Genomic DNA, 72089 nt, shown 5'->3' with positions numbered 1-72089 from the left:
GTGTTGAAAAGCTGTAAAACATGAACCCTTTAAAGATTTGCTTGTATACAAACAAATGCAAACGTTCTGTTGGTCATGCACGTATTGAAATTAATGTCATACAATATGGGTATAAATAATTACTTTTAGCTACTTGCCAATACCGAATACTTAATTAAATGCCATAACGTCTTGGGGCAAACTACCTCTGCACAGCCTCAGCATCTACAGTACGCATAATGCAGTGCATAGCAATAGTAATGTAAATAGCAGGTCAGGAAAGTATCTGTATTGGCCAATACTCAAATTTGAAAAAATCCGATCGGTAATTGGGGCCAAAAAGTGCGATTGGGACACCCCTAACAATCACCAACCCCAAATATACACACAGACGACTTGCAAATCATTGCAACATCCCACTTTAAGTGTGGAGAATGTAACTCTCAAAAAGCTTCTTTGCGTGTGTCTGATGGGAGTAATCAAACCGAGCATCTGGTGTTGAAAGTGAACAAATTCACTGGAGAAAGAAGGAAAGTGAGTTAGTTCAGCATTATTAAATCTGTAATTTACCACCTTAGGGAGCAATCAAGCTCCATTTGCAACACGTCGGTGTTTGAGGGGAGAAAATCAGGTAATACGGCCCATCAGGAAAAATGACTGGTCAACAGTTTGCAACTGGTAATTTATCAGATTTATTAGAGCTGGCACTTTTCTTCTTCTTCTTAAAAAAAAAAATGGACGAATAAGGGGAAAAACAGCTGTGCAATTTCCATGCAGAAAGGGCGGGGGTCTGTCTCATGATGCATGAAACACATTCAGCTGACTGTGTATTTATATACGGCGGAGAGAAGACACAACGGGCGGCTTAGAAACGCTTTAAAGTGGAATGTATAGAAGTTAAATGTAGACACTGTGGAGCCGGACGTACAGCAAGTAAAGCGATAAGAGAGTTCCCTTCTGGAGATGTGAGTGGGATTAATAAGGCTCACATCCCCCCACTGCAGGAAACACGTTACTCATAAAGCATGGCCGAATCAGCTCAACTATAATTAGAGTGATAAAAAGGGTGTGGGGGGGGGATGTTGATCATTTCTTAAAGATTTGCATTCATTTGTGTCAGAGTGTCCTCACTGGAGAAAAGAGAAACTCTTGCGTTATGGGAATAAACACGTCCTCTGATGGGAGTGGGGAACAGACTAGGGGAAATCACAACACGTTTCAATTAGAAAAACAAACAGGGAGCAGATCCCAGCAGGTGGAAACACGCTGAAATCAAAGGTTTGCTCCTGGAATTGATTTAGCAGGTCCCGACAGGCTGCTGATCAAGGCGCTGACTGATGGTGAGACTCATTTATTGAACAAGTCGGCGCTGATACGACCGGCTGTTAGTTGGAGACAATACGCCCACTTTCCTTTTTGGCATAATAATGCGTTGGATATTTTATTTTTCAAGGCATGTTTGTACAAAAATAACAATCAATGACAGAATATTATCTTGTACTGCACTTTCTTAGAAAAAACACACACATTTGATGGAGTAATTTTCTGGAGTTAAGAATCTACTCTTCTTTTGGTTAATGTATTCCATTTTCTCCTGAATGACAAATTGGGAAGATCAGAAAACATCTCATAATAAAGTCCTCAAACAAAAGTCGTGTGGAACCAGGTGAGAAAATGCAGCTCTGAGCACAGTTGTCATCTAAACAAATACCAAAAACGTAACTAAGATGATCAGTTTTCAATTCCAAATGTTGGCGCATAAACAGCACCTTAATAATGTGCATAATTTTTTGGCCAAATTCAGATTTATTTGCTGTAATGCTTCAATAAGCTTAATAAGTTCCTCCACCAACACATCCAACTGTTGCACATTTTTGTGCTCGTGTCGCACTGACACACGACTCCACAAAAACTGAAGTGCAACCATTTCTGAAAACAAACAATAGTTATAGTGTCTAAGAATAATGATGGATTATTGTGCTGAACATACGGCACATGAAAATTATTATTTTTGTGTAGTACCTGAAACTGAAACAAAGGTGCGGGTAAACGTCTTCGACCTTATTTTCCTCTGGGTGAAACGAAGGTGCGATTATGTCAGAAGAAACACAAACAAAACCGTCTTCGGGAAATCTGCGATTAATATTCAGAGCCCTTTGTCTCTGCGCTCATTCACACAGATGTCACAAAGGATGAACTGATTTGAATAAGCAGTGTGAAATGTAATTTATCAGATGCGGTAATGTAGCAGCCCAGAAAATTGTACTGACAGGCCCCGGTTTGCTCCTGTATTTATCTCTGCCTTTGTCCTCTGTGCAGTTTGACTTTCTTCAGTGGACATGCTGGTCACATTATCATATCTCGTAGGGTTCGGCACCCAGACGGAGATTACCATCTCACTTTTTTTTTTTTTTACCTCAAACACAAAGAAAGACTATGGAACATAGTTGAAAAAAATGTGGATGAGTTGGATTGAAAACTTCAGAGCTGTTAAATAAAAAAAAAAAAAGAAAGAGCACAAATTAAGACACTTTTTTTGTTACGTTCATGTGGATATAATTACTTTAGTTTCTTTATTTTAAAGTTTTTCTCTGTTGCTGGGGCAATAAGTTTTGAAAAAGTCTTTTTCACCCTCATTTTCATTTTCAGCATATTCGCCGTGTGGTGCAGCTTTATTTTGCTCAGGATCGCACAGTGATCACTCCTCAGCTGTGGGAATCGAACTAGCGACACACACAGAGCTCAAGTCAACGTCTATACCACTAATGCTCACAATACGAAGAAGCGGCCAACCGCAGTTTCTTACCTGTATCTGTAATAAATTCTACAAACTCAGAAGGGACAACCCAGGTCCCGTGTTTCCACCTAAAGTTGATACTTGTTCAAGGGGAAACTCCCTTTATCCAACTTGGGAATCAAAACTAAGGATTAGGAATATGACTTGAGTTTTTACATCTTTTTCTTCATGTGAAACTCTACATTTCACATCTTGCAGCACACGTAATTCGTCACTGATCTCTCACTGTTATCTCTACGATACTGCACATGGCAAACTGTGAACACATTCTGTGTTAAATTGCTCTGTCAAGACACGCTGCAATGATACTGCGCCCAATAGGAGAAGTAAATATAGTTATACAAGATATGAATTTTAGTAGGACGTTAACATCTATAGCATATCAGTGTTAACTTCTCATCAATATAGTGAAGATTTGTTTTCAGCTGTGTGCATTTATACACCTTTAACGCTTCATTATTCGTGTTTTTTTTCTCCGTGATTGTTAATTGAATTCAGGTCAGTATGCATTATTCGGTGTGTTAGTGAAGCTTTAGAAGCGCATTTTCTACAAGATTTCAGTATTTAGTTATTCATCAGATTTGACTGGAGGCCTTTTCTTTACAGACTGACCGCTCATCCACCTCATTCTGGTGAACATACTTCCTCAGAAATGCCTCAAGGGACCTTTTTTTCTTTTTCCGTTTCAAATTTGGCACAAATACATCACTGGGCACACAATGGAGATTGGATTTTGGTCAACGATTTTCTGTCACGGTAATAAATCAGGTCCATCTGAAGGAAAATGTGGTTTCATCTGACCTAAACATCCACTGAAACAAAGCACTGACCAAAAGTCACGGTGACCACAGAAAAACACATTTGTTTTAAGAGTTTTTGCACTTCCCTTTCTCATATGTGCCAGACGAAAGTTGCCGTTTTATATCTCAAAGGTCAGTTCAGCCTCATAACGTTCCATCAAGCAACTTTCTGGACATTTCTTTTCAATCAAATCTGAACAGAAGGACCAGATATTGCTCACTCACAGAGTTCATCTTCCTCTTAATATCTTCAAACTGTTGTGAGTGTAAAGAGCAGTGGTATCCAACCTGTGGTCCAGAACCACTTTGAGGATGAGGATGTCAGAGAATGTAAAAGAAATAAAACACGACACCCTTTACAATTTTGTCTTGTTGAGAGCTGATCCCAATATTTCAAGTGTAAATGCCAAATTTTAGCATATTCGTTTCAGAAAAGCTTTGAAAACGATGTCTGTTTGCGCGGAAAATGGCTAGAATCCAAAAAACAATGTAATTGTAGGGCTTCAAAGTCCTCACATACAGGATCACTGATTGAATACACAGATAGGGGCTTTGCAATCATTTATAGTGGTAAACTCAACTGCCTGCGGTAGTTCTCATGTTTTCAGTGGAAGGGACATTCTACAAAATCCTCAGATATTAAGCCAATTTCAGATTCTTTTTATGCCAATGATTGGTTTGTTTTTTGTGATCAGGAAAAGCTCTGTTACATCATATGTCTTAAGCTCACTCAAATCTGAGGTCGTTTGCCTCACTTATTGCGTACCGGGAAAGGGCGGAGACATGCCATCTATCTTGATGCACTGTGCCGTCTATGGGCTGGACCAACATGGCTGTAAACTGGTACTTGACTGGATGATGGAGGTATATAGCCATGAGGCAATAATTCTGCTTTATTGATTGTCATGGTGCGTGAGGTAGCAGCACACTTCATGGTCATATAATAAAACTGGATAATTAAAATGACTGCAAGTGAACATTTTTAGCTATACTTTGAGCTAAAATGTGTGGTTTTGTTGCTAAAGCTCTGTATGACAATGTTAACAAAAAAAGAATAATTCATTTTTTTTATTGTAAAACAAATGCTGCTCATGGTAGAGAGCCTGTTGGCTCAATACTATTCTTTATTATGATCATATTTGTGGAGCAAATTTAAGCTGGCTCGGGGAATGGTATGTTAAAACACACACACAGTGCATGCAGATGCAAAAAGGCACAACTACACAGTGTATAGACTATGCACATTGGCAGTTGGTCTTGTCTTATCAACACTTGACTGTGAAGGCAGCAGACCCCCCCCCCCCCCCAACACGCACACCCACACCCACACACACACACTGATGAGCAGGCAGAAAGGCGGACCACTTTGGACATAAATATGTCCCGCTTTGAGATATACAGCTGGCAATCCCATCTGCAGCTGAAGCCTCACCGATTGCTTTCTGCCCAGTCCCTACAACTCATGCAGGCCCGTGGTTCACCGGACTAAAACATGGCCTTGCTTGCACATGCGTCCTGCACAATCGCAATAAATGAAATGGTGAAACAAAGCATATCTAAGCAAATATTTCACCCTTGTTGCACCCAAACCAAGAAGCTGGATGACACCACTGAGTTAACAATGTTTCCATTGGCCTTTGTTTGTTGGCTCTCAAGTCCTATTGGTAATCTACATTAAGAAACAAAAATGGGGATGGGGGATGCTCTGGTCTTGGTCCTCACTTTGTCTCAGCTCCTTAAAGTCTTGGTTCTAAATAAATTGTAGGCCTTCATCTCATACGAAAAGTTATTAAATTACATACCAATACATGTGAAGGACGTACCTGTTGGGTGATAAGCATCAGGGATCACAAAAGAGATGTATGAGCTACAAATATGTGATTAGGAACTTTAAGATTGCAACCACATGTGATAATGTTGATGAGTATTGTGATAATATATGTTTTACTGTAAATACAAAGACTTGGCCATGTCTTTGTCTTTTTGTATCATATGTGAATCTGCAGTTCCAATCAGAGGCATTTTAGAAGCAGATTGGTTTGCTTATATTGATAGTTTTGAAATATGTTGCAGTCCCAAGCAAAAATAATTTTCCTTGATTTTCCTTGAACTCATACTTAAAAAGAAGAAAAAAAAAAGGATTCACCTCGGAAACAGTTACACATTGCAGCCCTGTATGAGCTTCACCATTCATGACATCAATGATCCTTAATCCCGGAGCACCATCCTGCCAAAATAATCTGCTGTGGGTTTCAGATTTCATGAAAGCCTTTAGCAAAGGCTTTAAAAGAATCAGCCAGGTGAGGGTAGGAGCAAAGAAACGCCACCTGCTACCTGATGTAAAGACATCCAAAGGAAATGTTTAATCCACTCACAGAGAAAACGAGACACTCAGCTTCCATCCAGCAGGACACTGACATCCTGGCCTCTGTCCATGAGGCACTAAATGTGTCTCGGGAAGAAAATGCACTTCAATACTTCAGTGAGGAAGTAATAAAGGCAGACCAACAGTTCGAGAGTCATCTATGTGAAGAAAAAAAATGGCTCCATTACTGATGGCAATCTGAACGTGGCCATGTTCCCCCTTGGTTAGAGGCTCACCTTATCAAAAGATGACAAGCTCCATCGTAAAATACTGAGTTGGAGCACAGAAGCTTGATGAATATAGTGGACGGTAGCACGTGCTGATGGTTTCATTTGGTCAGCAGCATCTTATAAACAGAGAACTTGTTGAATTTTATGTTGTTAGTCTTTGGAGCTCCAGTGCCTAAGGACTCCTGGCTTCTTGACATTAATTTTGACATTCTGTCAATTTGAGGAATAGAGTGAAGTGAAATAACCAGATCAAGTCTTTTATGAATGAACTTCTCGTCTGGTTTGATCTCAGTGCAGCTAATGTAAAAAAAAAAAAAAAAGAAAAGAAAAAAAGGCTTGTCCAAAGCACTGTGTTGCTTCTGTATTGTTTCTAAAACTCAAAACAACATGTTCAACCATGTGGATTGCCAAGTGTTGTTCATCTGTCCAGTTGTATTGACCTTTATTTTTGTCATTTGTTGTTCACTGATTGATGTGAAGCTGCCATGAAGTTACAACAAGTTTGGTGACATTGAATCATGTCTATTAGAAGCAGAAGTTGCTCCACATGGTATCGGCCCATCCTCATCTCTCACCACTTTCTCAGCAATCACCTTCTTCCTCTTCCTATTGTTGGACTCAGAATGATCAAAATGTTGCTGTGTAAACATTTCTGAAACAAAAACTGAAAAACAGTGCCTTTTTCACTGGAAATATTGCGGTGAAAATAGGGCCTAAGTTGTCAAATGATAAATGGAGCTATCCATGACCCCCTTTTCATCTCATTCAGTTGGTCCAATAAAGATGTTTTAGGTTATCTGTTAATACTTTAACGCCATAGCTGTATTTCTATATTATAAAAGGTTATCCCTGCAAACTCCAAGATGTAAAAATACACATCAAAATCGAGCAAACTTCAGGTCTCTAGGACGGGGAAATGTAGATGGACAGTTGTGTAACAGCTATATGCATTGCTGGAGTATTCATGTGTTGTCCTCATGCAGTGTCAGTATTTGGCCCAAAAAAAAAAAACACCTCTGAAGCAGAAATCCTTAAAACGCTGCCGTTAAGAAAGCTGATGCACACTCCCCAATAAACACAGCAAGACTAATCTCCCCCCTCGCGATCGACGAGGCCTAGTCATCCTCCACACAATGGCTTCAAAGCCCAGCATTTTGCCACGTCCCAGACTTGAGTGATGGAGGCACATTTTCTCACACAGGGTTAACCAAACAAGCATTTTTCAGCGCTGCAACATTTGCTAAAAAGCTCGACGGGGCCGACTAAGCTCCCGTGATTGGTCTTTGTGTGTGGAAGGGGCCACTTAAGTGCTGCGCAGCCCCTCGCGAGTGTATTTGTAGGCATAAGCATTTCCTCTGACTTTTCGCCTGCTTGCACTGAGCATTTCGTTTGTGTCCTTGAGAATGTGTCGGTGTGTGCGGACATGGTTCGCCGCTGGGTTTCGCTGCATGTGCACGATTCAGTGTGTATGTGTTTTTTTTTAAATGCCCTGCTTTCCTGTAGCAGCGTGGTATAGTTTGTTTGCGTCACGTTTAATTTAATACAACACCCTGATAAATACAATAAATACTACAGTGAGGCAGGATTTGATAGGGATGCAGAATAAAAGCCAAAATCACCGGCTGTGTTCATGTACAAAATGTCAGTCATCACAGGGAATTTAATATCTGAGACATGAAAATGAATTGTATGAGGTCAAACAATTAGTCATCTGCAGCAATTCCAACCGAAGGTTCATGAACCCTTATGGGCCATGAGAAATCACCGGGAGGGGCGAAAGCTTTGTTGGCACTAAATTCATCAACTTCATCAAACTTCCCAATGCTTTTACATATTTTCTCCTTCTCTTCAGCAAAGTAAGTTATTGCAAGATATCTTTGACATGTTTTGACTGGATCATCCTATCTTCGTGACACACGAATCCAATAGAAAAAAAAATAAAATAAAAATGTAGTGAAATTACAGACCAGGAGTCTAATATTTGTAATATTATTGTACAGTACAAATACTGTACAATAACATAATACATTACAATATAATGTAATGCAAATAACATAATACATATGGACAAATTAATGGCATAATAAACCTAATTGAACTATTCCCATTGATTTTAATAGAAGACTCTGGCTTTAGCATGTGACAGAGTGTCACTGTAATGTTTCAGGCAAATCTGAGATTGGACAAGAGGTCCACAGCCTTTCTTAGATAAACTCTGGGGTAAATATCAAATAAGTTGGGAATAGTGTGTCACAGCTAATATCTGAATTAAAGATGAAAAATCCCTTTTCAAATATTGACTTTGGAAGCATGAATATGAATACAACAAAAATACATTTTTTTTTTTTTTTGCAGTGATCATTGTTTGGTATTGTTTTGTTAAATCATAAATAATTGTCTCCGTTTTAGAATCTGCCACAAAAAAAACCCATATTTTATGCACCTTAAACAAGGGTTTTTCTAGTTAGACCACAAGTTAGCAGTGTTTGTGATTCATTCTCAGCCATTTCTACCAAAGAAGAAGTCAGTGCTCAAAATTTCAACAAAGTCTGAACGACTGCTAATTGAATCAGAAAACATTGAACATTTTCTCAATGCATACAAGTGTTGTGTTGTTTAGAATGTTTCTACACAATATTGAAAACCAGACTTCAGTCAGTTCACACCACTATTTATTCAAAAGTATGCAGGCACCATTATCACTGTGAATAAAGAATTACAGTATTTTCCGCACTATAAGGCGCACCTAAATACCTCAAATTTTCTCAAAAGCTGCCAGTGCGCCTTATAACCCGGTGCGCCTTATATGTGGAAGAATTGCTCTACTCAAGACTGCTATTTGACAGCTGAACAACCAGAAGCTTTTATTTTGACAACTCTAACTTCGCAACCAGAGCTTCAGAGCGGACGACACTCCGCACAACACCTTAATCACTCATGGTTGCACACCAACATTCTAACAAACCAAAATAAACTAGATGAAATAATTACTTCCTAAACTGGGGAACAAAAACACAGCATAAACACAATCAACACAACACCAAGCCCAACAACAACCCACAATAACCTCCAACAACACAAAACATGAATTCCCATCATGCCTTGCATCCTGAGCTCCTCAGTGCAGCCGATAGCTGCAATGAATTATGGGAGTTTCCGTTTGTGGTGTTTTAAATGCAATTATTGGGGGTTATATTTGGTTTGTGGTGTCGGTAATAATTGTGTTGTGTTGTGTTTTTGTTGCTTAGTTCATGTAGTTTAGTTTATTACCGGTAGTTGTAAGTTGTCAACCAGCAGTGAAGAAGGTTTTTTGTGTAGTGTCCTCCTGGCATAGGCTGCAGGTAGGACTATCAAAATAAAGTGCGTGTACCTCTCTGAGTGTTAGAATCAGTGGAAAATGTAACCGAATGGCTTTGAGCTATAATGGTTGCTGACCACTGGTCTATTCCATGTGCCTTATATATGAACAAAGTTGTAAATTATGTCAATCAATGTAGGTCTGCCTTATAATCCGGTGCGCCTTATAGTGTGGAAAATACGGTATTGGAAAAAAAAAAAAAAAGCAACTTCTTTGAAACTATGTAGAAACATCATTCTCTGCCAAACATTTTATTAACTGCAGCCAACAAGATTTTCATAGCAAATGTGCAACAATAACAATATAGATAATTAGTCTCATTAAAACATCCAGGAGCCAGATAATATTACAAATTTCAAGTCGAAGGTAATCGTGTATGGAATCCAGCCGCTTTACTTAACACTGATCAATACGTTCACATTTGACTGAAGAAGAGCTGCTACTGCTGCTGCAGTGTCATTAAATCACATGGAAATGGCACCAAGCTGCTAGAGATTGATTCTATAGAAACTCTTTCATTATGCCTGCATTCACCTTGTTTACATGAGACACTGGTATGACCATTATTCTGCTTTTTATACTTGTCATACTGTACAATACAGAAAGGGCATCAAGCATGGGAAGCCAAATGGTTGATCAACAGTTTCAAAGATTTCAAATCAAGGTTAAGTACAAATCGATTAAGATGCTAAACCAGTAATAAAATAAATTAAGAAAAAGCATCGCTCTGCGAGACAATAAATGTCTTTATTGTTTGTCCATCCGTTATTGTTGGATATTCACTTTTTTTATTAAAGTTTAAGCTATACAATGAGGCACAATTTTCTCAGTCCTACACGTGTAATTACATCTGTTTCTGTTCCTGCTCTGTATCAGTGAAATGCAAATGTTTCATAATTGCAAGTCTTCATATGATCTGCTCATTGCAAAATGTATGATAAAATGTTGTTTCATAACTATATAAACTAAATAAAACGTAACTTATCACGAAAAACACACACACACACACACACACACACACACACACACACACACACACACACACACACACACACACACACACAAACATCGTTGTTTCAATAGAAACATTGTGTAAATGGGGTTTAAATAGCTGTTTATAACCCGGCCTGTTGCTTTTGGCCAGGACAACGTCCTAAAAACACATTGCCAGCACATCCGGTACATTGTCATATAAATTGTTCCAGCTCAATACATCACACTCCTTTAATGGAAAGCCACTGTGCAGCTTCTGCATATGATTTGACTTAATGTGGTAGACAATGACTTCCTGTGTCTGTATTGGGACCACATCACACTTTGAATCACACTCACCCTGAAGTGCACTTGTCTGACTGTGTGGTGAGATGTTCCATTAGCACAGAGACAACGACACACAAATTCAGTTGTTGACTGCTGTTACAAACGTGTTTCTACAAATTCAGTACAAACAAGTTTTAGTTTGTGCAAAATCATGTACTAAAGTGAGGTTTCATCCACCAAAAACTAATAATGTGGATGTTCTCTTCCCGTTTTATTTTTCTGTGGATAACGTGGCGAAGCATCTGAGCATTTTGTAAAGTTTACAATTCAATGTATCAGTAAAAAATGTTTTCTTCATTTTAGTTTTCATCACGCATGTAATCATCACATTACTGAAAATGTGGCTCATTTAATTCAATGTACACATGGCTGCTTTCTCTTTTCGGTTTCCTTTGCATGCGTGACACAAGGGCAGAATTATTTTGAGTGTCTCTGATAAAATAATCTGGTTTACTGATAATTACAGATGGGATAATTGTCTGGGTGGTCCACAGCATACACACATTGATCCCAAAGTCAAATCTAAAATTGATCATGATTAAAACTGCTTTGACAAACTTGTTGTAAATACTATGCAGCTAATTCCTCTCTTTGAATAATGTTTTTTGTATTTTCCTATCACTGTATTGCAGACGTGGGCTTCATAAGGTTCGACGTCACTGATCCTCAATCAAACAAAAATCACTCAGCACAATGTGGGCAAAATTGGCTATTTATTATTGGCTTTATTACACTTAGAATAGTAATTATATATTATTGGCCCCATCACAGAGTTTGTTGCAATATGGTATATCATCATGCAATCAACCATTCATCAGTATGCCCCCCATTGTTAATGTTTATAGCGTATTGTTCTCTGCTCGCATGTGTATGTGGCTTTATTGCAAAAACAACCAACTCATGACCTGGCATAATAACTATACAATGTTTTGTGTTTCTTTCATTTCTGGACATCGTTTTCAAAGTGTTGCAGTGGAAAAGCGAAACTTTTCTGAAACAAAAAGGCAGAAAAACTGTTTCCACTTAAAATGTGATGTAAACGGGGCCCCGGAGCCGAAATGGTGCACAAATTCAGTCAGAATTGGGTTTTTCCATGTACCCTCATACCACTTGAACTTCATATTTCACACACGGCCCTCTACTGCCCCCCCTCCCACAAACCACGCATTGGTGCACTTACTTGTCGAGTCTGAGGGAGACAAAAAAAAAAAAAAAAAGGAGAGGGATGAGTTTACCATGAGTGAAGGGTGAGTCCTTCAGCAGACGGGGTCAGTGCTCTAATCTGAGGAGGCGATGATATTGTGAGGATATTTAACGAGAGGATAAGAGCAGAACGCGAGGGGAGGGAGGAAGGGAGGGAATTAGCCTTTTTAGATATCATTAAACATTAATACTGTCGGGGGACCGGAGCACACTGGGGTCCTCTTCATTGACTTTCATGCTGCGCGCTAATAGCGTTTCACCTCCGGGGACCTCCGCTCCACCCCCACCCCCACCTCCACCGATGCAGAGCTAAAGCCACTGGATGATCAGATGGCCACCCCGCTTCTGAGGATGAGATTAGTGTGTGCGTGTGTGTGTGTGTGTGAGATAGCTGTAGATCTATCTTATGAGGTTATGCACGCTCTCCTTCTCCCTTCTCGGCTCACACAAACCATTTAAAACTATTAAGATCCAACGGGTACTTGCATACATTAACAGCAACTTAAACCTGAATGAGACTTAAAACAGGGCCCCCACTGAATTAAATTCTTGCATTTAGTGTAATCCCTGCACAATGCAGTTACAACCAGACAGACTGTTGATCAGAATGTCGTTTAAGAGGTGATTCAGTGAGGAATGTGTGAAACTCTCAAAAGTGCTGATTTAAAACCTGTTTTTTTTTTCAAAATTGCCTCTATGAAGTTCTCCGAAACATTGCAGTGAAGCCAAACACGGGTGGAAACATCCACCCTCGAGTCTCTTGCTCCTTTTTCATGAGTGCAAATCAAATATTGACCCTCCTGTGACTGAATGCTCAACTCCATCGGATTCCACAGTGGGTACATCTGAAAACATTTAATTCGTCTTTTTGGTGAAAACACTAAAATCCAGGGAACACCAACGTCTTCAGCCGTGTCCTTTAGAAAACAACCTTTCAGTGACAACCCATTGCTTCTGCATTTGCATTTGCTGACGTTGGATCAGCCTGAAATGTGATTCTTCACTTTTATTTTGAGTATGATTCCAAATATCAGATCTCCATGGGATAATAAGTTTGATTTACATTGATCGTTATTTTGTTCTCCGCACACTTTACTATATATTGAATAAAGACTTTCAACTGCAATATTTCACTGAGATCTTGGATGTGTTATTTTAGTGTCCCCTTTATTTGTTTGAGCAGTGGATACCACCTTGCACTGTCTTGTCTTCGGTTCCTTTGTCTGTTGCATTAAAAAAACAAAAAAAACACTCATGATGATCAGTGATTCTATGAGATCTTGACGAGATGAAAATATGAAACTGAGGAGCTTTTCCTAGTATATTTTGTGAAGTTGAAGCACGTTGCTAATCACATGAAGCACCAGCAGAGGGCAGTGAGTGCCTTTAAAAAGAGAAGAGGGGGGCTGGATTAAAACTGCTGTGGGTGTCACACACGCCATGTGTTCCCTGTAATATAACTGGATTCATTGTCAAATTATAATGCATAATGAATAATAATGAACTTTCTCTTCCCACAGACTCTCCTGTCTTATCCTATCCTATCCTCCCTTCAGAGTCTCTGAACTATCTCAACAGCACAACGTAAGAAACACTTGCAGCACATTTAAAGCACACATTGATTTTAGGATATGTATTTTTATCAGCATGTGCGTTCGGATATTTCTTGAAAGTTGCATTTTCCCTTCCCGAACAGATCCTCTGAATCCACTTCACTACAGTTAATTTGATCTTCTGCTGACCGGGTGCAGCAAAGTAAGTAAATCCTCCCTTCTTTTGTCATCTGAACACATGCACTTAAATTCCTTTTATCCCCACAGCCCAGGTTTCATGGGTGTCTGTAATGTACTACTGAATCTTAAGAAAGCGGACGTCCCTGACAAAGCAAACGCAATAGCAAATACAGGCCCTTTTAGGTATCAACAGTCATATTTATAAACCATATGAGCTTAAATGAGGCTTAAACACACATTTTCACAGGCTAATCACAATTCACAGTTAATAAAAGGGTACAATTGGATATGTCATACAGGGAAAACACATTTATTTTGTGTTCGGTATAATGAATAAATGATTCCGACCCAGAATATTGCAATCTGCTACAGTTTTCAGGAGCGTCATTTCAGTGTGTGCGCTTTAACTTAATTAACTGAATCCACTTGGAACATTTTCTTCTGCTGAATGTCATCGTATTACATTAGGCAGGAATACATTTAAACAAATCATCTCGTAATTATTTCTGGAGATGAGAAAAGTTTAGGTTTGCAGCTGAAAGTGTTCGGAGCCCCTTTGGAAAGCGGCCAGTTATGAGGAGAACCACTTAACCAGTGCAATTAAAGTGAGATGAGTTGTAAATGTTACCGACATGTCTATATTTTTATTGCTTTTGCTCACATTCACAGCATAAAGGCGGCAAGTCATTGCCATGTGGAGAAATGTAGTTATGGTGTCCACTCATTGAAATATATGTGGCTGTGTTTTGCTAATGAGGAAAATGGGCAGGAAAATGTGTTTGATATTGATTGTGTAAGACACTCTGTATCAAAGGATTTGGGCCTGTAATTTTGAATTTCTCTAGCATGTTACAGATGGATGGATAGACTGAATTGTTATTCCACATAACTATCAACTATAAAACTCCCAAGTATCAGGAGAGTATAGACTGGGAGTCATGAGATTGTGGAGGTCGCCATTGTTGTAGTTGTCCATCTAGTGAGTATGTGCAAAAGTTTTTTCTTTGTATAAACTAACACTCAAAAGATTATGCAAGTTCTTCATTTTAACAAATCCAAAATCTAATTTTTATAGTCAACATTGCCAACGCAACTATATTTTAACGACGCATAAGTACAAAGTCAACCTTTGCAGCAACTTATTCATCAGTGTTTCACTGAAGGACTGTTTAGATTGGCAGAGGCGGGGATCAAACCAGCAACCTTGGGTGTAGAAGAAAGACCCTCTGCAGCACCTGAGCCTCAGATCCTCACTCTTCATCCATGTCACGTTTTCAGAGCTGTCAGAGTAAACAACATGTGATGCTTGTTGACATTGGAGTTTTAGCTTTGAGGTGATTGACGGCAGAAATTAAAGAAAGCTTCACATGTTTCGACCGACTGGCCAAAATGAATACTGATGGTCCAATAAATGTGCGTGAAGAACAAAAGAATGCAACCTGTGCTGTTGCAGTAACCATTAAACAACTTAACACTCCATTAAAGCACTCAGTCACAATCCTTCCCCGATATATATGCGTTGCATTTACGCAAAAAAAATTACTTTGAATCTACTGCTTCTACCAACATTGGGTATGCACGTGCACTGTGCATCATATTTCCTTCGAAATAGCAGTGAGATGTTACTGGTGTGGCTGGATGGGAGACTGACCTTGAAATCCCACAATAATGATGATAAACTGAGGCAAGCTGATCTGCCCTGATTACCACCAGCCTCAATATCATTAGGACTTGCACTGTTACGCAGTACTGATCCTCGAAGGAAGAGTATTTTTGGTTCATTCTTTTTTTTTTTTTTTTTTTTTATCGACCGACTTCAGATGACCTTTATGGAATTTAGGGTTTGATTTGGTTATAAAGTTGAAAATAAGTATGGAAATAACTAATTACTATTAAATAACTAATTAAGCCAGAACTCCGAGTCCAGATTCTCCTGGGACTTGGTAGTTTTACAGTCGACAGTCACCTGGAGTAGATATCCAACTTGTCCGTCCGTACGAATGTCCATGTTCTCCCGTTCTTTATGTTTAGAGCATATTCTTGTATTATTGTATATTCAATGTAGTTAACCTGGAATGCCAACTGCATTGTTTTTAGCATTCCTCCTATTATTTGTGAAATGAAAACAGAAAAACGCTTTTGTGTAAATAGGGCCTTAGTGTGAAGAAATACATAAAATTAATGCAAAACAATTGCACAAAACCTGAAAATTGTACGTATATGAATATTTTTAAATTAATCTTTTCTTTGCAATTGTAATCAATTCTAATTTTTGAAGTTACCCACCGTGTGGTATCTTCCACAACCCCTACATGAGATATATTGTTCAAAAACTGTTGTGCAATGTTGAGGTCGATTTACCAGGACTTTGTAATGGAGTCACATTTTAATATCACCATTCTTGTTTGAATAAAGTATATTTACCTTTCATTAACAATTTTACTGAACTCTATCAGCTCCATGTCCACAAGCAATCAAAACAACACATTGCCATGCAATTCACATTTCCGACCATGTCTCCCCGTTTAGATCCATCGACTGGTAATTCCACTTACCCGATTCCACTGGAAGGCTGGAAGCCACGGGTCACATGACCTGGAAGAAAAAAACAAGACGACTTTTGGGATCCGTCTTCGGTCAGACACACCTTATTGTTATTGCTTGCACACACTGAGTAACATGAGTGATGGGTTGCTGGATGCTTATTGTCAGTGGAGAGAGAGAGGCCCTGGTTGGCTTCAAAAAGAATCAATCATTCGCACTGATAAAGGCTTTACCGAGAATACCAGTATTCATATTGACGTTGCACACTGCGATGCGTTTTTGAAGCAATTTAGTGTGGCTTATCTTTTTGAGAAGTGAAATGATCAAATTAGCTACTGGTAGTATGAGATAATAAACACAAAACATGTACAGAAAACATTTTCTACAATGTAGTATCCTCTGCTGCAAGCATTTGTAACGTGTCTCCCTGTTTGGACTCAGCATGGGCTGGCTATCAACCTGAAGGGAAGTCCAAAGGCTGATGAACTGATCTGTGTGAGACCAACATTGCTCTGGAGTCCTATATGTCCTGGGAACCCAACGCCCAGCACAAATCTGGTGAGTAACTAAACTTTGTTCTGTTTGTCAAGGTGAAATTGATGGGATTAATGCCCTCCGTTCACTTTTGGTCAATCTTGCAGCTGATATTGGTTGATGGAGGTTGTGTGACCGTCATGTTGAAATGACCTTTCAATCTTGTGGTGTTGTTAACTTGGAACTAGAAAAAAATAAGGAAATAATTTCCAATATTAAGCTCTGTCTATTTCTTGGCCTTATATAAAGGGTTCTACTGTCTGTACCATTTCATAAACGTCGGTACCAAAATGTTTCACTACAACACGGCCACAGAATTGGTGGTGATGCCGAGTCATGCGTGGATGCACAAGTACATCATCGGAATAATGTTTCTGCTGCCACAACTCGACAAATTCACTGTTTCTTTAGGGGGGAAATCCTACAAACTTTTTCCTTTTGCATTTCAACTCATCAATTCGTCAATTTGTTTGGTTGTCGCAACCAGCAATGTATTGAACATTCAGGGCTACTTGATAAAATGGTCGTCTCTCCATTGGGAGGATTCAGGTTCCATTCGCCATGTCCTGTCCACATGTTGAAATTTCATTGAGCACCTTGCATGCCACGAAGAGATATCATCACATTTACCTTTCCTTTTATACTCTGTGTTTCCATCGACAATTTCTATCCATTTCCTCTATGCTTGCTTTCAAAATCATCCTCCTTTCTTCTCAGTTTAAATAAGTTCTGGCTGTCACTGCAATTCAGACACTTAGTTTGAGAGCTAGAAAGCTGTACTCATAAATAGTCCAGCCAATCAATCAGACTAAGGTCACAGGAATTGGTTAATTTCATTTCAATTCCATGGCAACCTGTGGCCATGAGACAGTGTTCTGCAATTCTATTCTCACCATGGCTGACGCACTCGTGAACTGGAACTGCTGCTTTGTGGTTGCATGTGTGCAACAAGCAGAGAGGTCAGTGTTCAGGTGAGGTATGCAGTGAAGACTATCGACAATATAATAGAAGGTATTTAGTGTAGGTTTTCTTTGAATATGTTGGTCTTTTTTACAGGCTGACAAAATCTAATCGCTGTTCAAATGCAGCTGAACGTACACGCACAAGCCAGAATGTCGCACGTACATACACCAATCAATCCCAATTCACTGGAGTGACGGTGAAGGTATGCAGACTGAAAAAAAAAAAAAAATAGGGCACTCTTGGATATCTCATGACGTCGTCTCTCTGGGAATGAACCACTCAAAATAAAGAAGAAAAGTCGATCGAAGTAATGATGTTGAACTCATTTAGAAAACAGTTTGTACAGAACCCTCATTATGAGGTTTCTGTATTCAAGTATCAGTATTTCATTTAAAATGATATCTATTCAGACACCAAGTTGAACCGCATTCTTTCTTTTTCTTCATCACAGCTCTGGATATTTCCGTTACTGGTCAGGTATCATGAACACATCCCAGCCCCTGACATGTTGAGCTTCTGCATGTGTGGAGCATTTACACTGCCCTATTAGCATTAATCCATTCAGGAAGAAAACCTTATTCAATCAGTGGGGAAGTGGACATATTATATATAACCTTTGAACTTGAACCTTTGAAAATACATTTATTTAAAAACAGAAGTGAATATTGGGATGAGATGCGAATTGATCCAAAAAAAGAGAGCAACCTGGCCGATGTATCACGCGTGCGACGTGTGCCCCACTGGTGATAGTTGACGAGCGTGCCTGAATGCATCATTAAACAAAGAACAAATGAGCAAGCTCGTACCTGGCTGTACAAAAGAAAGCAGAATATTTCTGCAGTCACTGCTGAAACATTTGGGACACATGGACCTTGCCACTTGTAATGACACGTTCGGCCTTGTAATGTGGACTCTGAAAGGAGCTGCCCTTGAATGACAACTGTTTTTTTTTTCCCTTTGTCTCCATGTGAATCAAATGTTAAGTGAATTAACTCTGCAGGGATCAAAGGTGCAACAACAACCAACCAGAGAGAGCCACTTAGTGAAATTTATAGCTGTGTAGAGAGTGAGGAGTATGCAGGAAGTGCACAGAGCGGAGCGTGTTTTATCCCCGAGAAGCTCCAACTGCTTTCCCCGAATGGTTTTTGTGATCGCCCAACCTCATAAACACTATTTTCACTTGGCAGTGTTGACATTTCTCATGCTATAAAGACATATTTTTAGGGCAAACCATGACAAACACAATTACAAAGATGAACATAAATGTCCAAACGCAAGTATGTGAGTCGACTGCGACGTGCTTTTCAAATGGCTCTCAGGAGGCACTAAAAATATCATGCAGCCATGAAGCTTGGCTGATTTTGAACACTTGAACATGATGGCAGAGATCATCAACCTCTTTGAAACAGGAGTTTCTACAAAGTAACACGAAGGGCTGCTTGACTGTTTCAAATCACGTCATCTCCAGTGACCATCTTATTTCTTTTTCCCCCCCGACGGCTCTGATTGAGCTTTTCAAAAACAAGAACAATCAAAAGAAAAATGTTCCTGCTGGGCAAAACTAAAGAAATACGGGATCGCAAATGAGTACAGACACTTCTAGAAAAATAATTCAGCTCTTTTGAGTGACCCAACCATTAATTTTACTTACTGTATTGAACTATTTAAACAAGAAGTTTACCGTCATGAAGCTCTCTTATAAACACGTTTTGGTAAACATGTGGTCTGTGAGGAGGTATGTTTCGGGTGAGAGAAAGTTTGCCCTTTCTTCCTCAAGTTGCTCAAGAGCCCTGAGCTTTTCTCGCCAGATTTCTTGTTTCATAATTTAATTCAGTTTTTATTTATATAGCACCAATAACAAAGCAGTCGCCTCAAGGCACTTTTACTGAGAAAAGCCTCATTATTCCACCTGTGCTCGCTCATCATGGGCGACGATGGAAAAAAAAACTCCCTTTCTCAAGAAAAAAAAAAAGCACCTAACCAGCCTTTCTGTTGTTCTGGTTGTAGTTACAGTAAGAGATGAAGCGATCGTTTTGTTGTCCTTGTTGCTATAGGCCATCTCTTGACGAAGCTGTCACTGTAAATGAGAACCAGTTCTAAATTAAATTACCTGGTAGTGCAATGGTCAAAGAAAATAAATAAAGTATGACTTGTTTCAAATCATGAATTTCCTGTGATCCTGCCCAAAGGTAGATATAGAGAAAGAGAGAGTACAGGCTACAGGAGAGAAGAGTTCAGTGTCCCAATAAAATGTTTGAGGCCCCAGAAGTAAAGCAAGTCTGTCAACTCTTTCACTTGCTTTTTCCACTTTTTAGCTAATGTGTGCTCATACGGGTGGATTCAGAGATTCAACATTCGTGACGTCAAATTGAAATCCAAATCGTGCTGAGACATCAGTCCTTTCACCCATGCTATATTCTGCAGGTCATCATAAACTGCCTTTGTTGTGCATTGGAGACAGGACAGTTCTGTACCCTTCTGCATCGAGATAGAGAAATCAAGATCAATGTGAAAACAATATTGTAGAGTGCCAACACTCATAATTTCACAACTTGCAGTCAAAATTGTGCATACTATAATTATTTCTCGACTAAAATCAGCAGAGTAGCACATCAGAAGTGAAATGGTTACATTTCAAAGTGTCGTCCTGCAGCAGTGTCGTAGTGCTCCTTTTGTTCTGTTTGTAGTGAAGTCATTCACCCGTGCTCGTTCTTGCCTGTGAATACACATGTACGTATGTTTTCAGCACTTTAATAAGAGAAAAGCCTCACACATCGATCCCCTCAACCGAGGACTGGTGGGGACTGATAGGAGAAAATCAGCCCATACTGGCTCACTTTCATAACCCTACAGGGGAACAGGGCTTATACTCCTGCTCTATATGACCATAGTATGGAGGCTGCATGCCATGCACACAGATGAACTAGTCCTGGAGATTTAATACAATTGTGTACATATGGTTTGGGCAATTTCTTTAGGTACGTTAAAACAGTCATTAGCCAAGAACGAATTTCACTGATTATTATAGAGACTATGTTGCCAGATAGGAGGCGTCTCAATGCAACTGAATCGGCATGAAGTGGTGAAGCCACTTTGGTAAGGAACGAAATGGCTTCCCAGACATGACCAGGAATTAGTTGCTTTGCGATTGTAACTTGAGCAAGTCTCTTCTTATTTAGGGGGTCTCAGTAGTGGTGTATTAACAATGTGAGCTGCTGTTGTGATTAGCTGAGGAGTGAGCGCTGTGTGAGACAGTCTGACTGGCAGAGACTTTGTTTACCCCACACACACACACACACACACACACACACACACACACACACACACACACACACACACACACACACACACACACACACACACACACACACACACACACACACACACACACACACACACACACACACACACACACACACCACGCATGTGAAAAAACACTTGTTTGATGATTCACCAAGTTTGCAGGTTTACTCACAGCACTGAATAATCTGTCTCTGCAGAGCAGGTATTATATTAAACAATTTATTTTCATTTACTTCCAGGCACTAAAATATCCGGTGTCCTCATTACTTTGTGATTAGTGGAGCCCTCTGTGGTTTTTTTCCCCGAAGTGGCAAGGAATGAGCTATAAAGGCAGCTCTGAAATGTTCAGTAATGTAATTAAGTCAATAATGAATGAGCTGGTTGATATTAGTTTACATAAGAGAATCCACGAGACTTATTTACCCTTGTTGCTGTGGGGCTTTCCCGAGCTCCAAACATCAGTTGGAAGCCCGTTCATCTGGCTACATCGACAATGAAATGTCTTTCAGATTTAACGTTTGCTATAATCCTATGTTTCTTTTTTTTCTTCCACATTTATATAAACTTGCATTGTGTCTGTGGGAAAGCAAGCAACAGGGGGTTAATTAAAGTTGTCCAACCAAGCTAAACTAGACTTGAATGTGAACAAACCTCAGTGTTGCAATATTGTTTAATAAATATTTCACATTTTGATATTAACCCCCAATATTGCACCGTATTTTTATTCCATTATAAAGATTTCAAATATTTGCTCAGTTCAATGATGATTATTCGTGCTACGCCTTTTGTTAAACCGAAAATCCAACAAAAGTTAGCTGGACTTGAAAATATTGTGTAGACGTCGCCATAGTCTGCACTGCACATTCAGGCATGTTCGCACAGCAGTGGAAAAACTGTATTTACGGTTTACTAGTCATTTCAGCAACAAGGTCACCTGCAGCATTTCCATACAACACGTTTCGTTGGCGGGGAGATGCCCGGTGTATTATACCAAGACTGTGCTGAAATGGCACCACCTAAAGTCGGTATCTGTCCGAAATGGATTCATTTCCATCTATTCACGGGTTGTTTTATGTCATGATCCGGCAAAAGTTCCACCAGAGTGCGTATCATTACAGATTCAGCGCATGGCCCAGACTGAATGTGTCATAGAGGCAGAAGTCATCATGGTACCAAATCTGGGATGTGTCACTTTGCAAGCAAACAGTGGAAAAAATGCTGCTTTTCTTGACAGTTGATATGCTTCAAGACCCTGCCGTTGAGGGCTTACATAGAAAGCAATGGCTGTGATGTTTTCGATGGACAACCTGCACCGGTGTGTGTTGGCCTTATATTTCCAGCCCAAAACGAGTCATGTGGAGACACCGGTCACGACTTTCAGGGAATGGCATTGCTCCATATTGTGCTTGTTGTTGTGTAGTGGTGCTGCGGAACAGTTTCTTTTTTTTTTTTATCAAGTGCTGTAACTAAAACATGTGGCCATGGAGCCAGGAACTTCTAAATTGGACTTCAGATCTGATAATGCAGCTGTAGACTCGACGCCGTGGTCGGTTTTGATTAAACAAAAAGCCACAGTGCAGCTGGTTTCTCTTCCATCCCTCCCCCACAAACAACTCGCAGCTGGATGAAATGGCCACGTCTGATAGTACGTTAATGAATAAATCCCATTCTTAATGCAGCGGCGACTGAGATCACTCATGATAACATGATTCCCAAAAATCGGAATCTGGGGCCAGAATGTGTTTTCCACCCAGTGAAGTGAAATGAATACTTGGCAGTCAGCAAATAACGCCACATGCAGAGAGAGATTCACTTTGCCGCTTCGTCCTTGTTCGCCGTCTTCCTTTGATACGAAGCGTTTAGAGGCTTGTCGGACTGGCACACATAATGTGACACGATTCTCAAAGTTGAATATTTTCAAACATTTACCTACTGCATGGAGCTGCCAGATAACTTTACGATGGATACAGAGAGGGGCACGGGCTGTCATTTGCTTATTTGCTTGTTTGGCTTTGCACGAAAGGAAGCAGTTTGTTTGTGATCAGCTCATCTAACGGGACAGTAAAAGGTGCATCTTCACTCTGATGTTCACAAAGTTGCATCTTTTGCAAAAAACTACGGGGAAGAAAGAGACAGCGGTGGCAGCTCAGAAATTATTATTTAGCTATTCATAACATCCCAAAAATTGCTTTTAGGGGTTCAACTCAAATTTTAATTGAATAATCAGTGGATTATGTTCTCCATTACATGATTAAGTCGTTTGGTCTTAAAAATATCTCAAAATTAAGAAAAATGTTGAGAAGTGTTTCCTGCTGAGGCTGACATGCTGCTACAACAAAACATATTCAGTTTATCGTCACAGGGGACTAAATGACCCAGAAAATGAGCTGGAATAATAGATTTTTTAGCATTAAAAGGAAAAACAACATGCATCGGTAAACACTTTTTTTATTCCCCAGTGTTGAAACATGAATGCATCATAATCTTTATAGCCCTCATCTAAAAAATTTTAATCACTTGGAAGAAAGGTCAGTATTTTGGATGTGCAATTCCAAAGTTTGTCCAACTTGTTTAAGTGTAAAGTTGGAATACAGTACATCATAAAAGTGTTCGTATCAAATGCACTTTTAATTAAATCTTTGATGGTCAACAGAGAATGTTCCTAATATACCAAAAAATAATCCAAGTCCTTAAAAAGAAATGTCACTTCTTTGAACAAAACAGGTGGATTTTAAGGTTGAAGGTTTTCAAAAACGCACGGTTTTGATTCTATTTCACTTGTAAATAATTAAAAATAATTGAGGATATGTGTCCTTGAAGGATAGACAGGGATGATGATGATATCTATTTAAATGGAGAGCTGTGACAGTGTGATAAAACTAGTTCCGAATGTGAGGAACTGATTCTTGTTCCTTATGTTGAATCTGGTTCCAAACCACAATGCTGTGAAAAGGCCTGTTTTTTGTGTTGTGCTTTTTAGGAGGCCAAAAAGAAGCATAAAGTGATCCAAAGCTCTACTAGATTAGCAAACTGTGAACTTTTTGTTAAATTTGCTGCTTATTGGAATAAAGAATAAATCCTCTGCCTCTAGTACCATACGGAATTGCAGCTTCTTATTTTCCATTTTTGATATCATTTCTTTACATCTTGTTGAATCGTATCATATCGCACCAAATCGCATTGTTTAGAATTGAATCGCCATCACATCAATATCGAATCGCATCGAATCTCCACAACCCAGTTACACCAGTTATACAAAACTAAGGTGATGTATAAATGCCACCACTCCTATTAGTATTCATAATCCTCCATCACCAACATCAAAAGAAATTCAGAAGCCTTCCAGTGAGACAGCCAATAGTCAGACACACGTTTTGCTGTAGATCCCAAGTGTTTAAGATAAGATTTTGTTTAATTATACACATACAGTATGGCAGTGAAATGCAGCAACTTTCCACCAGGCTCATATAAAGTTTTAAAAATATTAACATAAATAAAAACACATAACCGGGAAATAAATACACAAATAAGATCAAATAAGAAAAGAAAGAAAAACAAACAATACAACCTCTCCCCGCCTTGGTTTTCTTGGACTTCTCAAGTCTAACTTGGACAACCTCAGCCCACAGTTTGTTCTCTGGCACAACCCCAAGAACTATCAGACTCCAGATTAGGAGCCACTGATCGACAGCGCTGTCCCAGTAAGCACTACTAATGCTAAATCCCAGTCATTATGTACTGTAGACCTGGAAGATGAAGCTGCTGTTGCTCGTTTGGGGACAATCGCAGAGTGCCAAGGCAGAGCATTTGCTGCAGGATCTCGACAGTAGAGCTGGAATTTGATGGTCTGAGCCTCCTGCCCCCTCCATCACGTCTGCAACGAGTGGATTTATGTTTGTTGCTCTCTGTCTCCGTTCTCTCCCTCCATCCTGTGACCCCAACCGGAACAGCCGCGAGTCTGAAACTCTGAGTCTGCAAGTTTCTTCCTGTTAAAGGGGAGTTTTCATTTCCACCGAGTTCTTTGCTTGCTCTTGGAGAATTGTTTTTTTCTCTGTAGAAAGTGCATTGCGTTAACTGTATATTGAATTGAATTTGAAAAGTTATCTTTTATTGTAATTATCAGATGAAGACTACACGCTTGCTATTTTATCAACATATTCCAAAAGAAAAGTATACCGGCGTCAGTCACATAGCAAAGACGTGGGTTCTTTTTCAGATGTTTTAATCGTTCGTCAAGCAAACCAAACTCCAAACCCCAAAACAATGCACAAATTGCTACATAAATGCATAACCAAAGGGAAAACGTAAAACATACCACTTTGGCCTCTTTATGGCTAAGGCAGGGATTAGATTCTTTTCTTCTTCAACAGTCTCCACAAATATACGTTTCCTCTCAAGTCCCGAATGCCACTTTCATTCATCAGTAGCCCGGAAATATAAATACAAGGACGAGTGTACACGCCCACATTACACCAAAACCAAAATACCCAGCGGATTCTTAATCAAACAAAACACGTTTGTTACGAAAACAAAGAAATTACATTTGCAATATCATACAAGAAATAAGAAATGAGTAAAAGCAAATATAAATTAAATACTACAAACTTAATCCTAATGCAACAGTGCCATCTATTGGCATGAGCAAAGGTTGTGCAACATGACAGCCTTCACAAAGCTGAATAATTCCACTGAAAGGTCGACAAGTGGTGTTTTGAAGGAAATGTCTCTGCTGTAACAGCATATAAAATAATAAATAAATAAACATTACTCTAAATCACACAAAGTGTGACAAGCGGCGACCAAAACAAATTTGAATGTATTACCGGTACCTGCTTTGTTTCTGACCCACACTGGGCAACACTCCCGGAAGTTAAGAGACGCATGTAAAGAGAAAATCTCTTGTTTTCAGTTCAAAATCAATCACAACTTCTCAGTCATTCAAATAAATCAGTTCCTCTCTTGGGAATAAAGAATCCAATTGTTTATGAGAATTAGAAGTTGGATTGGTATGAAACAATATGTACCGTTAAGCATGAATAGTATCTCGTTTTCGTACAGCATTAGATTTTTTGTGTCAGGCTTTCCTAAATTCAGGTACTTGGAGTTTATGGGTAATTGGACGCTTCATTCTTGGGATGTGATCTGAAACGACTGCTCGACCTTCAAGCCTGAGCTGCTTTTTTTTTTTCTTTTTTTTTTTTTTTAATTGGTTAATACAAACATAAAAGCTTCAAGATGTTTAGACGTTGTGCTTATTGGTATTTATGATTCTGATAAAGATCCAATCTTATAATCGATAAATGTAGAAAAAGTAATTCCAAAGATCCCGTTTTATTGTCGCTGTATTATCCTGCTTACAAAGTGAGAATACTCTGACATGCACAATATATTTTGATGCAACATTTAATAAGTGTCTGGCTTGTGGAAGCAGGATGTGATCGGAGGGTTCAGACAATGCCGCAAGCATTCGAGTCGAAGAAGAAATAAAAAAAACCGAGCGGGGCGTTTTGGGAGGTTGGTTTAGTTTTGGACTCAAAATGTGTTCTTCCCACTTGTGTTATGTTTCATTTTCGGAAGCGCCACCACTTGATTTGTGTGGTTCATCTTGGAAAATGCAGTCATGAAGAAAAGTGGATCACGGGGAATGAAATTACACTCGGTGCCGAGTCATTTGTTATCAGCCGAACAGTACGAAAAATACCAAGTCTGATGAGCGAACTACTAAATCTGAGGCTTTTCTGATAACTCCACTCCATTTCTTCTCTCTGGATACTAACTTGTCAGCGCATCCAATTTTTTTTTTTCTTTTTGCCTCTTAAAACTTATATAACAATGAGCCAGTGTCCTGCAGGAAATGATGTATTTTCAAAGAAGATGACACGTCTCCCTTTCACAGGAGTGACGAGTGAAGATGGATTTTTTTTTTTTTTTTTTGCATGGGAGAACATCCTACAGTTTATCTTGTCGTGATTATTACCTCACTGGAGCCTTTTGATCCCTTCAGAGGAGGTGAAAGTGCAGGCTGATGTTGTACTCGCACCACGATGAAAGATAATGGCTTGAACTGAAGAGGTAAATGTAACTTGAAAATCATCTCCAAACATGAAGCAGAAATACTGGGGGAAAGAAACTGGCTCAAAATAATGAATCATTAAATGTTGAATTACAATTGCAAATACATCAAATGTAGGCACTTCTAGTGGTAAATTGTGGAATGTGTGATTTTGATTGGCATACTTCTATTGTATTGGCTTTATTGCATACAAATGTCACACAGTGTGTTTCTTTACACACTTGAATAAATGAGATATTGAAACGTAATAAATACTAACATATTAACAAGAAAAGAGAAAGTAGAAAATATCAGAAAAGTACAAATACAGAATTATTCTCATATTAGAGCACACGCTGGCCTCCTTCAATGCATATATAGTGGTAACAATGTCTGGTTTTAGTTTTACCTGGGACTTTAAAAGCCATTTTTACGGCAGTCATGGATTGGTGTTCAGTAAAACTCTCATTTCATGGTGTGAGCACAAAAATCGCACACACACACACACCCACACACACGACTTATCTGTAATTTACAGACATTGACAGGAGCAAGGCCTATCAGAATGAGGAAAAAATTAATAAAAACAAACAAAAGCAGCACCGTGGAGATAAGAGCCACGTTTGCAAGTGTCATTATTGACCTGGACTGTAATTGCAAATGTGCCATCAGTAAATCAAGAAATAAACTGCACTTGTGTCTTTACACACAGAGTAATTAATGAGATATTTTACTACTTAGCCTGCCATATTTACACTTACAGAATCTTAAAATTTAATTTAATTCATGCCACTGAGTCAAGTTAAATTGACCAAATCTAAGAGGATTAACGATTGTGATACTTCTTGTTGGATTTAAAAGTGAACACGTATTTAATACGTATTCAAACAAAAGCTTCAAGCTGAACTTGTTCATGAAATACATGGATAGTGCAGTAAAATAGCAACTGAGGCTCGTTAATGATATTTTGGGTTGAAAACCGAATAGACTGCCAAGGAATTAATCACAGCAATGACCTGACAATTGTGTATAGCGTGCACGCTTCATGGCTGAGGTGTCACTCCAAATACCCAAGCACCCATGTGAGCTGTTTTACCACCTCCGACCCCCCCCCCCCCCCCCCCCCCAGGACCCTGAGGCAGCACCCTGATCTGGGGCACTTGTCATGTTTACTAGCCATGTGGACGAAAAACGAACACAAATGAAACGGTCAAACTGAAGATCAGCCTAAATATTGGCGAGTATTTTCGGATCCCTCGCCGAATGTTTACGTCATGAGCTGTGATTCGTCGCCCACATGACCCCACCTGTCGGCCAATGGCTCGGCGGCTTTGCGTGTTCTGTCGGAGAAAGGGAGGATATAATATTTATTTTCCATTTTGCTAATCTTTTGTTAGCAGCCGAAGGGGCGGTCATCTATAAGGCGCTGCATGCAGGTAAATGACTTGGAAATGATAATTCAAGACATCACTGATGGGTTTGATATTCTTTTTTTATTTGGGGGGGGGGGTGGTAATTATTTCTAAATAGCACATATATATTGCGAGTATCCCACCCCAGGCTCCCCGATTATTTTTGGGTGGATAAGAACGATAAGTGGGTCAGACACAAATTAAAAAAAAAAAATTTGTGAACTGACCATAATGGATGAATTGTATCTGATGTGTTTATTAGACCTACACGGTCAACATATGTCCTGCTGAATACAATCCTATTGCATATTTTACATTTTCTCAGATCTTTTGGTTTGAAGATGATTACACTGTTTGCAGCTATGTGTGGTAATATCTTGCATATGAGTCTATGGTAAAACATGAGGTACTGACCAGCTTCTTTGTGGGATATATGAATTTCAGGTCTTGATGCACCAGAACAATAGAAGTCTTGCTACTGATATTAAAGCGGTGCGGACTGTCTCCCGTTAGCACTGCTACAACTATTAGCTCCATGTATCTATCTAGTGACTTTGTAGGAGAAATGTATGCCTTGGAATGAAACAGTGAATGCCTGTATTGTCTAGTTGAGTTAAAATGGGGACAACTGCTTGTTAACGTAGCTCATTATCACACGCACTGTTAAACAGCTAGCGCTCCAAGCTAATCCTAGGTGGCAGAGGAACAAAGCAAGGAGCAGTCGGCTCGTGACCGTAATCTAGGTTGAGCTCTTAACCAGGCTGAATGATTGGAGATGACGGGTCACAGCCTGGTTTTTCAAAGGCTGAATGGCGGCTTGCAAGCCGAGGTGCTGTGGCACCTCTCACTGCTCCTATTTGGCTCATTTCGCTGAAATGAATTGTCTCACCAGAAACCATTTTGAAATCCTAGAAAAGCACTTTTGTTTTAGGAGTCTGCTAAAGAAACGCATATAGTGTCCTAAACAATAATGACAGTAATTTCTTGCCCAAGGCTATGATATGAAAAGGTGCCAATTGTCAGGAAGTTGCCCTCCATTGTCTTCTTCATTACATTTTAAAATAGTGTGTTTTTCTGGCTTGTATTGTAGAATTCTTAAAAACCAATCACTCATTGAAATACTGTTTGTATTGATTTTTCCGTCAGTTCCTAACAAAGTACACTTTAAAGCGTATAGATTTAGTAAGCTTTCCTTTTTCAACTTGCTTCCCTACATTGACATCCTGTCAAGAGAGAAAAGTAAATGGTAAAACGGTGAATGGACTTCACTTGTATAGCGCTTTTCAACGTGTGAGCAGTCCCAAAGTGCCTTACATTGTTAATCACATTAACCTATTGACACACGAATGGAGGCTGTGACCACGTACGGCACTGTCACTCCATTGGGAGCATTCTGTTCTGCCACTCCGTTACCCACTGCCTTTTCCACGCCGTTATCAGCATTAGCTTTCAGAGTCTCGCTGCAGACTTGAAAGTGCATCAACTTTGACTGTTTCAATGCTGAACTGTAGGTGTTGTGGTCACAGGTGGCCTTTGCCATTCGTGCACTCGTACAAGTACTGACATATGTGTCATTACAGAGAACAGGATATATACCATTAATAGTAGTTACAGTGGATGAGCAGTTTGAAACATATTTGCCTCGGTGGCAATTTCATATTATTCAGAACAGAATTTGTAAAAATATAGTTTATAGTATAGTCATAGTTTTAATTAAAAAAATTTTTTTGCAGGATAACAAAAAACCATCATGCTCATACTTTACTCATTCCGGTCCATTGAGATCCAATTAAATGGTTTCCAGTCTGAGAATAACAGACACATGACATGCTCCTCTGTTGGCGGCCAAATGTGAAAATGTTCTTGGAATATGTATTTTGAGGCAATCATGGTATTTTCATGTGAAGGAGAGAGTCTGCCGGCTGGTGTTTTTGAAGAAAGATGTTACGACACAATGTGATGTTTAATATGTGTGAAATTTTGATGAAATTAGTGGGTTGTTTAGTGCAGATTTTGGTGCTTTAGAACGTGTACCACCGATTTATTTGAGTAGCATTGGGCTATAATTGTAATCCTTTTGTACTTCTGACGTAGCGTCATTTCCATTCATGCCTGACATCAACAATTGAGCTCCATGTTGCCTCTGCTGCATTTTCATGGAGCGATAATGGCATGTCTAAAGTACTGCTTGGCCTTGAGAGCACAATAAATGGACATGAGGAATGACAAGCTGGACATTCATACACACCATGTCAATGGTTGGCAAAACCCCACAATCAGGTTGTTTTTCTCTTACTTTTTTGTGGCTTTTCAAAGCTCATCACATGTACTTGGTAGAGATGGTCTGTGATGGCTGAAGTGGTTCAAGAATTCAATATGACATGATGAAAAAATGGAAGTGTAGTGAAAAGCAAATAGGATTTAGTGATGATTTCCAGGGTTTAGTGTTAGAATCTAAAACCAAAAAGTCAATATTAGTCCTGAAGGTTATTTTTTTTTGAAGAATGTCAAACCAACACATCTTCATGACCCAAAATGGAATTTGCCTTTCTTCTACATCAGCTTCATTCCTTAATGTTTTTTTTTTTCTTTGTCGATGTTTCGATGCTGCAACCTGAGTGCTTCCCTCTCCTTTCTGCAGTCTGAAAAGCCTGTTTCAAACACCTGACAGTTCGTCAGCCGCTGTTGGCGTTAATTACAGCAATTATGGGTTAACAGCTTAATGTTTGATGGGAATATAGGCCGAGCTTTAATGCCAAAATTTAAACAATGAAGCAACAAAATACCTGAAGGCAAAGGTTTAAAGAATATTTTGGTAAATTTGACATGCGATTTTTTTTTTTTTTTTTTTTTTTAAATGTGAGATTTTTTTTTACAGCTGAAGAATTTCTGCAAGCTGCTACGAGAGTATATAATAGTAAATGTACCAGCTTTGTCACAATAGGGATTCAATTCTGTCATTTAAAAGCCACATTTACACTGAAGGACTGCTTCGTGTCATAACAGCATGTGTTAATGAAGGTCTGCGGATGTGTTGACACCATCATATACTGGCGAGCATAAGAAAGAGTAGTGACTTTGTGTCTCAAGTGAAAATAGCAAAATTTCATTATGGGTGCATATCTGAAAGTGCACCACTCTCTCTGTAGACAGGGAAATTGCAACTTTTCTGAATTGCATACGTTCTCAATCAGATTGCGTATCAGTGATCTCTGATTTATGTATCAATCACTCAACTTCACTTTTAACTTTACCAATTAAAGCGCATCAAAGGTATCTAGTTGCATGGACAAAAAACTATTGCTTCGAGGATGTATAACAACTTTTTAATAGATGTGTTTAATAGCTGTTATGTTGCAGAAAGTCAGAGCGTTATCAGTTAATTTAGGCGCCGTTTACATGACATCGTTTAAGTGAAAATGGAAAAATTTTCCTTGCAGTTTGGGTATGAAGAGCCACTGAAAATGCAACTTTTTGAAACGATTATAGCGTATTGTTGTTTGCACGCATGTCTGTCTGGTTTCATTATAAAAACAAGCAACAGCGCACTCAGGTGGCCAGGCATACTATGTAGCTGTCAGTGTGTCAGCTGCTGCAATGTAAACACACCACTTTTTTTTTTTTTTAAAGTAGGTGTTGTCATATGAAACGTTGTCATGTAAAGGGGGCCTTAGAGTTGTGCAATTTTGATGTAGCTGTAGGAAGGATTGCATTAAGCGCCGTCAAGTTTCACTTGAACGAGAATCTTCAAAAACGCTATCAGTGTTTCCCACAATACAGAAGTTCAGATGATACTCAAGCTAATGCGAATACACCACAGACTCGGAAGCACAGAGTTGAACATGCGTTTAAACAGGAGAAAGCTTAATTAAGCAAAAATATCCCATTTTGTTGTTTTTCTTATAGTACAGCCAGCAAGCCATCTCTGTTAATTTACAGCACACTTTGAAAAGCTTGAGGCATTTAGAGAGGAGATGCAGTGTGACTGAGCAGAACACAAGCAGCGAGAATAAGAGAGCGTGTCGTTCATGTACGGTGGAGTCACATCATTAGGAGCTTTATAGACCAAGAGGGGAATCTTGGATTGTGCCCTGAAAGAAACAACCACTCAAAATAGGCTATCTGGAACTCAAAAGACAGTGATCTGATTTCTTTTGTCCTAGTTTGAAATTGTCCTGCTGAGTTTTATGGGACCACACCAGGTTTATCCCAATTTTAAGTCCAGGGAGAATTCAGGCCAGACATGGTCATGTTTCTCTGAAATTATCTCGGAAAAACACACCCATCCACTTAATTGGATCTACTAGTGCAATCTACTGACCAAGTGTATCAGCTTTTTTGTCAAACAGTTTTTAATATCACAGGATTTTCATTTTAGAGGTCATACTGTAGTAGTGCAGTTTTAGCTCATCTGCTCTGTGTTATGTGTTTCTAATATCAATCTATCCCATTAATACACTTCGGAAACCCACAAACACAATCTACTTTCTCAAGAAATGTCTTTGACATGTTGAGACAATTATGCGTCTGTTAGCACCAACAACCTGCAAGCACAGGATATACTTAAAGCTTTACATCATTATTTCCTTGAGCCTACGCTAATGGATTTTATTGTACATATTTAATTAAAGTTTTCAGAAAGGTGTTTTCCAACAGAGTGTTTCACCCTGAAATAATGTAAAAGTAAAATAAGCTTAGAGAGATTAGGTTATATGGCCTTTTCTTTTTTTCTTGCTTTTCTGGAGTCATTCACAAGATTCTCAGATACTCTGAACTCTTTCTGCTACTTTGTTTCTATGTTCTGAAGTATACATTACAATTTTAGGTTTAGTGTTTTCCTTTTCTCAAGATTTAGCTTGCACTGTCAATTAATTATGGTATTTTTTTTGTTAAAGTAGCAGGATTGTGTCATCAATCAGTGACATCTAGTGGTACTAGGTGGTATTTACCTGTGTTTCGTTGATAAGGGGCTCCTTAATAAAAGTCACATGATCAGCCAAGCAACATATAGTCTAGAAAATATGGTCGTCATTTTGTGTAAACCTCTTTTTAGTTAATAAACACAGGAAATAAAATTTCAGCATGTGCTCGTTGTTGTTTGACTGAAAATGAAAGAAAAATTGTCTGGGAAAAGAAAAGCTGCCATTAATTGGCAGTATGTATGTGTACATTGGAAAATGTGTAAATTACACTTTTTGCCACCTCTTCAGCAATCATTAAGAGTTAATCCTAAAAGGTAGAAAACCACATCGAGTCCTGCTGGAACTTAATACATTTTTAAAAAGCAATGACGGTGCCCAATAAATCTGTTGTATTGTTTTAAGGCATCGCCTGAAGGAGCAGCAGTAAACAGATAAGGACAAATTTAATAAGAGAAACAATTAGTAAAGCAGTGAAAATTATTGCATAATAATCCGTGCTTGGGGCATGATGCCAGCTTCTATACAATATCCACAATGCAACTGGGGACCAGAGCACTTTGGCTGACTGTGGTGACAGACGTTGGAGCTTGTTAGCAGTTTTAGTGGTGGCGTAAGCCCTTTTCACTGCAGACACTGATCATTGGACCTGGAGCCAATTTGACACATCACACGAACAGACGTTTTGTTTGTCATCTTTTTAGGCATTAGCTTTTCTCACTCCTGTTGAGGTGTTGCCAATTCTCCTTCATTAAAAAAAAAAAAAAGTATCACCAAAAGGTGCAAAAAAATCCGACATGCTCCAAGTTGACAGTTTTGCTTAAGATTTATTTGTTTCGACAGCACATCTATCATTCTGTAATAACCAGATGAATTTAATTACTAAGCAATATAACGGAAGGCTGTAATTAGTGTCCTCCCTCCTATTAATTATGTAAATTTGAACAAATATTAAAATCATCTGATGTCCCCATCCAAGAGCCGGTGATTTTCAGTTCCTCAGCCTGATTAGAATCTCTCACCAAAAGCCTGCTATGCCAGACACAAGTTTTTAAAGAATTCCTAATGAAGCAGAGAAGGACACCCGCCACGCTAGGAGAATCATACAGAGCAGACATCAAGGCGCTGCTGAAGATCACAAGGCACTATTTTGGTACCGAGCAGCTACATATCAGCCGTGTGAGTGGCCTGTATTCTCTGAACACATTAAAGTCAGAAAAATGTAACACAAAACCTGCAACAGAATTCAAATAGTGCCTTCACATCAGATAAGTTGTCTTAGTGAAAGTCTCGAATCGCTGACTTCCACACCTCAAAGATGGGCAAGCCATGCAGTAACCCTGCAAATATAATCTCAATTCAAAACCACACCGCAATCGCTTTGGAAATGATCATATTGATTCATGGATGATGCACTTGAACTGCTTTGAATCAAGCATCAATCTTTATTTGAGCCTCAAATAATTGCAATGTCAGAGGGTGTAATACCTCTTTAATTTTCACATTTCTCTAGAACTTACACATTTTATAAATGAAAGCAGTAGGGGTATCTCCTGGGCCACACAGAGAAACTGCTCCCGACTCGTTTCCTAAAGATACACTCTTGTAAAGTTTGCTAAATGTCATGTTGCATTTGATTTAATAGAGGATTTTTAACTTTTCCCCTTTTGTAAACACGTCTTATAATGCATCTTGTAAAGGCTAAGAAATGTACAACATAGCCACAATCAGGCAACAATCTGGATGGATGGATGGCGCCACCTAAAGCCTCATTTACGTGATGTTTTCAGGTGAAAACACAAATCTTCCGTATGGAACAATGCAACCATTCGGAAGGACTGCTCCAGTTCTTTGACATGTGCGTGTAGATGGATAACAACAGCAATGGTGGCCTTGAGAGCGTCATGACTCCCAGTCTCCTGGGACTTGGTACATTTATTGTTGAGAGTCACCCAGTAGAGCAACTCAACCTGGTCGTCTGTACATACAAATGATGGTCTCCTCATCATTGCTAGTGTTTATAGTGTAGTGTTCTCGACGTCTATGAATGTGTGGCGTCATTATAAAAACAATATCACCAACTCGTGGTGTTCACTTGGTAGAGTTCACACACAATTTTATATGCATATTCATCTGGTTTAAAAAAACAACAACAAAAAAACAAACCTTTTCCACCTCTTCATTTTAGTCTTGTATCGCTTCAACTTTGTCTGCACTGGAGTTTAAGAAAAAAATGTTGACCTTATACTCCAGATTCACAGAGCAATACTTTTTATGAATCATCTCTGAACAACTCCTCCCAACAATCTCTGCGGCCACCATCAGCTACACCCGACCGAATGTCAGAGGTCACAATTAGGCAGCTGTGATGTGGCGATGGGGCCTCAGCGGTTTCCATACAGATCATTCCTTCATGACACCGGAGAATTTATGCAAGGTTGTCATGCTGCTGAACCAATTTGGAAGCAATTTTTTACCTCCTCCATGGTACCATGCGATGGATGAAAATCTCCATCTAAAGTGCCCAAAACTTCCCCACAGCTCATCAGTGAGTGGAGTAAAACTTGAGTTTTGGAGCTCACTTGTTTCACCCTGTTTACTGCCTAAACTTTTAGCACAATTGGGGCAGTTACGCCAATTTAAGCATCTTCTCTTCATCTTTGTTTTTCATGGATTAATATTGTGGTGTGAGCACAACAACAGCAGTAGCCTCAGGTTGTGTCTGGCTGGAAATTAGAACCTGTAGTAAAACAACCCTCTGAGAAAAAAAAAATATGGAGATTGGGATGGAAACTCTCCAGGGGCTGTGTGGTGAAAAAAGTAAAACACTCACCGAGCAGGTAACGATAGCAGGACGGGCCATTATAATGGGTGTTCGGAGGAGGAGTCGACACATTGACGTGAAGTGAAAAGATACAAAGTCGTTGCATCACAGCCATCAACCCTTACAACTATTTATTAACCAATCCTTCAAGCATTATAAAGGTGAACTACTTCACGTCACGTGCAACCTCTACACAGAACCTCCAGGGGTGAAGGGACTGCTATGCCCTGCCTGATGCACTGTAGGCCCATCATTATACAGCAACCCGAGGAGCTCATTGGTGGACTGAATGCCAAATCCTCATCCAAACACACTGGAGTGATGGAAATACCAAGGAAGTGGTGTTTTACACCAACTGAACCTCATCTGTTTTTATGTGTACATAGCCCATGAATAAGGCCAACGCAAGGTTCTAGGAATGATCGCATGGTTTTCTGGACCCTCTTTGTTCTGGACGTTATGCGTGAAGCCACTACACTGCCCATTAAGCAAGGCCCTTTGCATCACATGATATAGGATATTGAGGGGTCAGAGCTAACTTTTAAATTATGCAGAAACTGCTGCTTTATTATGCCTTCAAGGGTCCTTCCAATAAGATTTGCATAGCATGAACGTAAGAATGGGCACATTGTAAAAAGAACATCAAGTCATGTCACAACTTGTTCCACACAAAAAAGTATCTTTGACTTTTCAGCACAGACACCCATGAAGGGAGAGGAGTCTGTTTGACTTCATCTTAGCACAAAGGCAGACGAGAGGAAAGTAATTTAACCAACTGTAATGAGGGCACAAGAGGAAGACTTTAATGTCTGTGAAAGAAGCCTTTTACCAGTGCGGGCATTACCACCGAAGATTCTGCAAGTCATCACGCAGCACCTTCAAGCCAACATTATTACAGAGAGGTATTCATGTTCGCGAGTTGAGCTCATGCATTCATTATGGTGTGTCTGCAGAGCGCAGGCCTTCTGTGATAAATGACGGCAATGAGTCTGCTCCTGTAGTGGCCGGTGTCACGATTTGCAGAGCTCTGCAGCACGTCTCCCCTGTATTCATCCATCCTGTAGTGCGAGAGTGGAGGAGGACGCCTCTCTACGCTCATATGGTGTCCAATTAAAAATACCACACGAAACGAGCGAAGACTCGGCTTTCACATGTCAGACTGTTTTGCAGGATGCATGCAGATTACAGGCCTAAAGGGGGAGCGAGCAAGGAGTAGTAGACAGAATATGATTACACTCAATTTACTTGGGTTTCGCAGCACAATTATGTATCATTCATGGAGCAAATATTGTGTTTGGGGACCTCATAATAATGATGTCAGATTTGCAGACACTACAGCAATTTATTTTAGCCTGAAGTAGTTACTGTCTTTTTATTTATATAAGGAGTTTTGTGTATAATAACTTTAACATCACATCAAAGTCAATATGTTTACAAACACACCGAAATTTGTATCATCAAACTGATTGTATGTGTCTCTTAAGTGTCATGATCTTTGGAAACCTACCGCATGGGATTCTGGGATATGACAGATGGCATCATGGCAGCTCAAGCGCATATATCAACATGTGACCAATTCAGCCTGAGAAAAAGCCATCCTTTCTCAAAGAAATAGTATTCAAGCCACGAGAATAGTGTTAAATGTTATGAAACTGACTGTTAATTCCTTTTTCCAGTTTGAATCGAGAGTTTCCGTGACTGCAAGATGTCAAAAAACCGGGGTATTTTCCGTGAAACTTAAATGGTGGAAATACGTGTTTGTATGAGTGTAATGAAGAATTCTCTTCAAAAAGGTATTAACATACAAGAGATGTACATGAACAACTAAAACTGAGTCCTACATTTTTCATGTTTCCCATGTAGATTCTGGTAGAGCAACTTTAAGTTCAGCATAAAAATGGCATAAGTCATGGAAAATTCTGCTCTTTTTGTGTGTAAATGTGAAATGTGTGCACACGGTCATTAACATGTGCCTTTTGCCTTATGTTTGCAGGTGACTGGCTGGCTGGAAAACCACCAAACTCCTTCTCCTTCTGAGGACATCCGAGCACAGGGTCGCTCTTACCTCCCCCTAGCATGGAGCCCACCAAAGTCCAGTCAGAAGGTGGCCTCAATGTCACCCTCACTATCCGCCTCCTCATGCATGGAAAAGTAAGCAGACACATAATTTTAGAGGCAGTTAGAGACGGAGGGAGGAGGGGAGGGTGTTTATATTTCACGACCTTTCCAGAAACCTGTTAGGGAATACAGCAACACTGATTTAATTTAGCTCAGACTGTAACAGTCACACACACACAATTCTACAGCATAAAGCAAAAGGCTCCACCCATTGACGTATTGGATTCACTAACCAGAGCTGCATCTTAATCATCACAACTCTCAATCTAACCTGGAGGTTCTCAAAACATGACAAGACAAAATGTGTCGTTAGAGGACTTAAATCACATTACCTTCCATTAAATCCACATAATTCTTAACACCCTCTGTAGTCCACTTCGTTAGAGATTTGTGCATTTATATATGGTCTGCAGATTGTTCAGTTAGAATTTTGCATTACAGTGCAAAACTTTCAATATAAATTATATATTGCATATATCTTATAAGCAAGGACAATGTTAAGTATTTGATTACACAAAGTCAATAGCTCAACGCCCCACTAATTAATTTGATAATTTATTTTTGAAAAATACATTTAAAAAATGTGTAGACGAAAGGCCCTGGCCCACACATTTCTTCTGTTCTGTCCCTGCTATAGCACTTCTGTTCTAAACTGCCGTTAAATCCTAAAAACATGTCAAATGTTATTGAAAGCAGGGTTTTGTTCCTCGCAAGGTATGAAGAACCTCACAAATATGGTGGTTCTCCCAGGTTTTTAGCCCCAACAACAGACAAATACAACTGTATATAGACATGTCTAGGGGACATTTTGGGAGACACTGCATTGGCCTCAATTTTCTCAGAAGTATTCTCGACTCCCAATCCAGTTGCTGGAAGCAACCAAAGTAAATAGTTAATGATGTTGCTAAAAATCTATTGTATTCCCAAAGCAATTTCTTTTGAAAAATAACATACAAAGATCATTAGGTATTGTACATCACCACAATTACGGGACTGATGAGAACCGAGAGATTAAAATTCATAGCAGGCAAGGAATATTTTAAAGGAGTTAAATGTTGTGTATGTATAAGAGTATTAGTGGGGCTTTCCTTGTGGCTTGGAGGTTGATGCAGTAATAAAAGAAATCATTTCAGTCCAGATGAGGGATCCTTGTTGCATGCAATTCACAATCTGTGTACTCAATCAATCTACTCTTTCAATGTTGCAAGTTGTGAGCGGAGTGTGTGAAAGACTTTCATATTTCAGAGTGAAGCGACTACAAAAATAAGCACTAGCTTTATTATGCTAAATTGTCCATGTGCTATGTCTGCGATGTTGTATATGCATCAAAATTAAGGCCTCCACACGACCCATCTACACTGGAGCACTGTTCTCTTGGTTGTGCTGCAATGTTAAAGTCAAAGAATTACTCATACTGGGATGAGGACCATCGATTAGAAAATTCAGAAATCTAAAACAATCCAGACACAAATCTTCACACACATTCTTAAAGGAAAGAGTTTGAACCACAGTGCCATTGTGCAGCCCAGTAAATGTCCCATACACTGCATTTCCAAAGCATGAGAAATCGTAGCCATGGATCGTGCTTTTCCTGAGCAGCCTCACCCCTGGAACATCTTGCACACAAGTTGTGTTATGCATCTGAAGCAAAACATCTCTGCACTTTCTGCAGCATCAATCATTGCTTTTAAAACTTCAAGCCTTTATATTATCTAAAGGTGAAGTATTATGTGCCCTGCAGGTGGCGGGGGATGCATTTAGTTTTCTGTGCCTGCGGTGTACTTATTGTACAGTCATAAAGACATGCATCTGGAATCATTTCAGACTGACAGGCACACATCAAGAATGACTCCGAGTCTAGCCTTTAAAGGTGCCCTGCTTTTTGTTCTCTACTTATTCTTTGTTTACACCACTCAGACTGGTGACATAGCCCAGACTATAAATAGCATATCTTTTCTCCTTTGCTTGTAAATCCTTAAGTCTTGGTCAGAATCAGAAATGTGTTGCTCATGTTCAGTCACCGTGGCCTTTCCCCTCCCTGCCATACAGGAACTCTATAATTTCAGGATGCCCGACAGCTTCCAGCACTTGGCCACATATTTAGTTTTTTTTTTTTGTCTGCCATTGGAGATTTTAAAGGGCACCGTATGTGTTGACTTGAGTGGTGGTTATGTAACAGCAGCTCAGGTTTGAGTCTGTCGGGGCGGTTCACTGGAGGTGGGGCAGCTGGAGAACTCACACTATCATCCCCTCAGCTGGATCGTGCAAAGACTGAAGCCAACATTCTCTCCTTGCCTTGTGAGGTGATTCAAAGCCCAATGACCCAATGATTGTTTCAATAACCCTGCACCCAGCCAGGGCCCCAGCCATGACTGCCATGGGGGGGGGATGACCCATATCCATTTTTCCTCTGCATCTGTGGAATAACTGCTGATCCCTCCAACATCTACTGGGCTGGATTAGATACTGGAACATTTCACACATGATCACCCCTCCAGCATTTAATTGTTAGCTTTGCCCTTTCTCTAGACTGATCCCATTGAGCCATGTAAGTCTCTCTGCCACAATTACCAAAAGTATGGCTGCTTGAGACACTTTAATACAGCTAAACTTACTCTGAATGTTTTTCTAGTGTCCGTGACCTGTGAAACCAGTTTAATGAGTTTTCCTTGATTACATAAAAAAAAAAAAAGTGGCCAGGTGGCCCTAATACATTAGCTATTAAAAATAATGACTTATTGGACGGTTGCTGTGATGCATTCAGGTAATTCAGTTTATTTGTGAGTTGTTTGAAAATCATGAAATATAATCTGGATGTCATGGCTGCCAATTATTTAACTGAGAACGATGAACAGAAACTCTCATGACGCGAATGCTTATTGCAAGCTGCCAATACAAGGCAGACACTGTGTGCGCAGGCTAATGTTAAAGCTACTTGCAATGTTCTCCTCCAGCAACAGTTTTTTTAAGTTCAATAATAACCAATAAGAAATGGCTTCTGAGTGCACCAATGCTAAAAGCTGACTAAAAAAAGCCAGAGAGATACAACAGCTTTTTTTCTTTATTTTTTTTATGAGCAACAAGAAACAGCGTTTCATATGTCATAACATAAATCAGTCACTCCCTCTTTAATGCTTAAGTTGGTGGTGTCACAGTAGTGCATATAGTTTTGCAGAATTTGTTAACTAATCATTTTGATTCACTGTGAATGCTATTTTCCCTGTTCTGGTTTTCTCAACTGTTTTGAAACCATCCCTGATTGGATTTTGTTGGAGTGTCATAGCGGCACTCTGTTAATTCAGTAATACTGAATTGAATGAATGAATGAAGATTGTTATTTGGTTCCCACCGGGAAAGGTTATCGTCTTTTGAAGCAAAAGAAAACACTGATTTGCAAACAAGGCTTTGCATAAGGAGCTGGTGAATAGAAATGGAAACTGCTGCAGCGCAGTAAGCGGCCGGCAGCTTTTACGTCACATTGGATGTGACCCTCACAGTCACAGAGGAGAGGTCAGGGAGTGTTGGTGCTTGCGGCCAACTTTAACTCTTCTGCTCTTTTCCCCAATGAGCTCCAAACAACCTCGTAAAGACTGAATACATGCATACGGAAATTGTGGCCTTCAACACAACTGTGTGTATCGGACACTCGATACTTGTTCGGGGAAATCAACAGCAAGCAGCTGTAACACACTTTGCATTCACATGCAAGAGCTTATTAAAGCTTATTTGACTAAAATTCTCTTTTTTTTCCTCTCTTTTGTTACTGCAGGAGGTTGGAAGTATAATTGGAAAGGTATGGAGCACTTTTATTCTATGATTAAAAAGCATATTGTGTTTTTGTGACAGTGTTTGAACCATACATATGCCTCTTTTTTTTAACCCCAGAAAGGAGAAACGGTAAAAAAGATGCGAGAAGAGGTAAGTGAGAATTTAAAATATAATTTGCATTAAAAATATATACTTTTGACAGCATGGTCACACCAGTGATTCTAAACCTTTTTCGTGAGCGACGCACATTTTTACCTAAATAAACCTTGGCAACCCCCATCACACAATTATAAAAATATTTTTTTCAAAAGAAAATTGCAGGTACTGCATTACACACAATATTTAAAATACAGATAAATGTTTCAATTCTTTGACAAGGAGTTATTTTCTCTGAAGTTAAACTCTTTGTGGTTACACTTTCATTTGCTAGTTTTTCCCACCACAAAATATGCACTCAGCTTCAATTTTGGCCATTGATTCAATGAAACCATGTCATATTCTGTGGAACTCTCCAAGTAGGCAATTGTTTTCATTTTTGCCAATTAATATTTCTCTTTAGCCTGATGCTCTAAATGCTGACTCGCCTATTATTAAGGCGTTAAAAATGTTAAACTCTTAAAATCAAGAGTACTTTATGAGCACGCCATGACTTTTTGGCGTCCCCCATGTGGGGAGTCGGGCCCCTCTGGTGGAATCACTGGTCCAGGGGTTTTATGGCAACACATGGAGAACAAAGTGGATATCAGTGACCCAATCTATTTTTTTTTTTTGGAGAACCTCTCAGATTGCCTTCATCTAAACCCTATCTGGATTCCCAGAACAAACATATTGAAGCAGGAGGTTTTCAAAAATAAAAAAGCAATAGGCAGTTTCCTAGGTAAGCTCTCGATCCCAGAAAACAACACCAGGGCTTTCTATCAAATATAACCTAATTTTGATAACTCATCCCAGGCAGAGCCCAGGGGCCCCCTGTGATCTCTGGCAGCCAAGAAGGATTTAGACTGGGTACAGGGTACCATCGGTTCACTTGGTTGTGAACTCCTGTATGCCAAACCTCTTTCATTTCATTGATAAAGATCTACTGAGGTATATACTGGGATCGCACAATAAGAACAGACAATGGTCATTCAATTGGGCCAATCCTCTTCAATGCACTTGTATTGATAGGTTTCGCAAATGTCCATTCCAGGTTAAAATCCATACCGTGATTACACCACCTGTAACAACTGTCAATATTATTCAGTGTGTGAGACAGTGTGTTTTTTGGTTTTTTCTTTCTTTCTTAGAGTGGAGCACGGATCAATATTTCTGAGGGCAACTGTCCAGAAAGGATTGTCACCATCACTGGACCAACAGACACCATCTTCAAGGCTTTTGCCATGATTGCCTATAAATTTGAGGAGGTGTGACTGGATTGCACAATTAGTGACATGATTATTTTCTGTGACATGTTGAACTCATACGAGCATGCAAGCCATCACATACCAACCCTTCTGATCAATATGCGCTCACATCATTTGTCTCAAGTTCTGAACTGTCATTGCTTATACATTGCATATATTAAAGACGTGCACACACACACACACACACAGTTTAAATTACATAGTGACCAGGAATAACTTAAAGACCTGCTGTGTAAGTCAATGTTGATTTGTTGAAGTAGAAATGCCACAAGAAACCTGATCATATACAATTTCCACAAGGGGATTGGTAAAGTATTAATAGTTGTAGGCTGTGGATGACCTAGTAAGACCAAGTAAATCTTGGCCAACCATGAACCTATTCTCTTCCTTGATAAATGTATTGTTTAGCAATCTCATCTGCTAACAGGTGAAAATGAAAAATGAAAATGATAAAAAAAAAAAAAAAAAAAAATTCTAATGATAAAGGGGCAGTTTAGTTTGTAAAAGATATGCTATTCCAATCCCAATTATGCCAATTGAATTCACCATGTTGCCCTTCCTATGTGTTGAAAATGATTTACCATTTATTTACCTTACTTTTATGTAGTAATGTTATGGTAAACTATTCGAAACAAAAGTGAAAGTAACTTAACTGTAAGTGATCTTTGACTGACTGCTGTGTTCCCAGTGATCCGTTTTGTAACCTGGAATATCAATGAGTCAGACATTGGCAGACACACCCAAAGAGCAGCACGCATTTAGGTTGCAAAACAGATGAAAATAACTGAAAGGACTCACTGAAACAAATGTGTCATTGCAGGTCATTTGTCGCCCTACAGCGACTAAACAATTAATAACCTAAGTGTTTGAGGTCACACAGAGAACATTAAACTCCTTGTTAAATGAAATATCTGTTGTTGTTTTCTAGGACATTATCAATTCCATGAGCAACAGCCCAGCAACCAGCAAGCCCCCGGTCACTTTAAGGCTCGTCGTGCCAGCCAGCCAGTGTGGCTCTCTCATAGGGAAAGGAGGGTCCAAAATAAAAGAAATGAGAGAGGTATATAAACCTTTTTTTTTTCCCCTTGTTTTATATCACCTATATAGTTTTATTGTCTTTTCTCCTTTTAGAGATGTCCCTGGATCCATTTGGGAGTAGCAAAGCGTGTAATCTTACACTATCGCACAGAGTCCTCTAATAGAGTCTACAAGCCTAACGCGACAAAAGCAGATGATTACTCCTATTGTGAGATGGTTCAAATCTAGAAGGGACAGCAAAGCATGGTGTGGATCCATACATTGACAAGAGGGCTTTTTATCACCATCATTGTGACAACATACAGTAAGAATACTATTCAAAAACTGTAGTTTACCGAAAGATTGATTAAACATCGAGAAAAGCAGTGTGAGCAGCATGATTGCACTACAGCCCAAGGCCACATCAGTCGTAGGTGTTTAGGGCCTGCATGTGATCACCACTTGTTGCAAATGGGCCTTTGTTAATAATGAAGTGTTCAGCCTTAAGGAGTGTCCTTCGAGTTGTCTTTTTGATGCAAGGCAGGACTCTATCCCGACGCTCAGTTAACACATAAGAGCACTCTTGATTGTACAAGTGCCATTCTTTGTCTTCATTTCAATGATATGTTGGAGGAAGCAGCATCATTTTCATCTCTTTCGTTAGTCCTCATCACCAATGAGTTTGTCAGAGCTTTGAGAAGCCTGGAACACCTATGAATCGACAGTGGTTAGAGCTGCCATGTTAAGAAAAGTGAATTTTCTCGGTACCATGGATAACCATATACCAATCCATCTCTTCTTTACCATGTCATCCAACTTAGAACATAATCTGCTAAGGCACAAGCAAGTCAAAGCTAATGTACCAAGGGGGTAAACAAAGCAATTCAAAATAAATATGCAATATCTGGTATTTGTCCCAGATTTAGCAAAACGTTATGGTAATGTATTAATGTACAATGCACAATGTGACTGACTACATCTGAAAACATTTCATGTTTGTGATTGTGTCTGTATTTGATACATTCGAAAAGCGCAAATCAGCGCAGCCTTTCTTTTAAAGGCTGCGCTGTTGCTGTGACTGTGGTAATAATCCATTCATCAGCTGGCTCTACACAAGTTTTTATGCAGATTTTCCTCTAAGGTGTTTTTTTTGTTGTGCCCCCTCCTAGGTCTTGCGGTCTTTTTTCTAATTATTTCAAGTTGCTCTTAATTGACTTAAGTTTTTCGCAAAAATCAAATGTATGCATGGGAACAAACTGGATTAACAGGGGGAACTTGCAAACTCCATAAAGAGAGAAACAAACTGGAAGTATTACGCCACTCCGCTACCCACTAGATAGCATTATAAAAATTATATCCGTTTTTTGTTTGTTTTTGCTTTTGTACAAAGTGCAGGTGAAAAGACACGCAACTGGCCACGAAAAACTCTGATGGTATATACAATTAAAAAATAATGCAATCCATCGACACAGAAAAAAATATGGAAGTCTATTACGGATTTTGGTGGTACTAATTACTTATGTTGGCATGAGATCCATGAATTGATTGAAATGATTTAACACAAAAAAAATTGTTGGAGTTCAGTGAAAAATGTGAACTCAAGACCATCACCAACTTAGAATTCTGATTCAGATAATTCAATAAGCCTTTAAAGAGCTTAGGTTGCTGCAAAGAAAAATCTGTACAGCTACCACTTTCCAACAGCCGTCACGAAATGAAAGCTGGAAAAGTACAGCAATCACACTAAGGATGCACATGTTCACCCTCAGATATATACAAATGTAAAAGCTTGACAGCACATCAAGATGAAGGCAGACCGAATATCACAACTACCACAGAGTTCTTTTAAAGTCTGACATGCAGTCTTTCAAATCCTAATATGCACAAGGAAAAGTTGTTTGGCAACACTGATCAGTCATCTACCAATCACCTGCAATTGAATGCCTGCACACTTAGAAATACCGTTACATGTGTTAGAATTAAGTTGTATCAGTGTGTGCGAGTCCCTCAAACTTCCTCACTATGCTCTAGTCAACAGGGGCCCAGGTACAGGTGGCAGGAGACATGCTGCCCAACTCCACGGAACGTGCGGTGACAATCTCTGGGACCCCAGAAGCCATCATCCAGTGTGTCAAACAAATCTGTGTAGTCATGCTGGAGGTAAAGGATGAAGTATGGGAAGACTTCTGAAAACAGACGCTTGCTTTGGGATGTTTCTACTGTGGCTGGGGGATATTTAGCACACATGACATTTTAATGGCGAATGGTCAGAATCACCAACCATGTCCATAACCATCTGTCGGCTTGTGCTTCTGAAGTGCGAAAAGGGTTGTTTTGTCTATTTCCATTTGATTGCAGCAATGACAGAAGGGAAGTGAGGATTTATATATTGTGAGTGTTCTCAGGGTCGTGATTAAATAAGCTCGATGCATTTTGGTGAAAGCAATCTACAATTATTGTGACAGTTTCCATGGACGACTATACAAAACTGAACTGACAGGTAAAGCATGATACTGTCAGCAACATTCAGAAGGCTGTTGCTGTGTCTGGATATTGTCTTTGAGGATATGATACCTAAGTCAGCACTCCTCCCACCACAGCACAGCACAGCAGCTACAGAAGAAATTTGATTAAGCCCACTCCACAGTCTTGAATAGCCGTGTTGCTGCAGCACAGCATGAATCAATAATTCTGTGTCTTTATAGTAAGTTTTCAACCCCCCGACTTTCTTGTTGAAACCACCTCCCTGCAGGCTTTGATATACAAGCCGGTGCATTTATAAGAAAACAGAAACATTGCCGTGCATTTAAGCACAATCACACATACGAAGCTTTTATGCTCCAATTGCCAAAAAATGTAGACAGCTAATACCTCCCAGTTTTGTGGATCCTTCTTTCTTTGTTCAAGTGAAAAGAATATTCCAGTCATTTTCAAAACCTACCCACTAATTCTGACATTCCTCACAGTCGGGGACTCTGTTGCCTCTTAGTCATCTTGTCCTTTGTTGTTGAGAGCTGGTTTCATCTTGTGTGGGACCTGTGCAATGTGATTATGGAGAGAATTAATACATCTCTATGGTCTGATTAGCAACTTAAAGGGATTTCCAGTTCATGAGAGGTCTCAGAGCAGCTTCCTTTTTCTTCTAGCAAAAAAATCATTCGATACCCAAATAGTCACATTTTCATCACACACACACGGTATGGTACTTATACATACATGTTAATATATACATTTCTTTCTACTTGCAACAATCACTCGTCTTCAAATGTTATTTGAATATTGTAATAATGGCACCAGATTTTGACAGTCAGGTTATAGAACACTACTTGTAGCCCAAGCTAAGATGGTCCTGGCTGTAGGTTTGTATTTTGTGGTCTGGGAAGTATTGCGAGGTTACTTTCTAGCCTTTGTGAGCTACTAAATGCAAACAGTTCCATAGTTTGTGGGAAGCTTTGGAGGTTTTATTGTCATATCAGAGGCACTGATGGTTTAATAACAGTGTTTAGTAGAGGATGGCCACATTTGTCTGCTCAGCTTTTTTTTATACATAGACTGATTGTTTTTCTCTTGCTTGTTTCCTAGTCTCCACCAAAAGGTGCCACCATCCCTTATCGCCCAAAGCCCGCCTCCACTCCAGTAATTTTTTCTGGTGGCCAGGTAAGTGTTAAGCAACTACGAGCAAAGTTTTATGCATGGAGGCCTAATATGCGGTTGCTAAGTTTTTCTGAGACCCCATTTACACGTTGCTGTCCCTTTCAATGACCACGCTGCTCAGAACCACAGGATAAGCAACTTTTTGAAAATTACTCGCAACGTACAACATTTTTAAAAACACTTGACACCGTGGAAATGAGGAAAACAACTTTTTGAAATTGCTCCAACTTCGTCTCTGTGCAAGAGGGAAAATGCAACTTTTCTGAAATGCTGCTACTACGCATGAGCACCCCAACTATAGTAAATGGTTCTACTGCACATGCTCAGTAGATGGACGATAAAAACAAGTTGGCCTCCAGCGTGTCATGACTACCAGTCCATATTCTCCTGGGACTTGGTAGTTTTAAAGTTCGGAGTCAAACATCCACCCGACATTAATTCAGTCCATCAGAAAAACTCAACTCTGCATGATAAATTCAATTAGAACTGATTTTTGTGTTACGTGGGTAAAAGAGTTTAACTATCTTCCCCCTCTACATACTTTACAATCAAACTATCTTCCTGTGTCTCTGTCATATTTACAACAAACACTAGAGGGCAGAATAAACATATATTAAGCCCATATGAAGCAGCTACTTCAGTGTTTTCTGGTGAGGCCATGTCTAATTTCAAAACAAATTAGCTTTTGTCCATCTAGTACGGTACATTTTGCTGCATGCTTCTACTATAAGGAGCTGAACATATTTGCATTTTCTCAAATAAAAGGGATACATTTGAGAAAGACGGCACATAACAACTTGTAATGACTCAAATTTGGGGGCTTTTCTTTTGTCTGGAAATCATGCCCAGTAGGAGCTAAGTGGAAGACACAATTGAAACCTCCGGAGAAGATAATGCATAAGGCCTGTTTTGAAAAATGTTGATGTGCAAACACGTTCACAGCGGGCAGACAAAGCACACAAACAGCTGGGCAGCACAGAAAGAACCGCATGAATTCCACCTTTGTGAAACTTACAGGGAAGTATTGATGCAACATCACAGTTCATATTCCTGAAAGATGTGACATGACAGTCACTTGGAACTTGAATATGATGCATGTAAAGAAGATATGCCGTTTAACTCTACCTTACACATTTACAGGCTAGCCTGGGATTCGAGTAATTACTCACTCAAGACTTCAGCAGGTGTTTTGCTCGTCGAGGTGAATTTATGAATTAAACATGAAACGGCAGAACCAAAAGTGATGAATTGTAAAGAAGCTGAAGTTGCATTGCCAGCTGGTTCTAAATATAGTTTATGTACTGTATACTGAAACAGTGTCGAGAACATAGTCATTTTTCTTCCTGCTCAAAGTGGTCCTGTTTGCATTACTAAAACTGAGATGACAAGGTCCCATTACACTCCATTCTCAAAGACATAATGCTCTTGTGCTACATGCATTTCTTCAGTGTAATATTTTCAGCATCAACTATGATTAGATCCAATTGTGTAGATAGAGGGCTGCAGGACGATTGTTTTTGTTGGTTGGTGAGAAAGTTAGCATTACCTCCATTTCCTTAGTTAATAGATCATTTTGACAAAATAGTTTTTACATCATTACTAAGAATAAGACCTAACCTAAGCCATTCAAACATTATACATTGCAAGATAATTAGGCAACACACATACATACACACATACACATACATACAGGTTGGTTTTTTGATAGCCTTAAAGAAATCACAGGAAAATAGCAAATGGTATTATAATTTACTGACATTGTGACAACATGAATAGAATAGAATAGCCCAATTCTATTCCCAAGTCACATTGCTTTGATGAATCACAGGTGTACTGAGAATTTGGTGGGTCAATTCATAAAAAAAAAAAGAAAGTCTAATATTCATGAAATGTTTCTACAAAAATGAACCCGGCAGGAAATTACCTCATGAAAGGCCTTACAATTCAGATGGTTTTTTTAGAAGAAATACTCATTGTGTTGACATGTGAAATCTTTTACTTCATCATTTCAACGTTATTCCAACAAAGCAGAAGTAGGAAGAATGAAACTCCAAAACCTAAAAAAAAAAAGAAAAGAAAAAAAAGGCAAAAACTGCTCGGATTCTGAAGTGCTGCTGGTAGAAAGCAGAAAAAACAATCTCACAAAAAAAAGAAAAACACAACTTGGTACATTCTGGGGGAATTCAGAGTGCTGGTCTTTATAAGAACAAATCCTAAAGCACAAAGACATGAACATCATCTACAAAATACCTTTACAGAACCACAGAACAATAACAACACTATTTAGAATGAGGAATCAGAAGTGCTCAAACTCCAACTTGTATGCAAGGTTTGCAACTCTCCCTTCAGCACGTCTTATGCCTTAATTGTTTTAAGGTTTAAAAACAAGCAATAAATGTTTAGGCTCAGATTGTTACTTGGAATGATTCAACTTGGTTGGTTTTTAAGAATGCCTAAATATCAATTGTGTTCATATCAATCTTATCAAAAATTCCAGTCAAGTGAACACATCTCTTATAATTATATGAATATCTTTGTTGATAGCTTTGTTACAAATCACACACTACATTTTTGCACAAATGGTGAGTTTGGTGACATTTTTAGAAAGTCATTAATAAATGCCATATTTGAAAAACATGTTTGTATTGGCTTTCTTTACAAAATGCCCTAAAGGCTGCCCACAAGGTCTCTGCAGGGTTACCGCTTGCCTGCGGGCATTACTCTGACCACCCATAGATCAGACTTCAAAAGCTCACTCTCTTTGTCTGATGTCTTTTTTTTCACTTCTTGTTCTGAAATCTGCTCTATTTTTTCTCATCTTTCCAGGCCTACACAATTCAGGGACAGTATGCCATACCACACCCAGATGTAAGTTGGTGGTCTCTTTTCAATCAAATCAATACACACACCTGTGCCAGATTTATAAGCTGAACCGATGCTCAATTTTAAGTGACAATCACTTGGATCGAGACAGGTCATACATAAAAAATGACCAGACTGTCTGCACATAGTTTTGAGGTTGGAGTGATTGGTAATAAATTGGTGAATCCTGGTGCTAATGATAAAGGCACGGTTATACCAGTTTTGATGGAGACACCCCTTTAATTCCAGCAGACCATAGAGTCTCCATTAATAATCTGCCTTCATCTGTCCTTGTCGTCGGAGCATCTCAAGAGCTACCTTGTGTCAGATCCACTAATTCAAAGTTGCGCAGTGATTGATGCCATTGCAGGGGGTGGTTGACGCTACAATCACTCAAGCACAGACTTGACACTCTCTTCCACCCTCATTAAAACCCCTCTTAAAAGGAGAAGGCGCCTTTAAAGCATCCATCTTTCCTCATTCCTGATGGAAATGATACACAGCAGGAGGGCAGACACCCCGCGACCATGTAGGGGTTGAGAGCGCCCGCTCTGACACCATGTGAAACCGAAGGTTCTGGGCTCGTGAGCTGTAAGTGCCGACTTGAAAGCCATGTGGTAATTGAGGGGGCAAATGACACGTCTCCCTGCATTTAATTATAGTGTGCTCACAAGTGGAGCCATTTAAAAAAAAAAATACATTCGAGTGCGTGGAGATTACAGGGAAACAGGTAGAATTGAACATCAAATTATCAAGCTATTTCCATGTCCGTGACAGACAATCACCCCCTTCCTATTCTCTCCGTCTCTTTTTTACGATACTTTTCATCCTCCACCACCCTGTGTCATGGCCTCCTCCTCCTCCTCCTCCTCCTCCTCCTCCTCCTCCTCCTCCTCCTCACCGTTTCTTCACTCTCGTTTTGGTTGGCTTCATTTCTTGGTGTGACCTGTGTAACAGTAACCTCTTAGTTCTACTTTCCCTCCTAACCCTTCAGCAGTTGACCAAGCTCCACCAGTTGGCTATGCAGCAAACCCCCTTTACCCCTCTCGGACAGACCACCCCTGCTTTCCCTGGTACGTACCCACAAGGCCCTATAGATAATTCCTTCTCTTTGCATCCAGAGAAACTTTTTTTTTTTTTCTTTCCCTACCTCGCACCTTATCTCTTTTAGCACAGCATGCCTTGGCCCCTGTGGTTTCTATCCTCCTTTGATTTTTTTTCCCCCCATGTCTATATTTTTCTCTCAGAGCTGTCTTGAGACGATGCCAGAGAAAATGACACTGGGATTCATTCTAAAACGATGTGTTCGAAATTGCATTATCTCTTGGCGACAGGACACACATCTTCCCCCGAACACATTTTTTAAGGCCATTTTACTTTTTGTTAAAAGACAAAAACCTTCAGGGGAATGGGCAGGGAACACTGTGCTGTAATAATCGACTGGATCTCCTCCTTATCTGAAAGGAACAATTTCATTCAGACCATAGTATATGTAATAGCCGTCTCGTGACCTGCATGTGTGTTTGCAAAAGAGTAATTGAAGGTCTCATGAATAAACCGCTACCTGAAAAGGATATGCGAGTTGCCATCATGGGGCAAATCAGTTAGTGAATCAACAATGCTCTTGAAAGCTCGAAATGGGTTTCTGCTGGACAAACTGGAAGTTATATAAGCTGTAGATAAGCATCAAGTGAATTTTTTCTTATCTTCAATTTAACTTTCTTATGGTAAATTAAATGCATGGGTTGATAACATCAGAGGGCTACATTCGCCCCCCAAAAATCTTGGTATTATTATTAGAGGCGACTTTCCTGGCTGCTCCCAACAATGCTTTGACATTAAAATTGCTTCGAGTTCGAAATCCAACTCAAACTGGCTTGGTTCAGTCATTAGTCCCATCTATTAATGTTGCATAGAGTCATGCCAGTAGTTTCCCCATTGTCAGTTTTGTTAGCGCATTTCAGGTCAAACCTCTGAACCTTCTTGGACTAAATTGCTGTATAGAAACTGCTTCAGTTCCAGAGGATTCAAGGCAGTTGACATGGTACGAATATGAATAATACTGCTGACAGATGTACTGTAAAGTAGGGATGCTCATCGTGATGGAACACATTTCAATCAAGACTCGAGGACTATTGCAGGAAATGGAAAACGCTCAAAACGCAATCAAAAGGTAGTATTTCGTCAAAATACATCATATGTATTAAGAGCCTTGAATCAAATTTTTCAAGTCATATGAGATTTTAAAACCTGAAGTACGAGGCACTTTCTGTGCGGTATGCCAAAGACGCAAGTTCTTTTTATAAATCGTGGTAACAGGTGTTATCGTTTGAGACTATGTGGGCTAAAAGCTCAAACATGTCAAAGGAGCTCAAGTGTGACCAAGTAGCACCGTGTATAGAAGCAACCTTCAGTTAGGGAAATTCTGGCCTTGTTTACATGACATTTCAATTAAACATGCATTCATTTTGTGTTTTTATTTCAGAAAGATTTTGCATTTACAACATTGAGAAAATGATTTTACACAGGCCTGCACATGTGTGAGTAGATGGACAAAAACAACAATTGCTGCCTCCAGAGTGTCAAGACTCCCTACTGTCCTGGGACTTGGTAGTTTTATAGTCGACAGTTACCCGGAATAGCAACTCAACTTCTTGGTCTGTCCATATAAATGTCTGTGTACTTGCCATGAATGTGTGTGTGGTTTCATTATAAAAACAAACGGCGCCAAATCACGGGATGACATGCTAATCACAGTGTTTTCTGCAGTTTCAGTAAACGGACATTGTTCTCAAATCGTATGAATCTTTTCTGAAACAAAAGCACAAAAACTATGCATTTTCACTTGAAATGTCATGGAACCGTGGCGTCATTTAGCAGTTTGATGTTACAAATGTGGCTTTTAAGAAAAACAAAAACAAATCTTGTGAAAATGTTTGTCCTTTAAAACATGCATAATATACAATCTGATGTCTGCCTTTTACTGCACGAGATTATCATTTTTTTATTTATTTTTTTGCCAGAATTCTTGGTTTCAGTTTCATTCAACTTGTTCAGACTCATTCGCTTTCATTTGCTCATCATACTGGTTTACCTGTTGGATATGATGAAAGCAATAGTGTAATGGTGAAAGGGCTTGGTGGCTAAACCAACGAGGCAAAACGCAGTTCAAATGGCTATAATAGCAATGACAGCCAAAACAGCGACAAATACAAATTCACAATTCTTAATGATAGATTTCATAAATGAAACATCTGCTCATTTTGCAAACATTTTTCAAACATGTTTCTAGGGTTGATTATCTGAAAATGTATTGCAACTCAAGGCAAGTTTTAATTTGTGAAAAGTGGCTTGTCAAAGCTGGAGAATAAACGGGTCTACAACCTCCATCAGTATTACAAGAGTGGCACCACTTTCCTTTCATAACTTGCGATCGAAAATCTGTTTATTCCAAAATTATAGCATATTCCTTGAAAAACCCTTCATCGCAGGTAAGAGGCATCGGTTGAATTCAAATAATCTTTCTTGTGCTTTTGTTCTCCAACTCAGGTTTGGATGCCAGTCCACCAGCCAGCACCCATGAACTCACCATTCCTAATGATGTGAGTAATCAAAAGAGGCAATTCTCTGAAGGCTTTTTTAAAAATATATAGATACATCAATTATAACATTATATAAATAATAGATCTATATTTGTAAATCAAATGAAGAGCACACAGAAAAGAGGTTTCTAAGGTAGTGTAATGCTGAAAAAGTGTTGGTCAAAGAGACCATTGATGGAATTACTGAAAGTTTAAAACTCGACTTATATTTTTAATTAACTGATAACAGAAACATTTTGGGTGTTGTATTTTTATTAATGATACATGAATAAATGAATGACATTAGCAATAATGATCCCGCAAATTCTTAATTCTTAACAGCAGAATGCCCCCCATGAGCTGATCTGCTGACCGTGCCTTCCTTAATCCAACTTGAGTTTCTTAATCTGAACTCAACTTAAGACAATTTCATAACCCATTAAACATTTCCTGCCTTATCATATTGAATAAAAGGTTTGAAGAGAACACAGAGGTGTGCTTCCCTTCTGGATGAAAGATTTGTGGGTTTTCTTTCCTCGTAGCTAATAGGGTGCATTATTGGACGCCAGGGAACCAAAATTAATGAGATTCGCCAGATGTCTGGCGCGCAGATCAAAATCGCCAATGCCATGGAGGGCTCGTCGGAGCGCCAGATCACCATCACAGGGACCCCCGCCAACATCAGCCTGGCGCAGTATCTCATCAACGCCAGGTAACCTTTCAACTCCCGCCATCGGCCTGCTGCTCCATTTAAGTGATCAAACGTGTCCAACAGCCACGCGCGGAGTGGAGATCAAAAGCAAAGTGTGACATGTGATCATGCTGTTTGAAGAGAGAAATGCTCCACCAGTTTAGTTTTGACATCTGTGACACTGACACTTTGATGAGCTGCCTGAAAATGTACAATGTCTGTCAGGTTTCAACAGGAGATAGATGAGCCCATGACTAAATGTGGCTATTCATTGTTTTTTGGGGGTTTTTTTGTGTGTGTTGCTCTTTTCTTGGTCGTTTCTGGCAGCGTTTGTTCCTTACATCCAGCCAAGTGTAGATATTAAAATGCATTAAGTTTCTACTGGAGTAAGTGGCTCATGGGAGCTCTGCCAGCTCAACTACAGAGGCAAGCAAACTGTCTTTGAAAAGAACCTGCAGATTAGTAAATTGGATCATCAATAAATGAATTATCAATATTTAATGCTTATATCAATTTGGAAATGAGGCCATATTCTTCATGATAATTACATTAAACACAAGGATGAACTCCACCTAAAAAGGCTTAATGTGGCAGAAAGAACCACTGTGAGGACGTTTTGCAGTATGATTAATCTTGTAACCACATAAAAACTATAAAACAAAACGATCAATTATTATTAGGACATATGTTCTGCCTTTTGGTTTTAATCTTTTGATTAGCATCCTCATCAATAATATCAAATACTGAATAATTCTCAGGATTTTAGCCCTATAGATTTAAATTGAAAAATACATCAATTGAGTTACTTTCCATATTTCAATGTTTGTATAGCTGGGATTTTATTTCTTAAAATTTGTCAAAGATTAGACAGTGACTTTGGGGGGGGAAAACAATTTTCAGACTGAATATTCACCACCTTTGAGACTCATTTGATTAAAGTATGTCAAATTAGATTCAGATTCAGAAAACTTTATTGATCCCATAGGGCAATTAATTTGAAGCAGCAACACTCAGATTGCTGCTGTATTGTTCTCTGCGTGCATGTGCGTGTAGTTTTATTTAGAAAACAAACAACACTGGCAACTTGTGGCCTGGCATATGAACTACATAGTTTTCAGTGTTTCTGCTATTTCAGTGTCAACGTTCCTCATTTTTCAAAGCGTTGCTGCGTAAACACGAAACATTTCTGACAAAATGCATTTTCACTTGAAACTTTGTTGTGTAAATGGGGCCTGAGAGTATAAAATTGAATCCATACATACAAACAAGTACATTTTTCAAATGCATTACCGAAAGGCCTTCACATGCTCTCCGCAATGTACATCTGCAGACCTTCCGCACGTTGCAGGTGCGCACATGATTGTGACTATGCTCCACTCTGAGCTCACTTCCGTGCGCATTACATAAAGTAACGATCTCGAAAATATCTCTTCTGCTGCCCGGTGTTCTCCACCTTTCCTAAAATAGTTTAAGTTTCATTTCAGGAGTTCTGAGCCATTTGAGTATCTATAATTACTTTTAATTTGGGATTGTTCCGACGTGGAGACGGAGGATCTCCTGCGCAGTCGACAGCGCACAAGCTGTGCAGCCACAAATTTTGGTCTGCGTGCGCTCAAACGCAGTGGGGCGGCAGCAGACCCTGCGTAAATGTACATTGTGGAGAGCATGTTAAGGCCTTAATGCGACTTGTTTTCCTTCCTGTTCATTGAAACTTGTCGTACATTGTCAGTGCAGCTCTGAGAAGACAGAGCGTCCCAGATGTCCACAGGCTAACGCACAACTCAAAGTCAAATGTTATCCGCATTAGCACTCAACAAAGAGCGCTTTTTTCACTTCAGAATGGGATTTGAGAGAGGAGTACACAAAGAAACTAATGGCTACTGCTTCCCCCCCTCCCCATCATTCCAATGGCAGGTTCAGGGACGTGGCTGCCATGTGGAATGACCCCTCATCCATGACAACATCCTGAAGTCACCCCATATCTGGCTCTCTTTTCAGAAGCCAACACCACCACCACAGCTTTACGGTTAACCTCTGTGTGTTACCCTGTAGGACGATCCCCACACACAACTGATGTAGAGAGTGTATTTATCAAAGGGATAGTTTGACATTTTGGAAACTGGGCTTCTTCACTTTCTCTTTTCTTGTAGAAAGTCGGATGCGATCAAGCACTTCTGACTTAAATACGAAGCTACATGTCGGAGGCGGCGCTTGGCTTAGTGTTTATGTAGGAAACTGACATATTGAACCCTCCTGTACCTCACTAATTATTGTGCTGGAAAGACAAAGAGATGTGCTGAGTTAGTATGCCGACACAAACGAGCTGATTATTTCAAAGTTTTCAAAGGTATAAGGTCTATTTCCTTCCTGATCAGAGGACTCTCTCCAATAGACTATTAGTTGTTCAACTTAATAGCTCCCCTGTGGTTGATAATTTTTGGAAAAAAACTAAAAGAATATGAGCATAATTATTCCTTGCAGTGGCTCGGGGTTGGCATGGATTCCGAGCTGGCATAATAAGTTAGTGATGACAATGTATGGCTATTTAAATACCCTATACATGTACATTATATATGAAATACTACCAATGTTAGGAATATAAAATGTAGCCAGAGAAGATACCATACTGTGTGGTATCAATGCCAGATTCCATGTACATAAACTGTGATTTAGGCTCATGGTAGAGGCTTGGACACCTTTTTTTATTGGTTGATTTATGTGTATTTTGCATACACACGCGAAATCATGAGCAGATAGTTTCAATATGCAATCATGAACAGTGCAAGAAAGACATTTTTAGGATGCAAAGCAGCCAATTTTAGCCTGTTGAGTTTAAATAAACACACACTGGACAGTGAACATAATAGTGGCTGAACCTCTTTGAAATTACTAACTGAAAGAAACTGCCCGTACCAGAAATACAAAAGAGCTAACAGAGGGAAAGTCTTTCAGCAACTCACTACTGCCTCGGACAGCACATGAGTGGCATTACAAGAAATTGACATACTGCACCTTGATGAGTTATTAGAAGTTCAATAAAATCTCCACAGAGACAATTACACAACCGACCATTTAAAACGACTTCATGTGAGAAAGTGGAAAAGTTTATTTTCCCCCCAAAAAATGTCAAACTATTTCTTGAACTATTTATTTAGCATGCCTCATTCCAAGAATACTATTGCACAAACATGAGTTTCTGTCCTTGTTATATAAGATGAATTAGTCCTTTTGTGTCATTGTCTGCAAAGTAAAATGAATAAAAACTGGAAAATTAATAAAAGTAAAGAAAAAAAAAAAGGAGTAAATGACTGCCATTGAGCAATGCTGTTAAGAAAAAAAATAAAGAAGAGTGATGTGATGCCTGTGTGGAGAAATACAGCCGTTCATGACACCCATCACTCGTTTCAATCCACCGCATGGCTTTGTGAGGAGGGAAGGGGGGAGATGGGGGAGATAAGGGGTATATTACCGTAATGCTGCATGGCTCCACGGCCATATCTATGGGAGGCAAGCAGGTCCAGTGGAAAGTGAAGATACTCCGAACACGGGCACAACTTTCACTTCCCAAGTGAAAGTTCCTCTTTTACAGCTGTCTTATTTTCTGTCTGACCCCCCCACCCACCCACCCACCCACCCCTCTACTCTTCCCCCCACCCCGAACACCCTCCCTCCTCTCCTGTACCGTTTTAGGCTGACGTCTGAAGTCACTGGAATGGGCATACTCTAATTTCCTACCCGTCCTTCCTCAGTGCATCACATGACCCCAAAAAAAGCAAAAAAAAAAAAAAAAGCATTGCAGCTGGTTTAAAGATTGATTTCTCTGTGTTTGTTGATATTTGAGTTTGATTATGTATTGTATTTACTGCAAACACATATCTGCAAACACTCCTCACGTTCTTCTGAAGCCCCCTCGTCGTTTCTGTTTTCCCGGAAAACGGTTGCGTTACTGTTTTTTGGCTCTCTAGTACCCTTCACCACATCTCATGCACTGCACTGCTTTGTGTTTCCCTCGCATCTTTCACACGTCGCCGTACATTTGTCATTTTTATTTCATGCACCCGAAAGCAAATGCAAACTTGACCTGATAAACGGTTTGAAAACAAGTCGGGTCCACGCATTTGCGATGGCATTGAATACTTCAACCCAAAAGGTTCAACATAAAAACCTGACTCTTCATTTCATTCATGAGTGATCACTTCGTGCCTGCTGACATTTGCCTGTTTGTCTCAGTGCTCCATGTACACTATAAAATGACCTGCATGACGCACAAAGGTGGAAACGCGCACCGAATGTGAACAGCGACCGAAATGGATTCCCGCATTCTAAGAAGACCACTCGTGCTGGTCTCGACAAAGAAAACTGAATTTATGTCAAGTAAATGACGGCAGCCCGGAGTGGAATTCAAATGCATGCCATAAATAAGGGCCTTCTTATTCCTCCGTGCTCCGCGGCCATGCGATCATGTTATTCATGCTGCCACCTTGTAGCGACTGTCGATCAGAGTGGCGGGCCTTATGGCTGGGGGAATTGCCTTTGCACGGTTTAATGTATGCCTGCGCTCATGTGCAGCTTATTGAAAGATTTCAGGGCCTGAAAGAGGTTGCTGGGAAGTCACACTTATCGTCACCGCGTCCTGTTTTGGCTGGTTTTGTCGGAAGGAAACCATCCCACATTTGCACAATTGCATAGTGTTTCTGAACAGCATGTGCATAACATTAGTAGCCACACACTCTTTGTTATTGGTAGCGGGCTATGATGGACATACATATGCAGTATGTATGACTCCTAAGGTGTTGTATGTCTTAGCTTGTCTCACTTCAAAATGAACGATTTAGTTGACGCGAAGCTGAATGTAAGGCAAAATGTATTTAACTTATATTTTATGATAAGCTGGACTTCTACTCAAAGTTGTCTTTTTAAAGCAGGGAAATGTCAGATGTTTGGAAAGTTATTTTCAAACTATCAGTTACAGGTGATTTAATTTCAATGCATTACAAGCACGGAAAATATTTGAAACAAACTAAAATCCTAATTTCACACTTCTTTTGTCTCAGAGAAGAAAATGGAAAAGAATTTCCTCTACAAACAATATGATTTTTTATAACTTTTTTAACTGTATTTTAAAACTCAGATTATTGTAAATTTACAATCGCTTCAGTATGTATCATTCCACTTATAATTACAACAAAATATGTTTCTTTTCTGAATATTAACCAAGCTAAAGTTTAGTGTTTGTTTGGAGTTGATTAGTCACATATGATGAGACACTGTTGTTGACTTACCGTCACAATATGGGCTGCACAATATCAAAGTTACCACATATGGAACTGCCCATGTTAATATCACGATCATTTGGAGTACATCATGCAGCCTTGCATTCACTTACTTAATATCTCCCACTCTGGAGGCTTGTGAATGAAGGCGTTTACATTTGTTATTTTTAAAAATATTTTTTAATGAAAGAAAAAGTACTTTTGCAATGTTCAGCAAGAGAAGTAGATCTCATTTAGCTTCGTGCGACCGGAGACACTCTGAGATCTTCTAACCGTGCCAGAAATCTCATAACAATGCGATGTCCTACAGCTAATTACCAATCAATAGAGTTGGAATAAGAAACTGAAACATTATGCCATCAATACGTTGGTGATAAAAATGACAGTTTGCCGATTCCCTCACATGTAAAAAAGGCAACAGACAGTTGCTCGTGTCTTTAAAAGCAAAAAACATCCCAACAGCTTCATTTTAAGTGAGCTATAACTATTCAGGTCTTGATGCCATTGGCTGCGTTCGTACAGAAGAGATACAGAAGCTATTTCTTCAAATGTAAGAGAAGCTGCTGTTATGAAACTTGATTGTTTGTGCAGCATCTGACAATCACATTTGTTCGCAAAGATCACAGTCTATAGAAGCTATACTGTCATTTTTTTCAACTAACGCTATCAAGACAGACACCAAAGAAAAGCCAAAATGACTCCTACAATCATTTCTTCTTTTTTTCCCTAGAAACTCAATAAGTAGTAAGTACCCTTATCTGACCCCTAAATGACACTTTGAAAAAATGTCAATTTTTGCTGGAGTTGTTCAGACGTCATTGTGCGCTGATGACGGGAGACACAGCGCTTTGTGGTTTCAAAATTTCTCCTGAGAGTCTTATCTGTGAAGGCCAAGGTTCTTCATTTTAGCCCGGCAGTCTCATAGCTGTTGCTAAGGTTGGAGATGTCTTTTTCAGGTGGAGGTTTCTTTAATGGCAGAGCGAGCAAAAAGGAAAAGAAAACACTTGAGTAACAGACATGTAATTTCGACAAAGGGAGAACAGGAGGTTCAACAAAAACTCGACCATGGTGAAAACAGAAATTAACATGTAGACAACGTGTAAACAAACCGTTGTTGTGAGTCAGACACTGACAGACAGATGTTGCTAACACATCCAGCTCAGCTAATAAGCTAAATAAATGTTTAACTTGGCATTATCTTCAATCTTATAGCTATTATCAGTTCAGTTGCCATCGAGCCAACACTTTGGGATAATTGCATGAAAATTCCAGAGTCACGGGTGGGCTTTTTTCCTCAGTTTTTTTTTTTTTTTTTTAATCAGATGTAATTTAAAACCAATCGAGCTGCAGAATATGATCCTACAATGTAGATTCATATCAGATACGAAGTTACACAGTTACACCAATGGTTGTGTGTGTACCTTCATGATGCCTGCTGGTGTGTGTGCAGGCATCCCGCATGCAGCGACATTGCAGTGTTGCCCCATTGCAAAGCATCTCAGTTGCCTTTTCTCATTGCCATTAATCTGATTTTCATGCTCACTCTTTGCTCATGTTATCATCGAACAGTGCCGTGCAAGTTGAGCACTTCTTTTTTATGTTGCTTTTCGCTGTTCGTTCACATTTCTGTTGTGTTTCTGTGCTAGAGCAGCAAAAAACTTAAGGTTCACGCGGAGGTAATATATGCTGTATTATGCTGTTTGACGAACTGTCAGATCATGTTTGAGTTTGATTATAACCATCACCGAGGTCTGTATTGGATTTATTATTGATTGAGGTTGATTCTGAAATGTTTTGTAAAAAGGAGATAATAAAGTTTGTTTTTTCCCTTGACTGAAGACTCATTTTTTCAAATTCTTTCATTGTCACAAAAGCCACACGAAATAAAAAGACAGTTGAATCATTATATCATTTGTTAACCTTTTTTTTGACAAATGTTTGACAAAGTAATATTTTAGCGAAACAAACAGTATTGCCGTCTTTCTTCAACCACCTAAGGGACATCCACTTTTTAAGAATAGATTAGTGGTTGAGGACGAAAAGTATGATTTATAATGACCTCTAGTGGCTACAGAAATTACGACAATCAATGCAGAAGATGTCTCTAGCTCAGTGACTCCCAACAATGGGGGTCATGAAGCCCCCTTGTTATTAAGGGGCATCATATTTTTTTCAGGTTAGGGCGAGTCCTCATTTAATTTAGTAAAGTCACAAAACAACTCAGTTGAAGTGTTTACATTAAGTGTGTCATGTATTGAAAAAAAAAACATATCATGTCATATATCAAGTGTCACCAATACACAAAGGTAAGGTCACAAAGTAAGCAGCAGGAGAAAAATAGTGGCATGTCAGGCGCTAAAGAGAAAGACGAATAGTCAGAAATTAAGAGGGAAAAAAATGACGGATACATATAATATGGCTTCAGAAAAGCAATGGACAAAATTACAGCTGAACTTGTATTTTGTGGTGACCAGTCCACCACACACCTAATGATGGGATGTAAACCCAAACAGTTTATCCTCAGACAAAAGGAACTCACCGTGTCAGAATATAAGAAAACAGAATACAATAAAATATAATATAAATATTTTATTAATCCGAGACGGAATAGAATAGAATAGAATCCACAAAATCAATAGAAAAGAACGTTGAATATCAAATAAGACAAAATACAAATTGAATAAGCAATCTTAAATATTAGTATGTACAAGGCTCAATAGTGACTAATATAAGCACAGGAAGGATTGTATAAATACAGCTTTTTTTCCACATTTAGTGTGGTATGCGGTTTCTGCAACTCCGTTATGTAATTCTACAGGGTACGAGCACATAGGCTGTACTCTGCCCTCGACCACAGTTGGCTGGGATTAGCTCCTGAGCCCCGCGACCCTCAACAGGAAAATGCAGTATGGTTGGATAGATTAGACGGGATCTTGAACCGTGATATGCAAGGTATTGGATCATAAATTCTTTTTAATGTCTTGTCCGCATAACAGGTAAACTTTACCAGTTTAACCTCTTATCCAGTGAAAATGTTTTTGCTAATTAAGTTCCATACAGCAGCAGAACAATGCTCTTTTAACATTCTCAAGCCTTCTGTATGATCCCTCGGGTCTCCTTGGTTCCCCTGAATGGTCCATCATTCCAAATGTACCAAACAAAGCCTGCACGTGGTCAGTTAGTCCATACAATTGCACAACTTTGTGACCATAAGGTCAAGGCAATGGCTTCACTAAATCTCGATAATGCAAATTGCAGACAAGCTTTACAGCAATTTAGGCACTTACGGACATTTGGCTTGCTTTTCTCAAGTGATCAACGACTGACTTCTGCACAAAAGCTGTGAATTCCCACTGTGTCAAGCGCTCACAGGCACTCTCACAATGAAAACTGATTAACAGTGATAAGCAGAGTTCACTTGTTGGCGTTATCTCAGCTCTCCCAATGTTTTTAGGCGTTACGACACTGCTTTGCCCAGTAACTTCTGACTAAAATCTCGACTCAATCGCTTTTTCTCTCCAGAGGGCCAGGAGTGTGCACGAGATGGACAAAATATCAGAAACACCCCGCAAATATGATGTAATCTACAGCAACGGCACAGTCTGTATGGAACTCAAGCTAATAATGTTCAATAGCCAAGAACAGCCTGTCAGCAAAGTGTTGATTCAGCTCTGAGAAATTAATTTTTATGCCATGCAAACATCTGCAAGTTTTATCTGTCATTCTTGTCACTGACTGTGACTGTAGCAGACTAAAAAAAGACACTTAATGGGTAATAATTGCCTCATCATAAAGAAAATCAGACTTCTGGTTGTCTGATTACCATCAGATTAAATAAACTTCTATCTATTATTGAAGAAGTCTTATTCAAAGATGAAAATCTCATGGGGGAATGTATTTTCTTTTTAATCAATCCAATTACATGGATGAAATTAAAAAAACAAAGAAAGAAATCTTCCAAGTTGGGTGTTGCACCTCACCAGAGAGGTTACAAGATAACTTGCTTATGCTTCAGGTTGAGGGAAATGAGGGTAACGCAGATGAGACATGCATATACTCATGATGGAAAGTGAGCTGCTCTCCATTGCAGTTAATGCAGTTTCTCAATAAACTATGAAGAGTCTGTCTTTATAGGTCTGAATTCCAGAACAACACTCATCCAGGTGGTTTAATTCAGTTTATTATACCTTTAGTTCCTATACGAGTATTTTCTCTTTTCTCCTCTTCAGGCAAGTAAGTTTTTGCAACACACCCTTTGATATATTTCGACTGGATTCTCCCATCCTCATCGGAAATGAACCGTCGAAACAATAGCTGGTAAAAGACACTTCATCCACCACCACTGGATGGCATTTCTGATGAAGACAGAAGAACATGTTAAAGGTATGTTGCAAAAGCATAGTTGCCTGAAGAGAAGAAATGAGAAAACAATCATCCAAAGGTTTGCATCTACCTCTGGATAGTCGAGGCTACGGCAAGATCCAAGGTAAAGACACTTCCATAAAGTGGCCCTGTGGTGTTTTCTCACTGCAAGTGTTAGCTCCGTCTGAAAGTATCGCTGCTGCTAATTGGCTGTAGCAGTGTCGTGCTCTGACATTCAGCCGGAGTGTGTGCGTGCTCACAAGAGACCAACACACAGGGGACGTCTTTGTCCACAGGCATGTTGCAAATTAACAGCTTCCCTCGTCGCGGGGGGGCAACGAGAGGTCACCTTGTACATAGCTCCACCGCCAGCCCATCCCAAATCTTTCATGGGTGTTAAATGTGCCCAGTTTGAAGTCATTCTTGATTGTGCTCCCAAAGTCCCCGATTGCATTTAGTAGCACATTCACCATGGCTAAATAGGCAGAGATAATCCCTCCTGCTAAACAATTGACAACCTTGCAGGGGAAAGAGGAATATCCCTGTTCGATGTGGGGAGTCAACTGTGATCTGCAACATTCAATAACGTCATCATGGCACCCTTGTCAGCTCACACATCCCAGGGTGGCTCGCATGTAAACTGTCCTATATTACTTGAAGACGCATTGAGCACATACTGGTCCTTGAATTACCCCATCATGCATGTACGTCAGGTCTCACTGCTCCAAAGTACAGGTTCATATGAATGATTGTAGGTCTGTTGTTTCATACCTTTATGAAATTTAACAGATTCCAGAATTAATTTCAGTTTGTAAGACAACAGTGTCTACCGCTTGTGTCTGTGCACAGTGGTGTATAAGGCATTAGAAGGTTCTCTGACCGTGCTCAGCCGGGCTTATTATTGCTGCATACTTAATGATTGTAGACAAAAAGATGCTGGCAATTTTGATGGCTCCATTTTGAAGCAGTTTTACCAGTAACAAACATTTTAAATGTACTTTTTTTTTTTTTTTAGGTTTTATAACTCAGACTATTATAACTGCAATGGCTTTTTAGAATCAATTGTTTTTGTTTTGTTTTGAATCATGAGTAAAAATGTACGTTATAGTTATAGCTCATTCCTATGAAAATGCCAAACCAGTTTACTGTGTTACTGTGTGCACTTTAGAGGCGTTTAAAAAATGGCATTGTATGGACCAAACCATAGACAAACAAAAACAGTTCATTAGACTGAAAATGTGTTTCCTGATGATAGTTAAGTTTATCATAAACTAAGACCTTCTTTACACGACAATATTTCATGTGAAAATGCACCATTATGGCATTTCAGAAAAAAAATCACATTTACATAGCATAAACATAAACAATGTCCATTCACATGGAAACTGCAGTAATGCTGAGAATTATGTAGTTTTCAAAATTTGAAAGGAATGAACTATCGATGAACATTTGAAATTCCATGTTTATTGCGGGATCTGCCATCAGATTAATGGGTGCTAATGGGTGCTAATGGGCGCTAATGGGCTAATGGCAGACAGTCCAAAAGAGGACAACCTGACCAGGTCACCAGCCCATCAAATTAATCTGGCAAAGTATTTGGAAATAATCTAAACAATCACAGTAAGAGTATGCAAAGTTCAGACAGAACACCTCCAAGTCTGCAATCAAACACAGGTCTTCTTGCTGATGGGCTACAAAGCTGCCAACCTTTGTAATGTGCCGGCTATTTATATTTATAGTTTGACTTCGCATATTACTCAATTTCAATCTGCACACTGACGTCCATGCAATGTCCAGGAAAGACGTACAAAAAAACTTTTGTTCTGACTTCCCTGAAGATATCTTCTGGCGGAATGGAAATGACGTCTTGAAGATGTGATTTGGACCACTGCTGCTCAATGAACATTGTAATGTGTCTTATATTTTCACATTTATAGTTTTACTTCGCATATTACTCAATTTCCATCTAACGTATTGTGCTTCCCTTAAGATATAATAGTCAGTACTTTGGAAACTATAAGCGTGAAATTATAGAGAACCGACCATATGAAACCTTTTATATATTCTTTGATTAAAGGGTACCCTTGTTTCGGTTGGGCATGCGGCACTTACAGACATAAGTGGTTGGTAAGAAAACACAACGTACAATTCCTTAAAGTAAAAGTACAAAGTAAATCCTGAATGATTTAGCATATCAATATCCTTGTATTGGTATTCAAATTGTGTGATATATTCTTGTGTAACTATATGTGAAGCCATAAGCTGGTGATAATTCTTGCAGCGCTGACGTATTGAATACAGAGTGTGTTCATGTGGTACTAAAGTAGTGAGCCTTGACAAACTGAACAATTTCCTCACTATTCCTGCCCTCATTATCCGGCCTCGTGACAATACAGTGTGTGACAACTTCAATTACCATAGATCGTCAGCGCTCAATTAGATCCGGACAAAGGAGGGAGGGAGAAAAAAAAAAAAAAGGACACAAAAGGCAACTGTTCCTTACGGTAAAGACAAAGCAGTCACACTCCGGAACTCAGTATTGCAAATCTGAGGACATGTTCTGAAATTTAGATTTCCAAGTACAAGTATGTCACATTTGAAAAGCACTGGCGTTTTAAGCAAAGCCAAACGATGAACAGGTTGTTAAAAAGCTTTATAATTGGGAACAGTGATGGATCTTAATGGGTTCCTTATAAATAAAACCTCTCGCATGAATCGTACCATCCACTTCACAATTAACTGAGAAATATCAACACTGTGGCTGTTTTAATGGGGAAGGTTAGATTATTAGAATATAGTACTTTGTGTTAGATTATCAACATAATGACATCCTCGGTTTGGAAAAGCAGCGAACGCCGACACAAAAGCTGACCACTTTTTGCATTTGGCTCAGAGTGAGGACTCAAGATGCCAATCACTGCCGTTGGTAGAAGATAAATTCCTCTTTATTTCCAAGAAGACAAACCAAATATCCAAGTTAATAAACTCTTAACAAAATCCTCGAGATTCCAGGAAAAAATTACTGAGGCACTGCAAACCAGGACACAGGGACATGGGCTGCGACGCAAGAGTACGGTTCACACAAGAACACATTAATTGCTTGTATTAATGCGTGTTGTCATTGACCACTCTTGATCAGGTGGATACTGCTCTCAATTGGGTAACTGGTAATCCAACGACCATGCACGCCACACTGGCGTTTCCAATGGTCTCACAGTTTTTAGCATCACCATATGAATACTGCCTCATTGAACTGCAAGAGATGGCCACAGTTCACAGAAGAAGAAGAAAAACAACTTGCACTTTACAGACACGGATTCAGAGCAACCAACGACAAGTTACTTGAAATTGATGCTGCACTAGTTATTCAGTTATTGGAGTGTTAATGTACAAGTATGTTTAATCGTCAGTCGTTCGCATGCCAAGAATCATGAGCTTTGGGCTCATATCAAAAGAAAAGTAATGACTGACCTTTCACTACCATGCTCCAATCACGTTTGACCTGTAGCATTGCTGGGGTGTGAGCAGCATAGCACCTAATACTAGTATTGGTGCATCTCAACTGTTTGTTCTTTCACGTTTTTCTGCCCAAAACTCCATTCTCACTACACTTTTGTCATGTTGCGCCTTCAACATTTGAACATGGCCACTAATTTCTATTAAAAGTCAGTTCATTTTTCTCCATTTATGGTCAAATAAAATCTCAAATCAACATGCCCACCTATCTTTGTGAAAAGGCTTGGAAGTGGTGATACTACTGGCAGAATCATTACTGCGTGTTGTCAATATGGCGACAGGCCAGAGTGAAGCAGAGATTAGCCTGTCATCAGGCAAGTATGCCGAGGAGGTAATTTATTTATTTTACGCCTAATTCAAACAATGCAATGGCCACTCGGTGCCTTGAATCTGTCAGAGGAAAGAGACGGCAATAAGCAGTTGATATTACAAAACCTTTTGAGGTCAGACGGACAAAACATCCCAACAGTTTTTCGTTTGTTTTTTTAATCATCACAGCACCTTTTTTCAAAACTTGTCACTGGGAAGAAGCGCAGCTGCTCCAGAGTGTTCTCAGAGCGGAACGCTAAGCATGCTGGGTAAGAAAATGAAGCCACCCTTGGGTTTAGACTAGTTTTTAGCAGAGATTTGGAGTGGTATATTTGACGAAACTGTGGGTAAGGAAAGCAATTAATTCATCTTATGAATCATTCATGGTTTTGGGTGGGATATTTCTTCACTGAAAAGAATGAAATTGCCCGAAGAGGCTTTTTTGTGGCAGAAAGGTAGGTTTGCTGTGGTTTCTGTATACACTTTGGAGAAGATGAACCCCTATCATTAATTTGAAAATGCATAGTTCTACCCATCGCGACATTCACATTTTTAAGTCGCATGCTACGTTAACACACGCTGTATTCTGTCATTTTGCAGATTTTTACTGTTACCGTGGGTAAAATCTTTTGATTGCATGTCATCTTTATGACGTGTTGTATATTCTGTTATTTAATGGTTTAGGTTTTTGTTATATAATGCTGTAGTGTGTAACAGATTGATATATTTTGTTATGAAGTAAGTTAGAAGAAGCAGATGTTCCTTTTTGAGCATTTTAAGCTTTTGAGTGCATTACTTTTCTTTCACATGTTCAAAATAAAATCTGTTGTCTGCATGTTACACATTTAGTTTTATTTTGTGGCGTATGTTATATGGTGTGTTGTATGTTCTACTGTGTCATTGTTTTGCTGTATGTTATGTTATATGTTATGCTATCTTGCATGTTCTAGTGTGTTATATTGTTCATTGTATTGCTTTATGTTTGTCAGTTGTTGGTGTAGTCCGTCTACCACTTAAGTGAGCAGAAAGCGGCCCTGACCTCTTTCATACAATTTTTTTTTAGAAGAGTAACTCGGATTAAGTCAGTGTAATATTATATTAGGGCATATAACTCGAGTGTAAACACTACAAAACAATGTATGCATGTTATGTATGGGGCTCTTAAACCTTGTAAAACCCCATTTGCACATAATACCACACATAAATTGTATTAAAGTAAACAAGCAATTCCTTTCTTTAATGTAAAATATAATATAATTTTCACCTTTAAACTATTTCAACTCAACCATACTAAGGTTAGGGTTAGGGAGAATAAAGTACTTTAAATTAAAATACTCCATGGCAGGCCTGTTCACTGGAATGCATAGAAATCAAAACCGACTCCTTCGAGAACAACAAACAAACAAGCAGTACCTATTTAGAGCGATGTGGAGTCACGATGAAGCTGGTGCAGGTGAAGCTGTGATGTCCGGCAGGTATCCAGGGTGGCTCCGAGCTCTATCTGGTCGATGGGTCTTGTTTTCTGCTCGAAAAAACGATCCAATGACGAAGCCACAAGGAGGACGAGCTGCGTCAACTGGCTGCTCACTCACTGCTCAAACCAGCAGTAAATTCAGTCCAAAACGCCTTGACACGTTGTGCCATAGTTGCAGAAATGTGTCTTCATGCAGATTACTTTGCAAATCGTCCATAGACACAAGTTGCATCAGTTTGTAAAAGTTTGTTGAGGCCATCCACTACTCCGTGCTCCGTCTCCTCTATCTCCCACACATAGGAATATGCCAATCACGCACACCTGCACGCGCATGCGCTTTACACCTGTACGCACACTCCAAGCATCCAATCAACATCAAGAAAACTGCTTCGTGACCACAAACATTTCTTCAGAAATATGTCTCTCAGTGATTTAACTCGTTTAAATTAAATTAGATACTTTTAAGAATTTTTAAACATTCTCATGAACCTTTCGAGACATTTTTAACAAACCAAATATGTATTTTATTCACTCTTTTTTAATACACTTTATTTATTTGTTCTTTATATTTTAGATAGATAGATCGATCGATCGATCGATAGATAGATACATTCATTTATCATGAACAAATATTTATTAATATTCAAACTCAGCTACCCTGTAAAAGGATCCAGATTTAGTGACTGTAAAGATGTATTCAATCAAGACAATAAAATGCATTTGAATAGGTTTTAATGAGGTGTTTGAGGATACTTTTATGTGATGCTCACTCAACTAAACTCAGCTTTAGTTCTGAAGCATCACTTCCACTTTTAAAGCCATTGAAGTAACCTTGACATGCATGTGGGAGATATTTAGACTGTCGGCGCTGCCAGCCCACGCCAATGGCGCTCTCATTTTCAGAACTGACTGGACATCTTGGCACCAGCACTCTTGTCACTTCTGTGACTCAGCACCTTTTATTTCCCACTCACTCTATCTTTGGTTAAACTGTCTGCCTACATCCCATCTGAATGGAACTGCAAAGCTCAGAATCAGTGTCTTTTTCCTTTATTCACAAAAACTGTGAACGGTCATTTGATTTAAAAGCAAAAACTAACACAAAACAAAAGACAAAAAAAACATAGTGTTAAAGTGAATGGTATTGTTGTGTGCATCGCCACTGTGTAAGAGAAAAATATTGTCATTTTCAGACACTTAATGCTTAAAGAATGACATAGTTCTGTGGTATTAGTAGTGTAGGCGGGGTCCTGTGATGTATGGCTCCATCAGACTTTGCTCATGTGAACAATATGATGTTCTCAAAATGTCTACATTTGCTTGGATTTCTTATTCTCTTGTGACATTGATGTTGGATCCCGTTCACACAAAAAGTGAAAACACAAAACATCTTAGTAAATGATCAGATTCCCTCTCCATGTAAATGGTGGAAAACACAATTTTTTTTAACAACAATGCTTCTGCGCATGCGTACCACAATCATAGTGAATAGTTCAGATAAACATGCACAAGTAGCTGGACAATAACAACAATATGCATATGTAGAACTATTTACTATGCCTGCAAGAAATTTCCAGCTTGGGTTGCGCTCCGTTGTCGTGGAAATGGACACCCATATGAAAGTTTTCTGTTTTCCCTTGATAACGTTTTCATGGGTACGTGGGCTAAAACATTTTTTTTTTAAACTCCTTTGTGAGTTGTTGATCAATCATGCCACAATCAGGA

At 39.3% G+C, this 72089-nt stretch overlaps 1 protein-coding gene across 2 annotated transcripts; it reads left to right on the top strand.

The window, feature by feature from the left end:
• Positions 1 to 38412: 38412 nt before the first annotated feature.
• LOC308131146 (poly(rC)-binding protein 3) lies at positions 38413 to 59157 on the top strand (the record flags this gene model as incomplete). Of its 2 annotated transcripts, none has more annotated exons than XM_080497754.1 (12): positions 38413 to 38487; positions 42224 to 42247; positions 42340 to 42372; positions 43509 to 43625; positions 44554 to 44685; positions 46674 to 46802; positions 48225 to 48299; positions 51123 to 51164; positions 52156 to 52231; positions 54708 to 54760; positions 55282 to 55451; positions 59121 to 59157. In XM_080497754.1, the coding sequence occupies 12 exons, from the start codon at positions 38413 to 38415 to the stop codon at positions 59155 to 59157; spliced, it is 963 nt and encodes a 320-aa protein (XP_080353880.1). The 2 variants fall into 2 exon arrangements, with proteins under 2 accessions (XP_080353880.1, XP_080353879.1); XM_080497753.1 differs by having other exon boundaries at positions 52153 to 52231.
• Positions 59158 to 72089: the final 12932 nt, after the last annotated feature.

The sequence above is a fragment of the Blennius ocellaris genome (genome assembly GCF_963422515.1).
Source record: "Blennius ocellaris genome assembly, chromosome: 6".
NCBI lineage: Eukaryota > Metazoa > Chordata > Actinopteri > Blenniiformes > Blenniidae > Blennius > Blennius ocellaris.
Note: the sequence above shows the minus strand (reverse complement) of the source record. Positions and strands in the feature narration are given on the sequence as shown.